This window comes from Camelina sativa, chromosome 3 (genome assembly GCF_030686135.1).
Source record: "Camelina sativa cultivar CO46 ecotype springtype chromosome 3, ASM3068613v1".
Taxonomy (NCBI): Eukaryota; Viridiplantae; Streptophyta; class Magnoliopsida; order Brassicales; family Brassicaceae; genus Camelina; species Camelina sativa.
The window spans coordinates 17,742,098-17,814,186 of NC_141882.1; positions in this window are offsets into that span (position 1 = coordinate 17,742,098).

Genomic DNA, 72,089 nt, shown 5'->3' on the forward strand with positions numbered 1-72,089 from the left:
CTTTTTCCCATTTTGTCCCAAAACAGGCTAAAACCGAGAACACATTTATTTGAAGCAGTAAACAGCTTTGTTACTGTTTCTTGGGTTAGAATGTGTGACATTCCAATGTATTTGACTAATTGTAAGAGTTTGGGATGAATTTGGAGTGTTTAGACAACACTTAAGCCCGTTTTATCCCAAAACAGGATTAAACCAAGAAAACAGGCTAAAACTGAGAGAAAACATTGATTTGAAGCAGTAAACAGCTATGTTACTCTTTCTAGGGTCAATATCTGTAACAATCCATTGCATTTATCGAATTATGTGAGTTCGGGTTGAATTTGGAGTGTTTAGACATCTGTTTTACCCATTTTGTCCCGAAATAGGCTAAAACCGAGAAAACATTGATTCGAAGCAGTAAACAGCTTTGGTACTCTTTCTAGGGTCAAAATACGTAACAATCCAATGCATTTGACTAATTATAAGAGTTCGGGATGAATTTGTAATGTTTAGACAACACTTACACCCGTTTTATCCCAAAACAAGCTTAAACCGAGAAAACGGGCTAAACCCGGGAGAAAACATTGATTCGAAGCAGTAAACAGCTATGCTAATCTTTCAAGGGTCAAAATTTGTAACAATCCAATGCATTTGGCTAATTATAAGAGTTCGGGTTGAATTTGGAGTGTTTAGACACCACTTTTTCCCATTTTGTCCCAAAACAGGCTAAAACCGAGAACACATTTATTTGAAGCAGTAAACAGCTTTGTTACTGTTTCTTGGGTTAGAATGTGTGACATTCCAATGTATTTGACTAATTGTAAGAGTTTGGGATGAATTTGGAGTGTTTAGACAACACTTAAACCCGTTTTATCCCAAAACAGGATTAAACCAAGAAAACAGGCTAAAACTGAGAGAAAACATTGATTCGAAGCAGTAAACAGCTATGTTACTCTTTCTAGGGTCAATATCTGTAACAATCGATTGCATTTATCTAATTATGTGAGTTCGGGTTGAATTTGGAGTGTTTAGACACCAGTTTTACCCATTTTGTCCCCAAATAGGCTAAAACCGAGAAAACATTGATTCGAAGTAGTAAACAGCTTTGTTACTCTTTCTAGGGTCAAAATACGTAACAATCCAATGCATTTGACTAATTATAAGAGTTCGGGTTGAATTTGGAGTGTTTAAACACCACTTTTACCCATTTTGTCCCGAAACAGGCTAAAACCGAGAAAACGTTGATTCGAAATAGTAAACAGCTTTGTTACTGTTTATAGGGTAAGAATGTGTGACAATCCAATGAATTATACTAATTGTAAGAGTTAGGGATGAATTTGGAGTGTTTAGACAACACTTAAACCCGTTTTATCCCAAAACAGGCTTAAACCGATAAAACAGGCTAAACCCGGGAGAAAACATTGAGTCGAAGCAGTAAACAGCTATGTTACTCTTTCTAGGGTCAAAATATGTAACAATCCAATGCATTTGACTAATTATAAGAGTTCGGGTTGAATTTGGAGTGTTTAGACACCACTTTTACCCATTTTGTCCCAAAACAGGCTAAAATCGAGAAAACATTGATTCGAAGTAGAAAAAAGCTTTTTTACTATTTCTAGGGTCAGAATGTGTAACAATCCAATGCATTTGACTAATTGTAAGAGTTCGAGATGAATTTGGAGTGTTTAGAGAACAGGTAAACCCGTTTTATCTCAAAACAGGCTTAAACCAAGAAAAGAGGCTAAAACTGAGAGAAACCATTGATTCGAAGCAGTAAACAGCTATGTTACTCTTTCTAGGGTCAATATATGTAACAATCCAATGCATTTATCTAATTATATGAGTTCGGGTTGAATTTGGAGTGTTTAGACACCACTTTTACTCATTTTGTCCCGAAACAGGCTAAAACCGAGAAAACATTGATTCGAAGTAGTAAACAGCTTTTTTACTATTTCTAGGGTCATAATCTGTAACAATCCAATGCATTTGACAAATTGCAAGAGTTTGAGATGAATTTAGAGTGTTTAGAGAACACGTAAACCCGTTTTATCTCAAAACAGGCTTAAACCAAGAAAATAGGCTAAAACCGAGAAACATTGATTCGAAGCAGTAAACAGCTATGTTACTCTTTCTAGGGTCAAAATATGTAACAATCCAATGCATTAGACTAATTATAAGGGTTCGGGTTGAATTTGGAGTGTTTAGACACCAGTTTTACCCATTTTGTCCCAAAACAGGCTAAAACCGAGAACACATTTATTTGAAGCAATAAACAGCTTTGTTACTGTTTCTTGGGTTAGAATGTGTGACATTCCAATGTATTTGACTAATTGTAAGAGTTTGGGATGAATTTGGAGTGTTTAGACAACACTTAAACCCGTTTTATCCCAAAACAGGATTAAACCAAGAAAACAGGCTAAAACTGAGAGAAAACATTGATTCGAAGCAGTAAACAGCTATGTTACTCTTTCTAGGGTCAATATCTGTAACAATCGATTGCATTTATCTAATTATGTGAGTTCGGGTTGAATTTGGAGTGTTTAGACACCACTTTTACCCAATTTGTCCCGAAACAGGCTAAAACCGAGAAAACATTGATTCGAAGTAGTAAACAGCTTTGTTACTGTTTATAGGGTCAGAATGTGTGGCAATCCAATGCATTTTACTAATTGTAAGAGTTCGGGATGAATTTGGAGTGTTTAGACAACACTTAAACCCGTTTTATCCCAAAACAGGATTAAACCAAGAAAACAGGCTAAAACTGAGAGAAAACATTGATTTGAAGCAGTAAACAGCTATGTTACTCTTTCTAGGGTCAATATCTGTAACAATCCATTGCATTTATCTAATTATGTGAGTTCGGGTTGAATTTGGAGTGTTTAGACACCTTTTTTACCCATTTTGTCCCGAAACAGGCTAAAACCGAGAAAACATTATTTCGAAGTAGTAAACAGCTTTCTTACTGTTTATAGGGTCAGAATGTGTGGCAATCCAATGCATTTTACTAATTGTAAGAGTTCGGGATGAATTTGGAGTGTTTAGACAACACTTAAACCCGTTTTATCCCAAAACAGGCTTAAACCGATAAAACATTGATTCGAAGTAGTAAACAGCTTTGTTACTATTTCTGGGGTCAGAATGTGTAATAATCCAATGCATTTGACTAATTGTAAGAGTTCGGGATGAATTTGGAGTGTTTAGAGAACACGTAAACCCGTTTTATCTCAAAACAGGCTTAAACCCATAAAACAGGCTAAACCCGGGAGAAAACATTGAGTCGAAGCAGAAAACAGCTATGTTACTCTTTCTAGGGTCAAAATATGTAACAATCCAATGCATTTGACTAATTATAAGAGTTAGGGTTGAATTTGGAGTGTTTAGACACCACTTTTACTCATTTTGTCCCAAAACAGGCTAAAACCGAGAAAACATTGATTCGAAGTAGTAAACAGCTTTTTTACTATTTCTAGGGTTAGAATGTGTAACGATCCAATGCATTTGACTAATTGTAAGAGTTCGACATGAATTTGGAGTGTTTAGAGAACACGTAAACCCGTTTTATCTCAAAACAGGCTTAAACCGAGAAAAGAGGCTAAAATTGAGAGAAACCATTGATTCAAAGCAGTAAACAGCTATGTTACTCTTTCTAGGGTCAATATATGTAACAATCCAATGCATTTATCTAATTATATGAGTTCGGGTTGAATTTGGAGTGTTTAGACACCACTTTTACCCATTTTGTCCTGAAAATGGCTAAAACCGAGAAAACATTGTTTCGAAGCAGTAAACAGCTTTGTTACTGTTACTAGGGTCAGAATGTGTGACAATCCCATGCATTTGACTAATTGTAAGAGTTCGGGATGAATTTGTAGTGTTTAGACAACACTTACACCCGTTTTATCCCAAAACAGGCTTAAACCGAGAAAACGGGCTAAACCCGGGAGAAAACATTGATTCGAAGCAGTAAACAACTATGCTACTCTTTCAAGGGTCAAAATTTGTAAAAATCCAATGCATTTGACTAATTATAAGAGTTCGGGTTGAATTTGGAGTGTTTAGACACCACTTTTTCTCATTTTGTCCCAAAACAGGCTAAAACCGAGAACACATTTATTTGAAGCAGTAAACAGCTTTGTTACTGTTTCTTGGGTTAGAATGTGTGACATTCCAATGTATTTGACTAATTGTAAGAGTTTGGGATGAATTTGGAGTGTTTAGACAACACTTAAACCCGTTTTATCCCAAAACAGGATTAAACCAAGAAAACAGGCTAAAACTGAGAGAAAACATTGATTCGAAGCAGTAAACAGCTATGTTACTCTTTCTAGGGTCAATATCTGTAACAATCCATTGCATTTATCTAATTATGTGAGTTCGGGTTGAATTTGGAGTGTTTAGACATCTGTTTTACCCATTTTGTCCCGAAATAGGCTAAAACCGAGAAAACATTGATTCGAAGCAGTAAACAGCTTTGGTACTCTTTCTAGGGTCAAAATACGTAACAATCCAATGCATTTGACTAATTATAAGAGTTCGGGATGAATTTGTAATGTTTAGACAACACTTACACCCGTTTTATCCTAAAACAAGCTTAAACCGAGAAAACGGGCTAAACCCGGGAGAAAACATTGATTCGAAGCAGTAAACAGCTATGCTAATCTTTCAAGGGTCAAAATTTGTAACAATCCAATGCATTTGACTAATTATAAGAGTTCGGGTTGAATTTGGAGTGTTTAGACACCACTTTTTCCCATTTTGTCCCAAAACAGGCTAAAACCGAGAACACATTTATTTGAAGCAGTAAACAGCTTTGTTACTGTTTCTTGGGTTAGAATGTGTGACATTCCAATGTATTTGACTAATTGTAAGAGTTTGGGATGAATTTGGAGTGTTTAGACAACACTTAAACCCGTTTTATCCCAAAACAGGATTAAACCAAGAAAACAGGCTAAAACTGAGAGAAAACATTGATTCGAAGCAGTAAACAGCTATGTTACTCTTTCTAGGGTCAATATCTGTAACAATCGATTGCATTTATCTAATTATGTGAGTTCGGGTTGAATTTGGAGTGTTTAGACACCAGTTTTACCCATTTTGTCCCCAAATAGGCTAAAACCGAGAAAACATTGATTCGAAGTAGTAAACAGCTTTGTTACTCTTTCTAGGGTCAAAATACGTAACAATCCAATGCATTTGACTAATTATAAGAGTTCGGGTTGAATTTGGAGTGTTTAAACACCACTTTTACCCATTTTGTCCCGAAACAGGCTAAAACCGAGAAAACGTTGATTCGAAATAGTAAACAGCTTTGTTACTGTTTATAGGGTAAGAATGTGTGACAATCCAATGAATTATACTAATTGTAAGAGTTAGGGATGAATTTGGAGTGTTTAGACAACACTTAAACCCGTTTTATCCCAAAACAGGCTTAAACCGATAAAACAGGCTAAACCCGGGAGAAAACATTGAGTCGAAGCAGTAAACAGCTATGTTACTCTTTCTAGGGTCAAAATATGTAACAATCCAATGCATTTGACTAATTATAAGAGTTCGGGTTGAATTTGGAGTGTTTAGACACCACTTTTACCCATTTTGTCCCAAAACAGGCTAAAATCGAGAAAACATTGATTCGAAGTAGAAAAAAGCTTTTTTACTATTTCTAGGGTCAGAATGTGTAACAATCCAATGCATTTGACTAATTGTAAGAGTTCGAGATGAATTTGGAGTGTTTAGAGAACAGGTAAACCCGTTTTATCTCAAAACAGGCTTAAACCAAGAAAAGAGGCTAAAACTGAGAGAAACCATTGATTCGAAGCAGTAAACAGCTATGTTACTCTTTCTAGGGTCAATATATGTAACAATCCAATGCATTTATCTAATTATATGAGTTCGGGTTGAATTTGGAGTGTTTAGACACCACTTTTACTCATTTTGTCCCGAAACAGGCTAAAACCGAGAAAACATTGATTCGAAGTAGTAAACAGCTTTTTTACTATTTCTAGGGTCATAATCTGTAACAATCCAATGCATTTGACAAATTGCAAGAGTTTGAGATGAATTTAGAGTGTTTAGAGAACACGTAAACCCGTTTTATCTCAAAACAGGCTTAAACCAAGAAAATAGGCTAAAACCGAGAAACATTGATTCGAAGCAGTAAACAGCTATGTTACTCTTTCTAGGGTCAAAATATGTAACAATCCAATGCATTAGACTAATTATAAGGGTTCGGGTTGAATTTGGAGTGTTTAGACACCAGTTTTACCCATTTTGTCCCAAAACAGGCTAAAACCGAGAAAACATTGATTCGAAGTAGTAAACAGAATTTTTACTATTTCTAGGGGTAGAATGTGTAACAATCCAATGCATTTATCTAATTATATGAGTTCGGGTTGAATTTGAGTGTTTAGACACCACTTTTACCCATTTTGTCCTGAAAATGGCTAAAACCGAGAAAACATTGTTTCGAAGCAGTAAACAGCTTTGTTACTGTTACTAGGGTCAGAATGTGTGACAATCCCATGTATTTGACTAATTGTAAGAGTTCGGGATGAATTTGTAATGTTTAGACAACACTTACACCCGTTTTATCCCAAAACAAGCTTAAACCGAGAAAACGGGCTAAACCCGGGAGAAAACATTGATTCGAAGCAGTAAACAGCTATGCTAATCTTTCAAGGGTCAAAATTTGTAACAATCCAATGCATTTGACTAATTATAAGAGTTCGGGTTGAATTTGGAGTGTTTAGACACCACTTTTTCCCATTTTGTCCCAAAACAGGCTAAAACCGAGAACACATTTATTTGAAGCAGTAAACAGCTTTGTTACTGTTTCTTGGGTTAGAATGTGTGACATTCCAATGTATTTGACTAATTGTAAGAGTTTGGGATGAATTTGGAGTGTTTAGACAACACTTAAACCCGTTTTATCCCAAAACAGGATTAAACCAAGAAAACAGGCTAAAACTGAGAGAAAACATTGATTCGAAGCAGTAAACAGCTATGTTACTCTTTCTAGGGTCAATATCTGTAACAATCCATTGCATTTATCTAATTATGTGAGTTCGGGTTGAATTTGGAGTGTTTAGACACCAGTTTTACCCATTTTGTCCCCAAATAGGCTAAAACCGAGAAAACATTGATTCGAAGTAGTAAACAGCTTTGTTACTCTTTCTAGGGTCAAAATACGTAACAATCCAATGCATTTGACTAATTATAAGAGTTCGGGTTGAATTTGGAGTGTTTAGAGAACACGTAAACCCGTTTTATCTCAAAACAGGCTTAAACCAAGAAAATAGGCTAAAACCGAGAAACATTGATTCGAAGCAGTAAACAGCTATGTTACTCTTTCTAGGGTCAAAATATGTAACAATCCAATGCATTAGACTAATTATAAGGGTTCGGGTTGAATTTGGAGTGTTTAGACACCACTTTGACCCTTTTTGTCCCGAAACAGGTTAAAACCGAGAAAACATTGTTTCGAAGCAGTAAACAGCTTTGTTACTGTTTCTAGGGTCAGAATGTGTGACAATCCAATTCATTTTACTAATTGTAAGAGTTCGGGATGAATTTGGAGTCTTTAGACAACACTTAAACCCGTTTTATCCCAAAACAAGATTAAACCAAGAAAACAGGCTAAAACTGAGAGAAAACATTGATTCGAAGCAGTAAACAGCTACGTTACTCTTTCTAGGGACAATATTTGTAACAATCGATTGCTTTATCTAATTATATGAGTTCGGGTTGAATTTGGAGTGTTTAGACACCAATTTTACCCATTTTGTCCCAAAATAGGCTAAAACCGAGAAAACATTGATTCGAAGTAGCAAACAGCTTTGTTACTGTTTCTAGGGTCAAAATACGTAACAATCCAATGCACTTGACTAATTATAAGAGTTCGGGTTGAATTTGGAGTGTTTAGACATCACTTTTACCCATTTTGTCCCGAAACAGGCTAAAACCGAGAAACATTGATTCGAAGTAGTAAAAAGCTTTGTTACTGTTTATAGGGTCAGAATGTGTGATAATCCAATGCATTTTACTAATTGTAAGAGTTCGGGATGAATTTGGAGTGTTTAGACAACACTTAAACCCGTTTTATCCCAAAACAGGCTTAAACCGATAAAACAGGCTAAAACTGAGAGAAACCATTGATTCGAAGCAGTAAACAGCTATGTTACTCTTTCTAGGGTCAATATATGTAACAATCCAATGCATTTATCTAATTATATAAGTTCGGGTTGAATTTGGAGTGTTTAGACACCACTTTTACCCATTTTGTCCTGAAAATGGCTAAAACCGAGAAAACATTATTTCGAAGCAGTAAACAGCTTTGTTACTGTTACTAGGGTCAGAATGTATGACAATCCCATGCATTTGACTAATTGTAAGAGTTCGGGATGAATTTGGAGTGTTTAGACGACACTTACACCCGTTTTATTCCAAAACAGGCTTAAACCGATAAAGCAGGCTAAACCCGGGAGAAATCATTGAGTCGAAGCAGTAAACAGCTATGTTACTCTTTCTAGGGTCAAAATATGTAACAATCCAATGCATTTGACTAATTATAAGAGTTCGGGTTGAATTTGGAGTGTTTAGACACCACTTTTACCCATTTTGTCCCAAAACAGGCTAAAATCGAGAAAACATTGATTCGAAGTAGTAAAAAGCATTTTTACTATTTCTAGGGTCAGAATGTGTAACAATCCAATGCATTTGACTAATTGTAAAATTTCGAGATGAATTTGGAGTGTTTAGAGAACACATAAACCCGTTTTATCTCAAAACAGGCTTAAACCAAGAAAAGAGGCTAAAACTGAGAGAAACCATTGATTCGAAGCAGTAAACAGCTATGTTACTCTTTCTAGGGTCAATATATGTAACAATCCAATGCATTTATCTAATTATATGAGTTCGGGTTGAATTTGGAGTGTTTAGACACCACTTTTACTCATTTTGTCCCGAAACAGGCTAAAACCGAGAAAACATTGATTCGAAGTAGTAAACAGCTTTTTTACTATTTCTAGGGTCATAATCTGTAACAATCCAATGCATTTGACAAATTGCAAGAGTTTGAGATGAATTTAAAGTGTTTAGAGAACACGTAAACCCGTTTTATCTCAAAACAGGCTTAAACCAAGAAAATAGGCTAAAACCGAGAAACATTGATTTGAAGCAGTAAACAGCTATGTTACTCTTTCTAGGGTCAAAATATGTAACAATCCAATGCATTAGACTAATTATAAGGGTTCGGGTTGAATTTGGAGTGTTTAGACACCACTTTGACCCTTTTTGTCCCGAAACAGGTTAAAACCGAGAAAACATTGTTTCGAAGCAGTAAACAGTTTTGTTACTGTTTCTAGGGTCAGAATGTGTGACAATCCAATTCATTTTACTAATTGTAAGAGTTCGGGATGAATTTGGAGTCTTTAGACAACACTTAAACCCGTTTTATCCCAAAACAGACTTAAACCGATAAAACAGGCTAAACCCAGGAGAAAACATTGATTCGAAGCAGTAAACAGCAATTTTACTCTTTCTAGGGTCAAAATTTGTAACAATCCAATGCATTTGACTAATTATAAGAGTTCGCGTTGAATTTGGAGTGTTTAGACACCATTTTTTCCCATTTTGTCCCAAAACAGGCTAAAACCGAGAAAACATTTATTTGAAGCAGTAAACAGCCTTGTTACTGTTTCTTGAGTCAGAATGTGTGACAATCCAATGCATTTTACTAATTGTAAGAGTTCGGAATGAATTTGGAGTGTTTACACAACACTTAAACCCGTTTTATCCCAAAACAAGATTAAACCAAGAAAACAGGCTAAAACTGAGAGAAAACATTGATTCGAAGCAGTAAACAGCTACGTTACTCTTTCTAGGGTCAATATTTGTAACAATCGATTGCTTTATCTAATTATATGAGTTCGAGTTGAATTTGGAGTGTTTAGACACCAGTTTTACCCATTTTGTCCCGAAATAGGCTAAAACCGAGAAAACATTGATTCGAAGTAGTAAACAGCTTTGTTACTGTTTCTAGGGTCAAAATACGTAACAATCCAATGCATTTGACTAATTATAAGAGTTCGGGTTGAATTTGGAGTGTTTAGACATCACTTTTACCCATTTTGTCCCGAAACAGGCTAAAACCGAGAAAACATTGATTCGAAGTAGTAAACAGCTTTGTTACTGTTTATAGGGTCAGAATGTGTGATAATCCAATGCATTTTACTAATTGTAAGAGTTCGGGATGAATTTGGAGTGTTTAGACAACACTTAAACCCGTTTTATCCCAAAACAGGCTTAAACCGATAAAACAGGCTAAACCCGGGAGAAAACATTGAGTCGAAGCAGTAAACAGCTATGTTACTCTTTCTAGGGTCAAAATATGTAACAATCCAATGCATTTGACTAATTATAAGAGTTCGGGTTGAATTTGGAGTGTTTAGACACCACTTTTACCCATTTTGTCCCAAAACAGGTTAAAACCGAGAAAACATTGATTCGAAGCAGTAAACAGCTTTGTTACTGTTTCTAGGGTCAGAATGTGTGACAATCCAATGCATTTTACTAATTGTAAGAGTTCGGGATGAATTTGGAGTCTTTAGACAACACTTAAACCCGTTTTATCCCAAAACAGACTTAAACCGATAAAACAGGCTAAACCCGGGAGAAAACATTGATTCGAAGCAGTAAACAGCTATTTTACTCTTTCTATTGTCAAAATTTGTAACAATCCAATGCATTTGACTAACTATAAGAGTTCGCGTTGAATTTGGAGTGTTTAGACACCACTTTTTCCCATTTTGTCCCAAAACAGGCTAAAACCGAGAAAACATTTATTTGAAGCAGTAAACAGCCTTGTTACTGTTTCTTGAGTCAGAATGTGTGACAATCCAATGCATTTTACTAATTGTAAGAGTTCGGAATGAATTTGGAGTGTTTAGACAACACTTAAACCCGTTTTATCCCAAAACAAGATTAAACCAAGAAAACAGGCTAAATCTGAGAGAAACCACTGATTCGAAGCAGTAAACAGCTACGTTGCTCTTTCTAGGGTCAATATTTGTAACAATCGATTGCTTTATCTAATTATATGAGTTCGGGTTGAATTTGGAGTGTTTAGACACCAATTTTACCCATTTTGTCCCGAAATAGGCTAAAACCAAGAAAACATTGATTCGAAGTAGTAAACAGCTTTGTTACTGTTTCTAGGGTCAAAATATGTAACAATCCAATGCATTTGACTAATTATAAGAGTTCGGGTTGAATTTGGAGTGTTTAGACACCACTTTTACCCATTTTGTCCCGAAACAGGCTAAAACCGAGAAAACATTGATTCGAAGTAGTAAACAGCTTTGTTACTATTTCTGGGGTCATAATGTGTAATAATCCAATGCATTTGAATAATTGTAAGAGTTCGGGATGAAATTGGAGTGTTTAGAGAACACGTAAACCCGTTTTATCTCAAAACAGGCTTAAACCGATAAACAGGCTAAACCCGGGAGAAAACATTGAGTCGAAGCAGTAAACAGCTATGTTACTCTTTCTAGGGTCAAAATATGTAACAATCCATGCATTGACTAATTATAAGAGTTCGGGTTGAATTTGGAGTGTTTAGACACCACTTTTACCCATTTTGTCCCAAAACAGGCTAAAACCGAGAAAACATTGATTCGAAGTAGTAAACAGCTTTTTTACTATTTCTAGGGTCATAATGTGTAACAATCCAATGCATTTGACTAATTGTAAGAGTTTGACATGAATTTGGAGTGTTTAGAGAACTCGTAAACCCGTTTTATCTCAAAACAGGCTTAAACCGAGAAAAGAGGCTAAAATTGAGAGAACCATTGATTCAAAGCAGTAAACAGCTATGTTACTCTTTATAGGGTCAATATATGTGACAATCCAATGCATTTATCTAATTATATGAGTTCGGGTTGAATTTGGAGTGTTTAGACACCACTTTTACCCATTTTGTCCTGAAAATGGCTAAAACCGAGAAAACATTGTTTCGAAGCAGTAAACAGCTTTGTTACTGTTACTAGGTTCAGAATGTGTGACAATCCCATGCATTTGACTAATTGTAAGAGTTCGGGATGAATTTGTAGTGTTTAGACAACACTTACACCCGTTTTATCCCAAAACAGGCTTAAACCGAGAAAACAGGCTAAACCCGGGAGAAAACATTGACTCGAAGCAGTAAACAGCTATGCTACTATTTCAAGGGTTAAAATTTGTAACAATCCAATGCATTTGACTAATTATAAGAATTCGGGTTGAATTTGGAGTGTTTAGACACCACTTTTTCCCATTTTGTCCCAAAACAGGCTAAAACCGAGAACACATTTATTTGAAGCACTAAACAGGTTTGTTACTGTTTCTTGGGTTAGAATATGTGACATTCCAATGTATTTGACTAATTGTAAGAGTTCGGGATGAATTTGGAGTGTTTAGACAACACTTAAACCCGTTTTATCCCAAAACAGGATTAAACCAAGAAAACAGGCTAAAACCGAGAGAAAACATTGATTCGAAGCAGTAAACAGCTATGTTACTCTTTCTAGGGTCAATATCTGTAACAATCCATTGCATTTATCTAATTATGTGAGTTCGGGTTGAATTTGGAGTGTTTAGACACTAGTTTTACCCATTTTGTCCCGAAATAGGCTAAAACCGAGAAAACATTGATTCGAAGTAGTAAACAGCTTTGTTACTGTTTCTAGGGTCAAAATACATAACAATCCAATGCATTTGACTAATTATAAGAGTTCGGTTTGAATTTGGAGTGTTTAGACACCACTTTTACCCATTTTGTCCTGAAAATGGCTAAAACCGAGAAAACATTGTTTCGAAGCAGTAAACAGCTTTGTTACTGTTACTAGGGTCAGAATGTGTGACAATCCCATGCATTTGACTAATTGTAAGAGTTCAGGATGAATTTGTAGTGTTTAGACAACACTTACACCCGTTTTATCCCAAAACAGGCTTAAACCGAGAAAACGGGCTAAACCCGGGAGAAAACATTGACTCGAAGCAGTAAACAGCTATGCTACTCATCAAGGGTCAAAATTTGTAACAATCCAATGCATTTGACTAATTATAAGAGTTCGGGTTGAATTTGGTGTGTTTAGACACCACTTTTTCCCATTTTGTCCCAAAACAGGCTAAAACCGAGAACACATTTATTTGAAGCACTAAACAGCTTTGTTACTGTTTCTTTGGTTAGAATGTGTGACATTCCAATGTATTTCACTAATTGTAAGAGTTCGGGATGAATTTGGAGTGTTTAGACAACACTTAAACCTGTTTTATCCCAAAACAGGATTAAACCAAGAAAACAGGCTAAAACTGAGAGAAAACATTGATTTGAAGCAGTCAACAGCTATGTTACTCTTTCTAGGGTCAATATCTGTAACAATCCATTGCATTTATCTAATTATGTGAGTTCGGGTTGAATTTGGAATGTTTAGACACTAGTTTTACCCATTTTGTCCCGAAATAGGCTAAAACCGAAAAAACATTGATTCGAAGTAGTAAACAGCTTTGTTAGTGTTTCTAGGGTCAAAATACGTAACAATCCAATGCATTTGACTAATTATAAGAGTTCGGGTTGAATTTGGAGTGTTTAGACACCACTTTTACCCATTTTGTCCCGAAACAGGCTAAAACCGAGAAAACATTGATTCGAAGTAGTAAACAGCTTTGTTACTGTTTTTAGGGTCAGAATGTGTGACACTCCAATGCATTTTACTAATTGTAAGAGTTCGGGATGAATTTGGAGTGTTTAGACAACACTTAATCGTTTTATCCCAAAACAGGCTTAAACCGATAAAACAGGCTAAACCCGGGAGAAAACATTGAGTCGAAGCAGTAAACCGCTATGTTACTCTTTTTAGGGTCAAAATATGTAACAATCCAATGCATTTGACTAATTATAAGAGTTTGGGTTGAATTTGGAGTGTTTAGACACCACTTTTACCCATTTTGTCCCGAAACAGGCTAAAACCGAGAAAACATTGATTCGAAGTAGTAAACAGCTTTTTACTATTTCTAGGGTCAGAATGTGTAACAATCCAATGCATTTGACTAATTGTAAGAGTTCGAGATGAATTTGGAGTGTTTAGAGAACACGTAAACCCGTTTTATCTCAAAACAGGCTTAAACCGAGAAAAGAGGCTAAAACTAAGAGAAACCATTGATTCAAAGCAGTAAACAGCTATGTTACTCTTTCTAGGGTCAATATATGTATCAATCCAATGCATTTATCTAATTATATGAGTTCGGGTTGAATTTGGAGTGTTTAGACACCACTTTGACCCTTTTTGTCCCGAAACAGGTTAAAACCGAGAAAACATTGATTCGAAGCAGTAAACAGCTTTGTTACTGTTTCTAGGGTCAGAATGTGTGACAATCCAATGCATTTTACTAATTGTAAGAGTTCGGGATGAATTTGGAGTCTTTAGACAACACTTAAACCCGTTTTATCCCAAAACGCACTTAAACCGATAAAACAGGCTAAACCCGGGAGAAAACATTGATTCGAAGCAGTAAACAGCTATTTTACTCTTTCTAGGGTCAAAATTTGTAACAATCCAATGCATTTGACTAATTATAAGAGTTCGCGTTGAATTTGGAGTGTTTAGACACCACTTTTTCCCATTTTGTCCCAAAACAGGCTAAAACCGAGAAAACATTTATTTGAAGCAGTAAACAGCCTTGTTACTGTTTCTTGAGTCAGAATGTGTGACAATCCAATGCATTTTACTAATTGTAAGAGTTCGGAATGAATTTGGAGTGTTTACACAACACTTAAACCCGTTTTATCCCAAAACAAGATTAAACCAAGAAAACAGGCTAAAACTGAGAGAAAACATTGATTCGAAGCAGTAAACAGCTACGTTACTCTTTCTAGGGTCAATATTTGTAACAATCGATTGCTTTATCTAATTATATGAGTTCGAGTTGAATTTGGAGTGTTTAGAGAACACGTAAACCCGTTTTATCTCAAAACATGCTTAAACCGAGAAAAGAGGCTAAAACTGAGAGAAACCATTGATTCGAAGCAATAAACAGCTATGTTACTCTTTCTAGGGTCAAAATTTGTAACAATCCAATGCATTTGACTAATTATAAGAGTTCGGGTTGAATTTGGAGTGTTTAGACCCCAATTTTACCCATTTTGTCCCGAAATAGGCTAAAACCGAGAAAACATTGATTCCAAGCAGTCAAGAGCTTTGTACCTGTTTCTAGGGTCAGAATGTGTGACAATCCAATGCATTTTACTAATTGTAAGAGTTCGGGATGAATTTGGAGTGTTTAGACAACACTTAAACCCGTTTAATCCCAAAACAGGCTTAAACCAATAAAACAGGCTAAACATGGGAGAAAACATTGATTCGAAGCAGTAAACAGCTTTGTTACTGTTTCTAGGGTCAAAATATGTAACAATCCAATGAATTTGACTAATTATAAGAGTTCGGGTTGAATTTGGAGTGTTTAGACACCACTTTTACCCATTTTGTCCCGAAACAGGCTAAAACCGAGTAAAAACATTGATTCAAAGTAGTAAACAGCTTTTTTACTATTTCTGGAGTCAGAATGTGTAACAATCCAATGCATTTGACTAATTGTAAGAGTTCGAGATGAATTTGGAGTGTTTAGACAACACTTAAACCCGTTTTATCCCATAACAAGATTAAACCAAGAAAACAGGCTAAAACTGAGAGAAACCACTGATTCGAAGCAGTAAACAGCTACGTTGCTCTTTCTAGGGTCAATATTTGTAACAGTCGATTGCTTTATCTAATTATATGAGTTCGGGTTGAATTTGGAGTGTTTAGACACCAATTTTTTATCATTTTGTCCCGAAATAGGCTAAAACCGAGAAAACATTGATTCGAAGTAGTAAACAGCTTTGTTACTGTTTCTAGGGTCAAAATATGTAACAATCCAATGCATTTGACTAATTATAAGAGTTCGGGTTGAATTTGGAGTGTTTAGACACCACTTTTACCCATTTTGTCCCGAAACAGGCTAAAACCGAGAAAACATTGATTCGAAGTAGTAAACAGCTTTGTTAGTATTTCTGGGGTCAGAATGTGTAATAATCCAATGCATTTGAATAATTGTAAGAGTTCGGGATGAATTTGGAGTGTTTAGAGAACACGTAAACCCGTTTTATCTCAAAACAGGCTTAAACCGATAAACAGCCTAAACCCGGGAGAAAACATTGAGTCGAAGCAGTAAACAGCTATGTTACTCTTTCTAGGGTCAAAATATGTAACAATCCATGCATTTGACTAATTATAAGAGTTCGGGTTGAATTTGGAGTGTTTAGACACCACTTTTACCCATTTTGTCCCAAAACAGGCTAAAACCGAGAAAACATTGATTCGAAGTAGTAAACAGCTTTTTTACTATTTCTAGGGTCAGAATGTGTAACAATCCAATGCATTTGACTAATTGTAAGAGTTCGACATGAATTTGGAGTGTTTAGAGAACACGTAAACCCGTTTTATCTCAAAACAGGCTTAAACCGAGAAAAGAGGCTAAAATTGAGAGAAACCATTGATTCAAAGCAGTAAACAGCTATGTTACTCTTTCTATGGTTAATATATGTAAGAATCCAATGCATTTATCTAATTATATGAGTTCGGGTTGTATTTGGAGTGTTTAGACACCACTTTTACCCATTTTGTCCTGAAAATGGCTAAAACCGAGAAAACATTGTTTCGAAGCAGTAAACAGCTTTGTTACTGTTACTAGGTTCAGAATGTGTGACAATCCCATGCATTTGACTAATTGTAAGAGTTCGGGATGAATTTGTAGTGTTTAAAAAAAACACTTAAACCCGTTTTATCCCAAAACAGGAATAAACCAAGAAAACAGGCTAAAACTGAGAGAAAACATTGATTCGAAGCAGTAAACAGCTATGTTACTCTTTCTAGGGTCAATATCTGTAATAATCCATTGCATTTATCTAATTATGTGAGTTCGGGTTGAATTTGGAGTGTTTAGACACCAGTTTTACCGATTTTGTCCCGAAATAGGCTAAAACCGAGAAAACATTGATTCGAAGTAGTAATCAGCTTTGTTACTGTTTCTAGGGTCAAAATACGTAACAATCTAATGGATTTGACTAATTATAAGAGTTCGGGTTGAATTTGGAGTGTTTAGACACCACTTTTACCCATTTTGTCCCGAAACAGGCTAAAACCGAGAAAACATTGATTCGAAGTAGTAAACAGCTTTGTTACTGTTTATAGGGTCAGAATGTGTGACAATCCAATGCATTTTACTAATTGTAAGAGTTCGGGATGAATTTGGAGTGTTTAGACAACACTTAAACCCGTTTTATCCCAAAACAGGCTTAAACCGATAAAACAGGCTAAACCCGGGAGAAAACATTGAGTCGAAGAAGTAAACAGCTATGTTACTCTTTCTAGGGTCAAAATATGTAACAATCCAATGCATTTGACTAATTATAAGAGTTCGGGTTGAATTTGGAGTGTTTAGACACCACTTTTACCCATTTTGTCCCGAAACAGGCTAAAACCAAGAAAACATTGATTCGAAGTAGTAAACAGCTTTGTTACTGTTTATAGGATCAGAATGTGTGACAATCCCATGCATTTGACTAATTGTAAGAGTTCGGGATGAATTTGTAGTGTTTAGACAACACTTACACCCGTTTTATCCCAAAACAGGCTTAAACCGAGAAAACGGGCTAAACCCGGGAGAAAACATTGATTCGAAGCAGTAAACAGCTATGCTACTCTTTCAAGGGTCAAAATTTGTAACAATCCAATGCATTTGACTAATTATAAGAGTTCGGGTTGAATTTGGAGTGTTTAGACACCACTTTTTCCCATTTTGTCCCAAAACAGGCTAAAACCGAGAACACATTTATTTGAAGCACTAAACAGCTTTGTTACTGTTTCTTGGGTTAGAATGTGTGACATTCCAATGTATTTCACTAATTGTAAGAGTTCGGGATGAATTTGGAGTGTTTAGACAACACTTAAACCCGTTTTATCCCAAAACAGGATTAAACCAAGAAAACAGGCTAAAACTGAGAGAAAACATTGATTCGAAGCAGTAAACAGCTATGTTACTCTTTCTAGGGTCAATATCTGTAACAATCCATTGCATTTATCTAATTATGTGAGTTCGGGTTGAATTTGGAGTGTTTAGACACCAGTTTTACCCATTTTGTCCCGAAATAGGCTAAAACCGAGAAAACATTGATTCGAAGTAGTAAACAGCTTTGTTACTGTTTCTAGGGTCAAAATACGTAACAATCCAATGCATTTGACTAATTATAAGAGTTCGGGTTGAATTTGGAGTGTTTAGACACCACTTTTACCCATTTTGTCCCGAAACAGGCTAAAACCGAGAAAACATTGATTCGAAGTAGTAAACAGCTTTGTTACTGTTTATAGGGTCAGAATGTGTGACAATAAAATGCATTTTACTAATTGTAAGAGTTCGGGATGAATTTGGAGTGTTTAGAGAACACGTAAACCCGTTTTATCCCAAAACAGGCTTAAACCGATAAAACAGGCTAAACCCGGGAGAAAACATTGAGTCGAAGCAGTAAACAGCTATGTTACTCTTTCCAGGGTCAAAATATGTAACAATCCAATGCATTTGACTAATTATAAGAGTTCGGGTTGAATTTGGAGTGTTTAGACACCACTTTTACCCATTTTGTCCCAAAACAGGCTAAAACCGAGAAAACGTTGATTCGAAGTAGTAAACAGCTTTTTTACTATTTCTAGGGTCAGAATGTGTAACAATCCAATGCATTTGACTAATTGTAAGAGTTCGACATGAATTTGGAGTGTTTAGAGAACACGTAAACCCGTTTTATCTCAAAACAGGCTTAAACCGAGAAAAGAGGCTAAAATTGAGAGAAACCATTGATTCAAATCAGTAAACAGCTATGTTACTCTTTTTAGGGTCAATATATGTAACAATCCAATGCATTTATCTAATTATATGAGTTCGGGTTGAATTTGGAGTGTTTAGACACCACTTTTACCCATTTTGTCCTGAAAATGGCTAAAACCGAGAAAACATTGTTTCGAAGCAGTAACCAGCTTTGTTACTGTTACTAGGGTCAGAATGTGTGACAATCCCATGCATTTGACTAATTGTAAGAGTTCGGGATGAATTTGTAGTGTTTAGACAACACTTACACCCGTTTTATCCCAAAACAGCCTTAAACCGAGAAAACGGGCTAAACCCGGGAGAAGAAGAAGAAGTAAACAGCTATGTTACTCTTTCTAGGGTCAAAATTTGTAACAATCCAATGTATTTGCCTAATTATAAGAGTTCGGGTTGAATTTGGAGTGTTTAGACACCACTTTTTCCCATTTTGTCCCAAAACAGGCTAAAACCAAGAACACATTTATTTGAAGCACTAAACAGCTTTTTTACTGTTTCTTGGGTCAGAATGTGTGACAATCCAATGCATTTTACTAATTGTAAGAGTTCGGGATGAATTTGGAGTGTTTAGACAACACTTAAACCCGTTTTATCCCAAAACAGGCTTAAACCGATAAAACAGGCTAAACCCGGGAGAAAACATTGAGTCGAAGAAGTAAACAGCTATGTTACTCTTTCTAGGGTCAAAATATGTAACAATCCAATGCATTTGACTAATTATAAGAGTTCGGGTTGAATTTGGAGTGTTTAGACACCACTTTTACCCATTTTGTCCCGAAACAGGCTAAAACCGAGAAAACGTTGATTCAAAGTAGTAAACAGCTTTTTTACTATTTCTAGGGTCAGAATGTGTAACAATCCAATGCATTTGACTAATTGTAAGAGTTCGAGATGAATTTGGAGTGTTTAGACAACATGTAAACCCGTTTTATCTCAAAACAGGCTTAAACCGAGAAAAGAGGCTAAAACTAAGAGAAACCATTGATTCGAAGCAGTAAACAGCTATGTTACTCTTTCTAGGGTCAATATATGTAACAATCTAATGCATTTATCTAATTATATGAGTTCGGGTTGAATTTGGAGTGTTTAGACACCACTTTTACCCATTTTGTCCTGAAAATGGCTAAAACCGAGAAAACATTGTTTCGAAGCATTATTTGACTAAACATTGATTCGAAGTAGTAAACAGCTTTGTTACTGTTTATAGGGTCATAATGTGTGACAATCCAATGCATTTTACTAATTGTAAGAGTTCGGAATGAATTTGGAGTGTTTAGACAACACTTAAACCCGTTTTATCCCAAAACAGGCTTAAACCGATAAAACAGGCTAAACCCGGGAGAAAACATTGAGTCGAAGAAGTAAACAGCTATGTTACTCTTTATAGGGTCAAAATATGTAACAATCCAATGCATTTGACTAATTATAAGAGTTCGGGTTGAATTTGGAGTGTTTAGACACCACTTTTACCCATTTTGTCCCGAAACAGGCAAAAACCGAGAAAACATTGATTCGAAGTAGTAAACAGCTTTTTTACTATTTCTAGGGTCAGAATGTGTAACAATCCAATGCATTTGACTAATTGTAAGAGTTCGAGATGAATTTGGAGAGTTTCGACAACATGTAAACCCGTTTTATCTCAAAACAGGCTTAAACCGAGAAAAGAGGCTAAAACTAAGAGAAACCATTGATTCGAAGCAGTAAACAGCTATGTTACTCTTTCTAGGGTCAATATATGTAACAATCTAATGCATTTATCTAATTATATGAGTTCGGGTTGAATTTGGAGTGTTTAGACACCACTTTTACCCATTTTGTCCTGAAAATGGCTAAAACCGAGAAAACATTGTTTCGAAGCAGTATTTGACTAAACATTGATTCGAAGCAGTAAACAGCTTTGTTACTGTTTCTAGGGTCAGACTGTGTGACAATCCAATGCATTTAACTAATTGTAAGAGTTCGGGATGAATTTGGAGTGTTTAGACAACACTTAAACCCGTTTTATCTAAAAACAAGCTTAAACCAAGAAAACAGGCTAAAACCGAGAGAAAACATTGAGTCGAAGCAGTAAACAGCTATGTTACTCTTTATAGGGTCAAAATATGTAACAATCCAATGCATTAGACTAATTATAAGAGTTCGGGTTGAATTTGGAGTGTTTAGACACCACTTTTACCCATATTGTCTCGAAACAGGCGAAAACCGAGAAAACATTGATTCGAAGTAGTAAACAGATTTTTTACTATTTCTAGGGTCATAATGTGTAACAATCCAATGCATTTGACTAATTGTAAGAGTTTGAGATGAATTTGGAGTGTTTATAGAACACGTAAACCCGTTTTATCTCAAAACAGGCTTAAACCGATAAAACAGGCTAAACCCGAGAGAAAACATTGAGTCGAAGAAGTAAACAGCTTTGTTACTGTTTCTAGGGTCAAAATACGTAACAATCCAATGCATTTGACTAATTATAAGAGTTCGGGTTGAATTTAGAGTGTTTGGACACCACTTTTACCCATTTTGTCCCGAAACAGGCTAAAACCGAGAAAACATTGATTCGAAGCAGTAAACAGCTTTGTTACTGTTTCTAGGGTCAGAATGTGTGACAATCCAATGCATTTTACTAATTGTAAGAGTTCGGGATGAATTTGGAGTGTTTAGACAACACTTAAACCCATTTTATCCCAAAACAGGCTTAAACCGATAAAACAGGCTAAACCCGGGAGAAAACATTGAGTCGAAGCAGTAAACAGCTATGTTACTCTTTCTAGGGTCAAAATATGTAACAATCCAATGCATTTGACTAAATATAAGAGTTCGGGGTGAATTTGGAGTGTTTAGACACCACTTTTACCCATTTTGTCTCGAAACAGGCGAAAACCGAGAAAACATTGATTCAAAGTAGTAAACAGCTTTGTTACTATTTCTAGGGTCAGAATGTGTAACAATCCAATGCATTTGACTAAGTGTAAGAGTTCGACATGAATTTGGAGTGTTTAGAGAACACGTAAACCCGTTTTATCTTAAAACAGGCTTAAACCGAGAAAAGAGGCTAAAACTGAGAGAAACCATTGATTCGAAGCAGTAAACAACTATGTTACTCTTTCTAGGGTCAATATATCTAACAATCCAATGCATTTATCTAAATGTGAGTTCGGGTTGAATTTGGAGTGTTTAGACACCAGTTTTACCCATTTTGTCCCGAAATAGGCTAAAACCGAGAAAACATTGATTCGAAGTAGTAAACAGCTTTGTTACTGTTTCTAGGGTCAAAATACATAACAATCCAATGCATTTGACTAATTATAAGAGTTCGGGTTGAATTTGGAGTGTTTAGACACCACTTTTACCCATTTTGTCCCGAAACAGGCTAAAACCGAGAAAACATTGATTCGAAGTAGTAAACAGCTTTGTTACTGTTTATAGGATCATAATGTGTGGCAATCCAATGCATTTTACTAATTGTAAGAGTTCGGGATGAATTTGGAGTGTTTAGACAACACTTAAACCCGTTTTATCCCAAAACAGGCTTAAACCGATAAAACAGGCTAAACCCGGGAGAAAACATTGAGGCGAAGAAGTAAACAGCTATGTTACTCTTTATAGGGTCAAAATATGTAACAATCCAATGCATTTGACTAATTATAAGAGTTCGGGTTGAATTTGGAGTGTTTAGACACCACTTTTCCCCTTTTTGTCCCGAAACAGGCTAAAACCGAGAAAACATTGATTCGAAGTAGTAAACAGCTTTTTTACTATTTATAGGGTCAGAATGTGTAACAATCCAATGCATTTGACTAATTGTAAGAGTTCGAGATGAATTTGGAGTGTTTAGACAACATGTAAACCCGTTTTATCTCAAAACAGGCTTAAACCGAGAAAAGAGGCTAAAACTGAGAGAAACCATTGATTCGAAGCAGTAAACAGCTTTGTTACTAATTCTAGGGTCAAAATGTGTAACAATCCAATGCATTTGACTAATTGTAAGAGTTCGAGATGAATTTGGAATGTTTAGAGAACACTTAAAGTTGTTTTATCTCAAAATAGGCTAAAACCGAGAACCATTGATTCGAAGCAGTAAACAGCTATGTTACTCTTTATAGGGTCAAAATATGTAACAATCCAATGCATTAGACTAATTATAAGAGTTCGGGTTGAATTTGGAGTGTTTAGACACCACTTTTACCCTTTTTGTCCCAAAACAGGCTAAAACCGAGAAAACATTGATTCGAAGCAGTAAACAGCTTTGTTACTGTTTCTAGGGTCAGAATGTGTGACAATCCAAAGCATTTTACTAATTGTAAGAGTTCGGGATGAATTTGGAGTGTTTAAACAACACTTAAACCCGTTTTATCCCAAAACAGGATTAAACCAAGAAAACAGGCTAAAACTGAGAGAAAACATCGATTCGAAGCAGTAAACAGCTATGTTACTCTTTCTAGGGTCAATATATGTAACAATCCATTGCATTTATCTAATTATGTGAGTCCGGGTTGAATTATGAGTGTTTAGACAACAGTTTTACCCTTTTTGTCCCGAAACAGGCTAAAACCGAGAAAATATTGATTCGAAGCAGTAAACAGCTTTGTTACTGTTTCTAGGGTCAGAATGTGTGACAATCCAATGCATTTTACTAATTGGAAGAGTTCGGGATGAAACTGGAGTGTTTAGACAACACTTAAACCCGTTTTATCCCAAAACAGGATTAAACCAAGAAAACTGGCTAAAACTGAGAGAAAACATTGATTCGAAGCAGTAAACAGCTATGTTACTCTTTCTAGGGTCAATATCTGTAACAATCCATTGCATTTATCTAAATGTGAGTTCGGGTTGAATTTGGAGTGTTTAGACACCAATTTTACCCATTTTGTCCCGAAATAGGCTAAAACCGAGAAAACATTGATTCGAAGTAGTAAACAGCTTTGTTACTGTTTCTAGGGTAAAAATACGTAACAGTCCAATGCATTTTACTAATTATAAGAGTTGGGGTTGAATTTGGAGTGTTTATACACCACTTTTACCCATTTTGTCCCGAAACAGGCTAAAACCGAGAAAACATTGATTCGAAGTAGTAAACAGCTTTGTTACTGTTTATAGGGTCATAATGTGTGACAATCCAATGCATTTTACTAATTGTAAGAGTTCGGGATGAATTTGGAGTTTTTAGACAACACTTAAACCCGTTTTATCCCAAAACAGGCTTAAACCGATAAAACAGGCTAAACCCAGGAGAAAACATTGAGTCAAAGAAGTAAACAGCTATGTTACTCTTTATAGGGTCAAAATATGTAACAATCCAATGCATTTGACTAATTATAAGAGTTCGGGTTGAATTTGGAGTGTTTAGACACCACTTTTACCCATTTTGTCCCGAAACAGGCTAAAACCGAGAAAACATTGATTCGAAGTAGTAAACAGCTTTTTTACTATTTCTAGGGTCAGAATGTGTAACAATCCAATGCATTTGACTAATTGTAAGAGTTCGAGATGAATTTGGAGTGTTTAGAGAACATGTAAACCCGTTTTATCTCAAAACAGGCTTAAACCGAGAAAAGAGGCTAAAACTAAGAGAAACCATTGATTCGAAGCAGTAAACAGCTATGTTACTCTTTCTTGGGTCAATCTATGTAACAATCTAATGCATTTATCAAATTATATGAGTTCGGGTTGAATTTGGAGTGTTTAGACACCACTTTTACCCATTTTGTCCTGAAAATGGCTAAAACCGATAAAACATTGTTTCGAAGCAGTATTTGACTAAACATTGATTCGACGCAGTAAACAGCTTTGTTACTGTTTCTAGGGTCAGACTGTGTGACAATCCAATGCATTTGACTAATTGTAAGAGTTCGGGATGAATTTGGAGTGTTTAGACAACACTTAAACCCGTTTTATCTAAAAACAAGCTTAAACCAAGAAAACAGGCTAAAACCGAGAGAAAGCATTGAGTCGAAGCAGTAAACAGCTATGTTACTCTTTATAGGGTCAAAATATGTAACAATCCAATGCATTAGACTAATTATAAGAGTTCGGGTTGAATTTGGAGTGTTTAGACACCACTTTTACCCATTTTGTCCCGAAACAGGCTAAAACCGAGAACACATTTATTTGAAGCACTAAACAGGTTTGTTACTGTTTCTTGGGTTAGAATATGTGACATTCCAATGCATTTGACTAAGTGTAAGAGTTCGACATGAATTTGGAGTGTTTAGAGAACACGTAAACCCGTTTTATCTCAAAACAGGCTTAAACCGAGAAAAGAGGCTAAAACTGAGAGAAACCATTGATTCGAAGCAGTAAACAACTATATTACTCTTTCTAGGGTCAATATATCTAACAATCCAATGCATTTATCTAAATATAAGAGTTCGGGTTGAATTTGGAGTGTTTAGACACCAGTTTTACCCATTTTGTCCCGAAATAGGCTAAAACCGAGAAAACATTGATTCGAAGTAGTAAACATCTTTGTTACTGTTTCTAGAGTCAAAATACGTAACAATCCAATGCATTTGACTAATTATAAGAGTTCGGGTTGAATTTGGAGTGTTTAGACACCACTTTTACCCATTTTGTCCCGAAACAGGCTAAAACCGAGAAAACATTGATTCGAAGTAGTAAACAGCTTTGTTACTGTTTATAGGATCATAATGTGTGACAATCCAATGCATTTTACTAATTGTAAGAGTTCGGGATGAATTTGGAGTGTTTAGACAACACTTAAACCCGTTTTATCCCAAAACAGGCTTAAACCGATAAAACAGGCTAAACCCGGGAGAAACATTGAGTCGAAGAAGTAAACAGCTATGTTACTCTTTATAGGGTCAAAATATGTAACAATCCAATGCATTTGACTAATTATAAGAGTTCGGGTTGAATTTGGAGTGTTTAGACACCACTTTTCCCCTTTTTGTCCCGAAACAGGCTAAAACCGAGAAAACATTGATTCGAAGTAGTAAACAGCTTTTTACTATTTCTAGGGTCAGAATGTGTAACAATCCAATGCATTTGACTAATTGTAAGAGTTTGAGATGAATTTGGAGTGTTTATAGAACACGTAAACCCGTTTTATCTCAAAACAGGCTTAAACCGATAAAACAGGCTAAACCCGGGAGAAAACATTGAGTCGAAGCAGTAAACAGCTTTGTTACTGTTTCTAGGGTCAAAATATGTAACAATCCAATGCATTTGACTAATTATAAGAGTTCGGGTTGAATTTGGAGTGTTTGGACACCACTTTTACCCATTTTGTCCCGAAACAGGCTAAAACCGAGAAAACATTGATTCAAAGTAGTAAACAGCTTTGTTACTGTTTCTAGGGTTAGAATGTGTAACAATCCAATGCATTTGACTAATTGTAAGAGTTCGGGATGAATTTGGAGTGTTTAGACAACACTTAAACCCGTTTTATCTAAAAACAAGCTTAAACCAAGAAAACAGGCTAAAACCGAGAGAAAGCATTGAGTCGAAGCAGTAAACAGCTATGTTACTCTTTATAGGGTCAAAATATGTAACAATCCAATGCATTAGACTAATTATAAGAGTTCGGGTTGAATTTGGAGTGTTTAGACACCACTTTTACCCATTTTGTCCCGAAACAGGCTAAAACCGAGAACACATTTATTTGAAGCACTAAACAGGTTTGTTACTGTTTCTTGGGTTAGAATATGTGACATTCCAATGCATTTGACTAAGTGTAAGAGTTCGACATGAATTTGGAGTGTTTAGAGAACACGTAAACCCGTTTTATCTCAAAACAGGCTTAAACCGAGAAAAGAGGCTAAAACTGAGAGAAACCATTGATTCGAAGCAGTAAACAACTATGTTACTCTTTCTAGGGTCAATATATCTAACAATCCAATGCATTTATCTAAATATAAGAGTTCGGGTTGAATTTGGAGTGTTTAGACACCAGTTTTACCCATTTTGTCCCGAAATAGGCTAAAACCGAGAAAACATTGATTCGAAGTAGTAAACATCTTTGTTACTGTTTCTAGAGTCAAAATACGTAACAATCCAATGCATTTGACTAATTATAAGAGTTCGGGTTGAATTTGGAGTGTTTAGACACCACTTTTACCCATTTTGTCCCGAAACAGGCTAAAACCGAGAAAACATTGATTCGAAGTAGTAAACAGCTTTGTTACTGTTTATAGGGTCAGAATGTGTGACAATCCAATGCATTTTACTAATTGTAAGAGTTCGGGATGAATTTGGAGTGTTTAGACAACACTTAAACCCGTTTTATCCCAAAACAGGCTTAAACCGATAAAACAGGCTAAACCCGGGAGAAACATTGAGTCGAAGAAGTAAACAGCTATGTTACTCTTTATAGGGTCAAAATATGTAACAATCCAATGCATTTGACTAATTATAAGAGTTCGGGTTGAATTTGGAGTGTTTAGACACCACTTTTCCCCTTTTTGTCCCGAAACAGGCTAAAACCGAGAAAACATTGATTCGAAGTAGTAAACAGCTTTTTACTATTTCTAGGGTCAGAATGTGTAACAATCCAATGCATTTGACTAATTGTAAGAGTTTGAGATGAATTTGGAGTGTTTATAGAACACGTAAACCCGTTTTATCTCAAAACAGGCTTAAACCGATAAAACAGGCTAAACCCGGGAGAAAACATTGAGTCGAAGCAGTAAACAGCTTTGTTACTGTTTCTAGGGTCAAAATATGTAACAATCCAATGCATTTGACTAATTATAAGAGTTCGGGTTGAATTTGGAGTGTTTGGACACCACTTTTACCCATTTTGTCCCGAAACAAGCTAAAACCGAGAAAACATTGATTCAAAGTAGTAAACAGCTTTGTTACTGTTTCTAGGGTTAGAATGTGTAACAATCCAATGCATTTGACTAAGTGTAAGAGTTCGACATGAATTTGGAGTGTTTAGAGAACACGTAAACCCGTTTTATCTCAAAACAGGCTTAAACCGAGAAAAGAGGCTAAAACTGAGAGAAACCATTGATTCGAAGCAGTAAACAACTATGTTACTCTTTCTAGGGTCAATATATCTAACAATCCAATGCATTTATCTAAATATAAGAGTTCGGGTTGAATTTGGAGTGTTTAGACACCAGTTTTACCCATTTTGTCCCGAAATAGGCTAAAACCGAGAAAACATTGATTCGAAGTAGTAAACATCTTTGTTACTGTTTCTAGAGTCAAAATACGTAACAATCCAATGCATTTGACTAATTATAAGAGTTCAGGTTGAATTTGGAGTGTTTAGACACCACTTTTACCCATTTTGTCCCGAAACAGGCTAAAACCGAGAAAACATTGATTCGAAGTAGTAAACAGCTTTGTTACTGTTTATAGGATCATAATGTGTGACAATCCAATGCATTTTACTAATTGTAAGAGTTCGGGATGAATTTGGAGTGTTTAGACAACACTTAAACCCGTTTTATCCCAAAACAGGCTTAAACCGATAAAACAGGCTAAACCCGGGAGAAAACATTGAGTCGAAGAAGTAAACAGCTATGTTATTCTTTATAGGGTCAAAATATGTAACAATCCAATGCATTTGACTAATTATAAGAGTTCGGGTTGAATTTGGAGTGTTTAGACACCACTTTTCCCCTTTTTGTCCCGAAACAGGCTAAAACCGAGAAAACATTGATTCGAAGTAGTAAACAGCTTTTTTACTATTTCTAGGGTCAGAATGTGTAACAATCCAATGCATTTGACTAATTGTAAGAGTTCGAGATGAATTTGGAGTGTTTAGACAACATGTAAACCCGTTTTATCTCAAAACAGGCTTAAACCGAGAAAAGAGGCTAAAACTGAGAGAAACCATTGATTCGAAGCAGTAAACAGCTTTGTTACTATTTCTAGGGTCAAAATGTGTACAATCCAATGCATTTGACTAATTGTAAGAGTTCGAGATGAATTTGGAATGTTTAGAGAACACGTAAAGTTGTTTTATCTCAAAATAGGCTAAAACCGAGAACCATTGATTCGAAGCAGTAAACAGCTATGTTACTCTTTATAGGGTCAAAATATGTAACAATCCAATGCATTAGACTAATTATAAGAGTTCGGGTTGAATTTGGAGTGTTTAGACACCACTTTTACCCTTTTTGTCCCAAAACAGGCTAAAACCGAGAAAACATTGATTCGAAGCAGTAAACAGCTTTGTTACTGTTTCTAGGGTCAGAATGTGTGACAATCCAATGCATTTTACTAATTGTAAGAGTTCGGGATGAATTTGGAGTGTTTAAACAACACTTAAACCCGTTTTATCCCAAAACAGGATTAAACCAAGAAAACAGGCTAAAACTGAGAGAAAACATCGATTCGAAGCAGTAAACAGCTATGTTACTCTTTCTAGGGTCAATATATGTAACAATCCATTGCATTTATCTAATTATGTGAGTCCGGGTTGAATTATGAGTGTTTAGACAACAGTTTTACCCTTTTTGTCCCGAAACAGGCTAAAACCGAGAAAATATTGATTCGAAGCAGTAAACAGCTTTGTTACTGTTTCTAGGGTCAGAATGTGTGACAATCCAATGCATTTTACTAATTGGAAGAGTTCGGGATGAATTTGGAGTGTTTAGACAACACTTAAACCCGTTTTATCCCAAAACAGGATTAAACCAAGAAAACAGGCTAAAACTGAGAGAAAACATTGATTCGAAGCAGTAAACAGCTATGTTACTCTTTCTAGGGTCAATATCTGTAACAATCCATTGCATTTATCTAAATGTGAGTTCGGGTTGAATTTGGAGTGTTTAGACACCAATTTTACCCATTTTGTCCCGAAATAGGCTAAAACCGAGAAAACATTGATTCGAAGTAGTAAACAGCTTTGTTACTGTTTCTAGGGTAAAAATACGTAACAGTCCAATGCATTTTACTAATTATAAGAGTTCGGGTTGAATTTGGAGTGTTTAGACACCACTTTTACCCATTTTGTCCCGAAACAGGCTAAAACCGAGAAAACATTGATTCGAAGTAGTAAACAGCTTTGTTACTGTTTATAGGGTCATAATGTGTGACAATCCAATGCATTTTACTAATTGTAAGAGTTCGGGATGAATTTGGAGTGTTTAGACAACACTTAAACCCGTTTTATCCCAAAACAGGCTTAAACCGATAAAACAGGCTAAACCCAGGAGAAAACATTGAGTCGAAGAAGTAAACAGCTATGTTACTATTTCTAGGGTCAGAATGTGTAACAATCCAATGCATTTGACTAATTATAAGAGTTCGGGTTGAATTTGGAGTGTTTAGAGAACATGTAAACCCGTTTTATCTCAAAACAGGCTTAAACCGAGAAAAGAGGCTAAAACTAAGAGAAACCATTGATTCGAAGCAGTAAACAGCTATGTTACTCTTTCTTGGGTCAATATATGTAACAATCTAATGCATTTATCAAATTATATGAGTTCGGGTTGAATTTGGAGTGTTTAGACACCACTTTTACCCATTTTGTCCTGAAAATGGCTAAAACCGATAAAACATTGTTTCGAAGCAGTATTTGACTAAACATTGATTCGACGCAGTAAACAGCTTTGTTACTGTTTCTAGGGTCAGACTGTGTGACAATCCAATGCATTTGACTAGTTGTAAGAGTTCGGGATGAATTTGGAGTGTTTAGACAACACTTAAACCCGTTTTATCTAAAAACAAGCTTAAACCAAGAAAACAGGCTAAAACCGAGAGAAAACATTGAGTCGAAGCAGTAAACAGCTATGTTACTCTTTATAGGGTCAAAATATGTAACAATCCAATGCATTAGACTAATTATAAGAGTTCGGGTTGAATTTGGAGTGTTTAGACACCACTTTTACCCATTTTGTCTCGAAACAGGCGAAAACCGAGAAAACATTGATTCGAAGTAGTAAACAGCTTTTTTACTATTTCTAGGGTCATAATGTGTAACAATCCAATGCATTTGACTAATTGTAAGAGTTTGAGATGAATTTGGAGTGTTTATAGAACACGTAAACCCGATTTATCTCAAAACAGGCTTAAACCGATAAAACAGGCTAAACCCGGGAGAAAACATTGAGTCGAAGCAGTAAACAGCTTTGTTACTGTTTCTAGGGTCAAAATATGTAACAATCCAATGCATCTGACTAATTATAAGAGTTCGGGTTGAATTTGGAGTGTTTGGACACCACTTTTACCCATTTTGGCCCGAAACAGGCTAAAACCGAGAAAACATTGATTCGAAGTAGTAAACAGCTTTGTTACTGTTTCTAGGGTCAGAATGTGTGACAATCCAATGCATTTTACTAATTGTAAGAGTTCGGGATGAATTTGGAGTGTTTAGACAACACTTAAACCTGTTTTATCCCAAAACGGGCTTAAACCGATAAAACAGGCTAAACCCGGGAGAAAACATTGAGTCGAAGCAGTAAACAGCTATGTTACTCTTTCTAGGGTCAAAATATGTAACAATCCAATGCATTTGACTAAATATAAGAGTTCGGGGTGAATTTGGAGTGTTTAGACACCACTTTTACCCATTTTGTCTCGAAACAGGCGAAAACCGAGAAAACATTGATTCAAAGTAGTAAACAGCTTTGTTACTATTTCTAGGGTCAGAATGTGTAACAATCCAATGCATTTGACTAAGTGTAAGAGTTCGACATGAATTTGGAGTGTTTAGAGAACACGTAAACCCGTTTTATCTCAAAACAGGCTTAAACCGAGAAAAGAGGCTAAAACTGAGAGAAACCATTGATTCGAAGCAGTAAACAACTATGTTACTCTTTCTAGGGTCAATATATGTAACAATCCAATGCATTTATCTAAATGTGAGTTCGGGTTGAATTTGGAGTGTTTAGACACCAGTTTTACCCATTTTGTCCCGAAATAGGCTAAAACCGAGAAAACATTGATTCGAAGTATTAAACAGCTTTGTTACTGTTTCTAGGGTCAAAATACGTAACAATCCAATGCATTTGACTAATTATAGGAGTTCGGGTTGAATTTGGAGTGTTTAGACACCACTTTTACCCATTTTGTCCCGAAACTGGCTAAAACCGAGAAAACATTCATTCGAAGTAGTAAACAGCTTTGTTACTGTTTATAGGGTCATAATGTGTGACAATCCAATGCATTTTACTAATTGTAAGAGTTCAGGATGAATTTGGAGTGTTTAGACAACACTTAAACCCGTTTTATCCCAAAACTGGCTTAAACCGATAAAACAGGCTAAACCCGGGAGAAAACATTGAGTCGAAGAAGTAAACAGCTATGTTACTCTTTATAGGGTCAAAATATGTAACAATCCAATGCATTTGACTAATTATAAGAGTTCGGGTTGAATTTGGAGTGTTTAGACACCACTTTTACCAATTTTGTCCCGAAACAGGCTAAAACCGAGAAAACATTGATTCGAAGTAGTAAACAGCTTTTTTACTATTTCTAGGGTCAGAATGTGTAACAATCCAATGCATTTGACTAATTGTAAGAGTTCGAGATGAATTTGGAGTGTTTAGAGAACATGTAAACCCGTTTTATCTCAAAACAGGCTTAAACCGAGAAAAGAGGCTAAAACTGAGAGAAACCATTGATTCGAAGCAGTAAACAACTATGTTACTCTTTCTAGGGTCAATATATGTAACAATCTAATGCATTTATCTAATTATATGAGTTCGGGTTGAATTTGGAGTGTTTAGACACCACTTTTACCCATTTTGTCCTGAAAATGGCTAAAACCGAGAAAACATTGTTTCGAAGCAGTATTTGACTAAACATTGATTCGAAGCAGTAAACAGCTTTGTTACTGTTTCTAGGGTCAGACTGTGTGACAAACCAATGCATTTGACTAATTGTAAGAGTTCGGGATGAATTTGGAGTGTTTAGACAACACTTAAACCCGTTTTATCTAAAAACAAGCTTAAACCAAGAATACAGGCTATAACCGAGAGAAAACATTGAGTCGAAGCAGTAAACAGCTATGTTACTCTTTCTAGGGTCAAAATATGTAACAATCCAATGCATTTGACTAATTATAAGAGTTCGGGTTGAATTTGGAGTGTTTAGACACCACTTTTACACATTTTGTCTCGAAACAGGCGAAAACCGAGAAAACACTGATTCGAAGTAGTAAACAGCTTTGTTACTATTTCGAGGGTCATAATGTGTAACAATCCAATGCATTTGACTCATTGTAAGAGTTCGGGATGAATTTGGAGTGTTTAGACAACACTTAAACCCGTTTTATCTAAAAACAAGCTTAAACCAAGAAAACAGGCTAAAACCGAAAGAAAACATTGATTCAAAGTAGTAAACAGCTTTGTTACTGTTTCTAGGGTCAAAATATGTAACAATCCAATGCATTTGACTAATTATAAGAGTTCGGGTTGAATTTGGTGTGTTTGGACACCACTTTTACCCATTTTGTCCCGAAACAGGCTAAAACCGAGAAAACATTGATTCGAAGTAGTAAACAGCTTTGTTACTGTTTCTAGGATCAGAATGTGTGACAATCCAATGCATTTGACTAATTGTAAGAGTTCGGGATGAATTTGGAGTGTTTAGACAACACTTAAACCCGTTTTTTCTAAAAACAAGCTTAAACCAAGAAAACAGGCTATAACCGAGAGAAAACATTGAGTCGAAGCAGTAAACAGCTATGTTACTCTTTTTAGGGTCAAAATTTGTAACAATCCAATGCATTAGACTAATTATAAGAGTTCGGGTTGAATTTGGAGTGTTTAGACACCACTTTTACCCATTTTGTCTCGAAACAGGCGAAAACCGAGAAAACACTGATTCAAAGTAGTAAACAGCTTTGTTACTATTTCGAGGGTCATAATGTGTAACAATCCAATGCATTTGACTAATTGTAAGAGTTCGGGATGAATTTGGAGTGTTTAGACAACACTTAAACCCGTTTTATCAAAAAACAAGCTTAAACCAAGAAAACAGGCTAAAACCGAAAGAAAACACTGATTCGAAGTAGTAAACAGCTTTGTTACTGTTTCTAGGGTCAAAATATGTAAAAATCCAATGCATTTGAATAATTATAAGGGTTCGGGTTGAATTTGGAGTGTTTGGACACCACTTTTACCCATTTTGTCCCGAAACAGGCTAAAACCGAGAAAACATTGATTCAAAGTAGTAAACAGCTTTGTTACTGTTTCTAGGGTCAGAATGTGTGAAAATCCAATGCATTTTACTAATTGTAAGAGTTCGGGAAGAATTTGGAGTGTTTAGACAACACTTAAACCCGTTTTATCCCAAAAAAGGCTTAAACCGATAAAACAGGCTAATCCCGGGAGAAAACATTGATTTGAAGCAGTAAACAGCTATGTTACTCTTTCTAGAGTCAAAATATGTAACAATCCAATGCATTAGACTAATTATAAGAGTTCGGGTTGATTTTGGAGTGTTTAGACACCACTTTTACCCTTTTGTCCCAAAACAGGCTAAAACCGAGAAAACATTGATTCGAAGCAGTAAACAGCTTTGTTACTGTTTCTAGGGTCAGAATGTGTGACAATCCAATGCATTTGACTAATTGTAAGAGTTCGGGATGAATTTGGAGTGTTTAGACAACACTTAAACCCGTTTTATCTAAAAACAAGCTTAAACCAAGAAAACAGGCTAAAACCGAAAGAAAACATTGATTCGAAGTAGTAAACAGCTTTGTTACTGTTTCTAGGGTCAAAATATGTAACAATCCAATGCATTTGACTAATTATAAGAGTTCGGGTTGAATTTGGTGTGTTTGGACACCACTTTTACCCATTTTGTCCCGAAATAGGCTAAAACCGAGAAAACATTGATTCGAAGTAGTAAACAGCTTTGTTACTGTTTCTAGGGTCAGAATGTGTGACAATCCAATGCATTTGACTAATTGTAAGAGTTCGGGATGAATTTGGAGTGTTTAGACAACACTTAAACCCGTTTTTTCTAAAAACAAGCTTAAACCAAGAAAACAGGCTATAACCGAGAGAAAACATTGAGTCGAAGCAGTAAACAGCTATGTTACTCTTTTTAGGGTCAAAATATGTAACAATCCAATGCATTAGACTAATTATAAGAGTTCGGGTTGAATTTGGAGTGTTTAGACACCACTTTTACCCATTTTGTCTCGAAACAGGCGAAAACCGAGAAAACACTGATTCGAAGTAGTAAACAGCTTTGTTACTATTTCGAGGGTCATAATGTGTAACAATCCAATGCATTTGACTAATTGTAAGAGTTCGGGATGAATTTGGAGTGTTTAGACAACACTTAAACCCGTTTTATCAAAAAACAAGCTTAAACCAAGAAAACAGGCTAAAACCGAAAGAAAACATTGATTCGAAGTAGTAAACAGCTTTGTAACTGTTTCTAGGGTCAAAATATGTAAAAATCTAATGCATTTGACTAATTATAAGAGTTCGGGTTGAATTTGGAGTGTTTGGACACCACTTTTACCCATTTTGTCCCGAAACAGGCTAAAACCGAGAAAACATTGATTCAAAGTAGTAAACAGCTTTGTTACTGTTTCTAGGGTCAGAATGTGTGACAATCCAATGCATTTTACTAATTGTAAGAGTTCGGGATGAATTTGGAGTGTTTAGACAACACTTAAACCCGTTTTATCCCAAAAAAGGCTTAAACCGATAAAACAGGCTAATCCCGGGAGAAAACATTGATTTGAAGCAGTAAACAGCTATGTTACTCTTTCTAGAGTCAAAATATGTAACAATCCAATGCATTAGACTAATTATAAGAGTTCGGGTTGATTTTGGAGTGTTTAGACACCACTTTTACCCTTTTGTCCCAAAACAGGCTAAAACCGAGAAAACATTGATTCGAAGCAGTAAACAGCTTTGTTACTGTTTCTAGGGTCAGAATGTGTGACAATCCAATGCATTTTACTAATTGTAAGAGTTCGGGATGAATTTGGAGTGTTTAGACAACACTTAAACCCGTTTTATCCCAAAACAGGATTAAACAAAGAAAACAGGCTAAAACTGAGAGAAAACATCGATTCGAAGCAGTAAACAGCTATGTTACTCTTTCTAGGTTTAATATCTGTAACAATCCATTGCATTTATCAAATTATGTGAGTTCGGGTTGAATTTGGAGTGTTTAGACACCAGTTTTACCCATTTTGTCCCGAAATAGGCTAAAACCGGGAAAACATTGATTCGAAGTAGTAACCAGCTTTGTTACTGTTTCTAGGTTCAAAATATGTAACAATCCAATGCATTTGACTAATTATAAGAGTTCGGGTTGAATTTGGAGTGTTTAGACACCACTTTTATCCATTTTGTCCCGAAACAGGCTAAAACCAAGAAAACATTGATTCGAAGTAGTAAACAGCTTTGTTACTGTTTCTAGGGTCAGAATGTGTGACAATCCAATGCACATTACTAATTGTAAGAGTTCAGGATGAATTTGGAGTGTTCAGACAACACTTAAACCCGTTTTATCCCAAAACAGGCTTAAACCGATAAAACAGGCTAAACCCAGGAGAAAACATTGAGTCGAAGCAGTAAACAGCTATGTTACTCTTTCTAGGGTCAAAATATGTAACAATCCAATGCATTTGTCTAATTATAAGAGTTTGGGTTGAATTTGGAGTGTTTAGACACCACTTTTACCCATTTTGTCTCGAAACAGGCGAAAACCGAGAAAACATTGATTTGAAGTAGTAAACAGCTTTGTTACTATTTCTAGGGTCAGAATGTGTAAAAATCCAATGCATTTGACTAATTGTAAGAGTTCGAGATGAATTTGGAGTGTTTAGAGAACACGTAAACCCGTTTTATCTCAAAACAGGCTTAAACCAAGAAAAGAGGCTAAAACCGAGAATCATTGATTCGAAGCAGTAAACAGCTATGTTACTCTTTCTAGGGTCAAAATATGTAATAATCCAATGCATTAGACTAATTATAAGAGTTCGGGTTGAATGTGGAGTGTTTAGACACCACTTTTACCTATTTTGTCCCGAAACAGGCTAAAACCGAGAAAACATTGATTCAAAGCAGTAAACAGCTTTGTTACTGTTTCTAGGGTCAGAATGTGTGACAATCCAATGCATTTTACTAATTGTAAGAGTTCGGGATGAATTTGGAGTGTTTAGACAGCACTTACACCCGTTTTATCCCAAAACAGGCTTAAACCGAGAAAACAGGCTAAACCCGGGAGAAAACATTGAGTTGAAGCAGTAAACAGCTATGTTACTCTTTCTAGGGTCAAAATTTGTAACAATCCAATGAATTTGACTAATTATAAGAGTTTGGGTTGAATTTGGAGTGTTTAGACACCACTTTTTCCCATTTTGTCTCGAAACAGGCTAAAACCGAGAAAACATTTATTTGAAGCAGTAAACAGCTTTGTTACTGTTTCTTGGGTCAGAATGTGTGACATTCCGATGTATTTGACTAATTTTAAGAGTTCGAGATGAATTTGGAGTGTTTAGAGAACACGTAAACCCGTTTTATCTCATAACAGGCTTAAACCGAGAAACATTGATTCGAAGCAGTAAACAACTATGTTACTCTTTCAGGGTCAAAATATGTAACAATCCAATGCATTAGACTAATTATAAGAGTTCGGGTTGAATTTGGAGTGTTTAGACACCACTTTTACCCATTTTGTCTCGAAACAGGCTAAAACCGAGAAAACATTGATTCGAAGCAGTAAACAGATTTGTTACTGTTTCTTAGGTCAGAATGAGTGACAATCCAATGCATTTTACTAATTGTAAGAGTTCTGGATGAATTTGGAGTGTTTAGACAACATTTAAACCCATTTTATCCCAAAACAGGATTAAACCAAGAAAACAGGCTAAAACTGAGAGAAAACATTGATTCGAAGCAGTAAACAGCTATGTTACTCTTTCTAGGGTCAATATCTGTAACAATCCATTGCATTTATCTAATTATGTGAGTTCGGGTTAAATTTGGAGTGTTTAGACACCAGTTTTACCCATTTTGTCCCGAAATAGGCTAAAACCGAGAAAACATTGATTCGAAGTAGTAAACAGCTTTGTTACTGTTTCTAGGGTCAAAATATGTAACAATCCAATGCATTTGACTAATTATAAGAGTTCCGGTTGAATTTGGAGTGTTTAGACACCACTTTACCCATTTTGTCCCGAAACAGGCTAAAACCGAGAAAACATTGATTCGAAGTAGTAAACAGCTTTGTTACTGTTTCTAGGGTCAGAATGTGTGACAATCCAATGCATTTTACAAATTGTAAGAGTTCAGGATGAATTTGGAGTGTTTAGACAATCCTTAAACCCGTTTTATCCCAAAACTGGCTTAAACCGATAAAACAGGCTAAACCCGGGAGAAAACATTGAGTCGAAGCAGTAAACAGCTATGTTACTCTTTCTAGGGTCAAAATATGTAACAATCTAATGCATTTGACTAATTATAAGAGTTCGGGTTGAATTTGGAGTGTTTAGACAACACTTTTACCCATTTTGTCTCGAAACAGGTGAAAACCGAGAAAACATTGATTCGAAGTAGTAAACAGCTTTGTTACTATTTCTAGGGTCAGAATGTGTAACAATCCAATGCATTTGACTAATTGGAAGAGTTCGAGATGAATTTGGAGTGTTTAGAGAACACGTAAACCCGTTTTATCTCAAAACAGGCTTAAACCGAGAAAAGAGGCTAAAACCAAGAAACATTTATTCGAAGCAGTAAACAGCTATGTTACTCTTTCTAAGGTCAAAATATGTAACAATCCAATGCATTAGACTAATTACCAGAGTTCGGGTTGAATTTGGAGTGTTTAGACACCATTTTTACCCTTTTTGTCCCAAAACAGGCTAAAACCGAGAAAACATTGATTCGAAGCAGTAAACAGATTTGTTACTGTTTCTAGGGTCAGAATGTGTGACAATCCAATGCATTTTACTAATTGTAAGAGTTCAGGATGAATTTGGAGTGTTTAGACAACACTTAAACCCGTTTTATCCCAAAACAGGATTAAACCAAGAAAACAGGCTAAAACTGAGAGAAAACATTGATTCGAAGCAGTAAACAGCTATGTTACTCTTTCTAGGGTCAATATCTGTAACAATCCATTGCATTTATCTAAATGTGAGTTCGGGTTGAATTTGGAGTGTTTAGACACCAATTTTACCCATTTTGTCCCGAAATAGGCTAAAACCGAGAAAACATTGATTCGAAGTAGTAAACAGCTTTGTTACTGTTTCTAGGGTAAAAATACGTAACAGTCCAATGCATTTTACTAATTATAAGAGTTCGGGTTGAATTTGGAGTGTTTAGACACCACTTTTACCCATTTTGTCCCGAAACAGGCTAAAACCGAGAAAACATTGATTCGAAGTAGTAAACAGCTTTGTTACTGTTTATAGGGTCATAATGTGTGACAATCCAATGCATTTTACTAATTGTAAGAGTTCGGGATGAATTTGGAGTGTTTAGACAACACTTAAACCCATTTTATCCCAAAACAGGATTAAACCAAGAAAACAGGCTAAAACTGAGAGAAAACATTGATTCGAAGCAGTAAACAGCTATGTTACTCTTTCTAGGGTCAATATCTGTAACAATCCATTGCATTTATCAAATTATGTGAGTTCGGGTTGAATTTGGAGTGTTTAGACACCAGTTTTACCCATTTTGTCCCGAGATAGGCTAAAACCGAGAAAACATTGATTCGAAGTAGTAAACAGCTTTGTTACTGTTTCTAGGTTCAAAATATGTAACAATCCAATGCATTTGACTAATTATAAGAGTTCAGGTTGAATTTGGAGTGTTTAGACACCACTTTTACCCATTTTGTCCCGAAACAGGCTAAAACCGAGAAAACATTGATTCGAAGTAGTAAACAGCTTTGTTACTGTTTCTAGGGTCAGAATGTGTGACAATCCAATGCATTTTACAAATTGTAAGAGTTCAGGATGAATTTGGAGTGTTTAGACAATCCTTAAACCCGTTTTATCCCGAAACTGGCTTAAACCGATAAAACAGGCTAAACCCGGGAGAAAACATTGAGTCGAAGCAGTAAACAGCTATGTTACTCTTTCTAGGGTCAAAATATGTAACAATCTAATGCATTTGACTAATTATAAGAGTTCGGGTTGAATTTGGAGTGTTTAGACAACACTTTTACCCATTTTGTCTCGAAACAGGCGAAAACCGAGAAAACATTGATTCGAAGTAGTAAACAGCTTTGTTACTATTTCTAGGGTCAGAATGTGTAACAATCCAATGCATTTGACTAATTGGAAGAGTTCGAGATGAATTTGGAGTGTTTAGAGAACACGTAAACCCGTTTTATCTCAAAACAGGCTTAAACCGAGAAAAGAGGCTAAAACCAAGAAACATTTATTCGAAGCAGTAAACAGCTATGTTACTCTTTCTAAGGTCAAAATATGTAACAATCCAATGCATTAGACTAATTATAAGAGTTCGGGTTGAATTTGGAGTGTTTAGACACCATTTTTACCCTTTTTGTCCCAAAACAGGCTAAAACCGAGAAAACATTGATTCGAAGCAGTAAACAGATTTGTTACTGTTTCTAGGGTCAGAATGTGTGACAATCCAATGCATTTTACTAATTGTAAGAGTTCAGGATGAATTTGGAGTGTTTAGACAACACTTAAACCCGTTTTATCCCAAAACAGGATTAAACCAAGAAAACAGGCTAAAACTGAGAGAAAACATTGATTCGAAGCAGTAAACAGCTATGTTACTCTTTCTAGGGTCAATATCTGTAACAATCCATTGCATTTATCAAATTATGTGAGTTCGGGTTGAATTTGGAGTGTTTAGACACCAGTTTTACCCATTTTGTCCCGAGATAGGCTAAAACCGAGAAAACATTGATTCGAAGTAGTAAACAGCTTTGTTACTGTTTCTAGGTTCAAAATATGTAACAATCCAATGCATTTGACTAATTATAAGAGTTCAGGTTGAATTTGGAGTGTTTAGACACCACTTTTACCCATTTTGTCCCGAAACAGGCTAAAACCGAGAAAACATTGATTCGAAGTAGTAAACAGCTTTGTTACTGTTTCTAGGGTCAGAATGTGTGACAATCCAATGCATTTTACAAATTGTAAGAGTTCAGGATGAATTTGGAGTGTTTAGACAATCCTTAAACCCGTTTTATCCCGAAACTGGCTTAAACCGATAAAACAGGCTAAACCCGGGAGAAAACATTGAGTCGAAGCAGTAAACAGCTATGTTACTCTTTCTAGGGTCAAAATATGTAACAATCTAATGCATTTGACTAATTATAAGAGTTCGGGTTGAATTTGGAGTGTTTAGACAACACTTTTACCCATTTTGTCTCGAAACAGGCGAAAACCGAGAAAACATTGATTCGAAGTAGTAAACAGCTTTGTTACTATTTCTAGGGTCAGAATGTGTAACAATCCAATGCATTTGACTAATTGGAAGAGTTCGAGATGAATTTGGAGTGTTTAGAGAACACGTAAACCCGTTTTATCTCAAAACAGGCTTAAACCGAGAAAAGAGGCTAAAACCGAGAAACATTTATTCGAAGCAGTAAACAGCTATGTTACTCTTTCTAAGGTCAAAATATGTAACAATCCAATGCATTAGACTAATTATAAGAGTTCGGGTTGAATTTGGAGTGTTTAGACACCATTTTTACCCTTTTTGTCCCAAAACAGGCTAAAACCGAGAAAACATTGATTCGAAGCAGTAAACAGATTTGTTACTGTTTCTAGGGTCAGAATGTGTGACATTCCAATGCATTTTACTAATTGTAAGAGTTCAGGATGAATTTGGAGTGTTTAGACAACACTTAAACCCGTTTTATCCCAAAACAGGATTAAACCAAGAAAACAGGCTAAAACTGAGAGAAAACATTGATTCGAAGCAGTAAACAGCTATGTTACTCTTTCTAGGGTCAATATCTGTAACAATCCATTGCATTTATCAAATTATGTGAGTTCGGGTTGAATTTGGAGTGTTTAGACACCAGTTTTACCCATTTTGTCCCGAAATAGGCTAAAACCGAGAAAACATTGATTCGAAGTAGTAAACAGCTTTGTTACTGTTTCTAGGTTCAAAATATGTAACAATCCAATGCATTTGACTAATTATAAGAGTTCAGGTTGAATTTGCAGTGTTTAGACACCACTTTTACCCATTTTGTCCCGAAACAGGCTAAAACCGAGAAAACATTGATTCGAAGTAGTAAACAGCTTTGTTACTGTTTCTAGGGTCAGAATGTGTGACAATCCAATGCATTTTACTAATTGTAAGAGTTCAGGATGAATTTGGACTGTTTAGACAACACTTAAACCCGTTTTATCCCAAAACAGGCTTAAACCGATAAAACAGGCTAAACCCGGGAGAAAACATTGAGTCGAAGCAGTAAACAGCTATGTTACTCTTTCTAGGGTCAAAATATGTAACAATCCAATGCATTTCACTAATTATAAGAGTTTGGGTTGAATTTGGAGTGTTTAGACACCACTTTTTCCCATTTTGTCTCGAAACAGGCTAAAACCGAGAAAACATTTATTTGAAGCAGTAAACAGCTTTGTTACTGTTTCTTGGGTCAGAATGTGTGACATTCCGATGTATTTGACTAATTTTAAGAGTTCGAGATGAATTTGGAGTGTTTAGAGAACACGTAAACCCGTTTTATCTCAAAACAGGCTTAAACCGAGAAAAGAGGCTAAAACCGAGAAACATTTATTCGAAGCAGTAAACAGCTATGTTACTCTTTCTAAGGTCAAAATATGTAACAATCCAATGCATTAGACTAATTATAAGAGTTCGGGTTGAATTTGGAGTGTTTAGACACCATTTTTACCCTTTTTGTCCCAAAACAGGCTAAAACCGAGAAAACATTGATTCGAAGCAGTAAACAGATTTGTTACTGTTTCTAGGGTCAGAATGTGTGACATTCCAATGCATTTTACTAATTGTAAGAGTTCAGGATGAATTTGGAGTGTTTAGACAACACTTAAACCCGTTTTATCCCAAAACAGGATTAAACCAAGAAAACAGGCTAAAACTGAGAGAAAACATTGATTCGAAGCAGTAAACAGCTATGTTACTCTTTCTAGGGTCAATATCTGTAGCAATCCATTGCATTTATCAAATTATGTGAGTTCGGGTTGAATTTGGAGTGTTTAGACACCAGTTTTACCCATTTTGTCCCGAAATAGGCTAAAACCGAGAAAACATTGATTCGAAGTAGTAAACAGCTTTGTTACTGTTTCTAGGTTCAAAATATGTAACAATCCAATGCATTTGACTAATTATAAGAGTTCAGGTTGAATTTGCAGTGTTTAGACACCACTTTTACCCATTTTGTCCCGAAACAGGCTAAAACCGAGAAAACATTGATTCGAAGTAGTAAACAGCTTTGTTACTGTTTCTAGGGTCAGAATGTGTGACAATCCAATGCATTTTACTAATTGTAAGAGTTCAGGATGAATTTGGACTGTTTAGACAACACTTAAACCCGTTTTATCCCAAAACAGGCTTAAACCGATAAAACAGGCTAAACCCGGGAGAAAACATTGAGTCGAAGCAGTAAACAGCTATGTTACTCTTTCTAGGGTCAAAATATGTAACAATACAATGCATTTCACTAATTATAAGAGTTTGGGTTGAATTTGGAGTGTTTAGACACCACTTTTTCCCATTTTGTCTCGAAACAGGCTAAAACCGAGAAAACATTTATTTGAAGCAGTAAACAGCTTTGTTACTGTTTCTTGGGTCAGAATGTGTGACATTCCGATGTATTTGACTAATTTTAAGAGTTCGAGATGAATTTGGAGTGTTTAGAGAACACGTAAACCCATTTTATCTCATAACAGGCTTAAACCGAGAAACATTGATTCGAAGCAGTAAACAACTATGTTACTCTTTCAGGGTCAAAATATGTAACAATCCAATGCATTAGACTAATTATAAGAGTTCGGGTTGAATTTGGAGTGTTTAGACACCACTTTTACCCATTTTGTCTCGAAACAGGCTAAAATCGAGAAAACATTGATTCGAAGCAGTAAACAGATTTGTTACTGTTTCTTAGGTCAGAATGAGTGACAATCCAATGCATTTTACTAATTGTAAGAGTTCTGGATGAATTTGGAGTGTTTAGACAACACTTAAACCCATTTTATCCCAAAACAGGATTAAACCAAGAAAACAGGCTAAAACTGAGAGAAAACATTGATTCGAAGCAGTAAACAGCTATGTTACTCTTTCTAGGGTCAATATCTGTAACAATCCATTGCATTTATCTAATTATGTGAGTTCGGGTTAAATTTGGAGTGTTTAGACACCAGTTTTACCCATTTTGTCCCGAAATAGGCTAAAACCGAGAAAACATTGATTCGAAGTAGTAAACAGCTTTGTTACTGTTTCTAGGGTCAAAATATGTAACAATCCAATGCATTTGACTAATTATAAGAGTTCCGGTTGAATTTGGAGTGTTTAGACACCACTTTTACCCATTTTGTCCCGAAACAGGCTAAAACCGAGAAAACATTGATTCGAAGTAGTAAACAGCTTTGTTACTGTTTCTAGGGTCAGAATGTGTGACAATCCAATGCATTTTACAAATTGTAAGAGTTCAGGATGAATTTGGAGTGTTTAGACAATCCTTAAACCCGTTTTATCCCAAAACTGGCTTAAACCGATAAAACAGGCTAAACCCGGGAGAAAACATTGAGTCGAAGCAGTAAACAGCTATGTTACTCTTTCTAGGGTCAAAATATGTAACAATCTAATGCATTTGACTAATTATAAGAGTTCGGGTTGAATTTGGAGTGTTTAGACAACACTTTTACCCATTTTGTCTCGAAACAGGCTAAAACCGAGAAAACATTGATTCGAAGTAGTAAACACATTTGTTACTGTTTCTAGGGTCAGAATGTGTGACAATCCAATGCATTTTACTAATTGTAAGAGTTCAGGATGAATTTGGACTGTTTAGACAACACTTAAACCCGTTTTATCCCAAAACAGGCTTAAACCGATAAAACAGGCTAAACCCGGGAGAAAACATTGAGTCGAAGCAGTAAACAGCTATGTTACTCTTTCTAGGGTCAAAAAATGTAACAATCCAATGCATTTGACTAATTATAAGAGTTTGGGTTGAATTTGGAGTGTTTAGACACCACTTTTTCCCATTTTGTCTCGAAACAGGCTAAAACCGAGAAAACATTTATTTGAAGCAGTAAACAGCTTTGTTACTGTTTCTTGGGTCAGAATGTGTGACATTCCGATGTATTTGACTAATTTTAAGAGTTCGAGATGAATTTGGAGTGTTTAGAGAACACGTAAACCCATTTTATCTCATAACAGGCTTAAACCGAGAAACATTGATTCGAAGCAGTAAACAACTATGTTACTCTTTCAGGGTCAAAATATGTAACAATCCAATGCATTAGACTAATTATAAGAGTTCGGGTTGAATTTGGAGTGTTTAGACACCACTTTTACCCATTTTGTCTCGAAACAGGCTAAAACCGAGAAAACATTGATTCGAAGCAGTAAACAGATTTGTTACTGTTTCTTAGGTCAGAATGAGTGACAATCCAATGCATTTTACTAATTGTAAGAGTTCTGGATGAATTTTGAGTGTTTAGACAACACTTAAACCCATTTTATCCCAAAACAGGATTAAACCAAGAAAACAGGCTAAAACTGAGAGAAAACATTGATTCGAAGCAGTAAACAGCTATGTTACTCTTTCTAGGGTCAATATCTGTAACAATCCATTGCATTTATCTAATTATGTGAGTTCGGGTTAAATTTGGAGTGTTTAGACACCAGTTTTACCCATTTTGTCCCGAAATAGGCTAAAACCGAGAAAACATTGATTCGAAGTAGTAAACAGCTTTGTTACTGTTTCTAGGGTCAAAATATGTAACAATCCAATGCATTTGACTAATTATAAGAGTTCCGGTTGAATTTGGAGTGTTTAGACACCACTTTTACCCATTTTGTCCCGAAACAGGCTAAAACCGAGAAAACATTGATTCGAAGTAGTAAACAGCTTTGTTACTGTTTCTAGGGTCAGAATGTGTGACAATCCAATGCATTTTACAAATTGTAAGAGTTCAGGATGAATTTGGAGTGTTTAGACAATCCTTAAACCCGTTTTATCCCAAAACTGGCTTAAACCGATAAAACAGGCTAAACCCGGGAGAAAACATTGAGTCGAAGCAGTAAACAGCTATGTTACTCTTTCTAGGGTCAAAATATGTAACAATCTAATGCATTTGACTAATTATAAGAGTTCGGGTTGAATTTGGAGTGTTTAGACAACACTTTTACCCATTTTGTCTCGAAACAGGCGAAAACCGAGAAAACATTGATTCGAAGTAGTAAACAGCTTTGTTACTATTTCTAGGGTCAGAATGTGTAACAATCCAATGCATTTGACTAATTGGAAGAGTTCGAGATGAATTTGGAGTGTTTAGAGAACACGTAAACCCGTTTTATCTCAAAACAGGCTTAAACCGAGAAAAGAGGCTAAAACCGAGAAACATTTATTCAAAGCATTAAACAGCTATGTTACTCTTTCTAAGGTCAAAATATGTAACAATCCAATGCATTAGACTAATTATAAGAGTTCGGGTTGAATTTGGAGTGTTTAGACACCATTTTTACCCTTTTTGTCCCAAAACAGGCTAAAACCGAGAAAACATTGATTCGAAGCAGTAAACAGATTTGTTACTGTTTCTAGGGTCAGAATGTGTGACAATCCAATGCATTTTACTAATTGTAAGAGTTCAGGATGAATTTGGAGTGTTTAGACAACACTTAAACCCGTTTTATCCCAAAACAGGATTAAACAAGGAAAACAGGCTAAAACTGAGAGAAAACATTGATTCGAAGCAGTAAACCGCTATGTTACTCTTTCTAGGGTCAATATCTGTAACAATCCATTGCATTTATCAAATTATGTGAGTTCGGGTTGAATTTGGAGTGTTTAGACACCAGTTTTACCCATTTTGTCCCGAAATAGGCTAAAACCGAGAAAACATTGATTCGAAGTAGTAAACAGCTTTGTTACTGTTTCTAGGTTCAAAATATGTAACAATCCAATGCATTTGACTAATTATAAGAGTTCAGGTTGAATTTGGAGTGTTTAGACACCACTTTTACCCATTTTGTCCCGAAACAGGCTAAAACCGAGAAAACATTGATTCGAAGTAGTAAACAGCTTTGTTACTGTTTCTAGGGTCAGAATGTGTGACAATCCAATGCATTTTACAAATTGTAAGAGTTCAGGATGAATTTGGAGTGTTTAGACAATCCTTAAACCCGTTTTATCCCAAAACTGGCTTAAACCGATAAAACAGGCTAAACCCGGGAGAAAACATTGAGTCGAAGCAGTAAACAGCTATGTTACTCTTTCTAGGGTCAAAATATGTAACAATCTAATGCATTTGACTAATTATAAGAGTTCGGGTTGAATTTGGAGTGTTTAGACAACACTTTTACCCATTTTGTCTCGAAACAGGCGAAAACCGAGAAAACATTGATTCGAAGTAGTAAACAGCTTTGTTACTATTTCTAGGGTCAGAATGTGTAACAATCCAATGCATTTGACTAATTGGAAGAGTTCGAGATGAATTTGGAGTGTTTAGAGAACACGTAAACCCGTTTTATCTCAAAACAGGCTTAAACCGAGAAAAGAGGCTAAAACCGAGAAACATTTATTCGAAGCAGTAAACAGCTATGTTACTCTTTCTAAGGTCAAAATATGTAACAATCCAATGCATTAGACTAATTATAAGAGTTCGGGTTGAATTTGGAGTGTTTAGACACCATTTTTACCCTTTTTGTCCCAAAACAGGCTAAAACCGAGAAAACATTGATTCGAAGCAGTAAACAGATTTGTTACTGTTTCTAGGGTCAGAATGTGTGACATTCCAATGCATTTTACTAATTGTAAGAGTTCAGGATGAATTTGGAGTGTTTAGACAACACTTAAACCCGTTTTATCCCAAAAGAGGATTAAACCAAGAAAACAGGCTAAAACTGAGAGAAAACATTGATTCGAAGCAGTAAACAGCTATGTTACACTTTCTAGGGTCAATATCTGTAACAATCCATTGCATTTATCAAATTATGTGAGTTCGGGTTGAATTTGGAGTGTTTAGACACCAGTTTTACCCATTTTGTCCCGAAATAGGCTAAAACCGAGAAAACATTGATTCGAAGTAGTAAACAGCTTTGTTACTGTTTCTAGGTTCAAAATATGTAACAATCCAATGCATTTGACTAATTATAAGAGTTCGGGTTGAATTTGGAGTGTTTAGACACCACTTTTACCCATTTTGTCCCGAAACAAGCTTAAACCAAGAAAACATTGATTCGAAGTAGTAAACAGCTTTGTTACTGTTTCTAGGGTCAGAATGTGTGACAATCCAATGCATTTTACTAATTGTAAGAGTTCAGGATGAATTTGGAGTGTTTAGACAACACTTAAACCCGTTTTATCCCAAAACAGGCTTAAACCGATAAAACAGGCTAAACCCGGGAGAAAACATTGAGTCGAAGCAGTAAACAGCTATGTTACTCTTTCTAGGGTCAAAATATGTAACAATCCAATGCATTTGACTAATTATAAGAGTTCGGGTTGAATTTGGAGTGTTTAGACACCACTTTTACCCATTTTGTCTCGAAACAGGCGAAAACCGAGAAAACATTGATTCGAAGTAGTAAACAGGCTTGTTACTATTTCTAGGGTCAGAATGTGTAACAATCCAATGCATTTGACTAATTGAAAGAGTTCGAGATGAATTTGGAGTGTTTAGAGAACACGTAAACCCGTTTTATCTCAAAACAAGCTTAAACCGAGAAAAGAGGCTAAAACCGAGAATCATTGATTTGAAGCAGTAAACAGCTATGTTACTCTTTATAGGGTCAAAATATGTAAAAATCCAATGCATTTGACTAATTATAAGAGTTCGGGTTGAATTTGGAGTGTTTAGACACCACTTTTACCCTTTTTGTCTCGAAACAGGCGAAAACCGAGAAAACATTGATTCAAAGTAGTAAACAGCTTTGTTACTATTTCTAGGGTCAGAATGTGTAACAATCAAATGCATTTGACTAATTGTAAGAGTTCGAGATGAATTTGGAGTGTTTAGAGAACACGTAAACCCGTTTTATCTCAAAATAGGCTAAAACCGAGAACCATTGATTCGAAGCAGTAAACAGCTATGTTACTCTTTATAGGGTCAAAATATGTAAAAATCCAATGCATTTGACTAATTATAAGAGTTCGGGTTGAATTTGGAGTGTTTAGTCACCACTTTTACCCATTTTGTCTCGAAACAGGCGAAAACCGAGAAAACATTGATTCGAAGTAGTAACCAGCTTTGTTACTATTTCTAGGGTCAGAATGTGTAACAATCCAATGCATTTGACTAATTGGAAGAGTTCGAGATGAATTTGGAGTGTTTAGAGAACACGTAAACCCGTTTTATCTCAAAACAGGCTTAAACCGAGAAAAGAGGCTAAAACCGAGAATCATTGATTCGAAGCAGTAAACAGCTATGTTACTCTTTATAGGGTCAAAATATGTAAAAATCCAATGCATTTGACTAATTATAAGAGTTCGGGTTGAATTTGGAGTGTTTAGACACCACTTTTACCCTTTTTGTCTCGAAACAGGCGAAAACCGAGAAAACATTGATTCGAAGTAGTAAACAGCTTTGTTACTATTTCTAGGGTCAGAATGTGTAACAATCCAATGCATTTGACTAATTATAAGAGTTCAAGATGAATTTGGAGTGTTTAGAGAACACGTAAACCCGTTTTATCTCAAAATAGGCTAAAACCGAGAACCATTGATTCGAAGCAGTAAACAGCTATGTTACTCTTTCTAGGGTCAAAATATGTAACAATCCAATGCATTAGACTAATTATAAGAGTTCGGGTTGAATTTGGAGTGTTTAGACACCACTTTTACCCATTTTGTCTCGAAACAGGCTAAAACCGAGAAAACATTGATTCGAAGCAGTAAACAGATTTGTTACTGTTTCTAAGGTCAGAATGTGTGACAATCCAATGCATTTTACTAATTGTAAGAGTTCTGGATGAATTTGGAGTGTTTAGACAACACTTAAACCCATTTTATCCCAAAACAGGATTAAACCAAGAAAACAGGCTAAAACTGAGAGAAAACATTGATTCGAAGCAGTAAACAGCTATGTTACTCTTTCTAGGGTCAATATCTGTAACAATCCATTGCATTTATCTAATTATGTGAGCTCGGGTTGAATTTGGAGTGTTTAGACACCAGTTTTACCCATTTTGTCCCGAAAAAGGCTAAAACCGAGAAAACATTGATTCGAAGTAGTAAACAGCTTTGTTACTGTTTCTAGGTTCAAAATATGTAACAATCCAATGCATTTGACTAATTATAAGAGTTCGGGTTGAATTTGGAGTGTTTAGACACCACTTTTATCCATTTTGTCCCGAAACAGGCGAAAACCGAGAAAACATTGATTCGAAGTAGTAAACAGGCTTGTTACTATTTCTAGGGTCAGAATGTGTAACAATCCAATGCATTTGACTAATTGAAAGAGTTCGAGATGAATTTGGAGTGTTTAGAGAACACGTAAACCCGTTTTATCTCAAAACAAGCTTAAACCGAGAAAAGAGGCTAAAACCGAGAATCATTGATTTGAAGCAGTAAACAGCTATGTTACTCTTTATAGGGTCAAAATATGTAAAAATCCAATGCATTTGACTAATTATAAGAGTTCGGGTTGAATTTGGAGTGTTTAGACACCACTTTTACCCTTTTTGTCTCGAAACAGGCGAAAACCGAGAAAACATTGATTCAAAGTAGTAAACAGCTTTGTTACTATTTCTAGGGTCAGAATGTGTAACAATCAAATGCATTTGACTAATTGTAAGAGTTCGAGATGAATTTGGAGTGTTTAGAGAACACGTAAACCCGTTTTATCTCAAAATAGGCTAAAACCGAGAACCATTGATTCGAAGCAGTAAACAGCTATGTTACTCTTTATAGGGTCAAAATATGTAAAAATCCAATGCATTTGACTAATTATAAGAGTTCGGGTTGAATTTGGAGTGTTTAGTCACCACTTTTACCCATTTTGTCTCGAAACAGGCGAAAACCGAGAAAACATTGATTCGAAGTAGTAACCAGCTTTGTTACTATTTCTAGGGTCAGAATGTGTAACAATCCAATGCATTTGACTAATTGGAAGAGTTCGAGATGAATTTGGAGTGTTTAGAGAACACGTAAACCCGTTTTATCTCAAAACAGGCTTAAACCGAGAAAAGAGGCTAAAACCGAGAATCATTGATTCAAAGCAGTAAACAGCTATGTTACTCTTTATAGGGTCAAAATATGTAAAAATCCAATGCATTTGACTAATTATAAGAGTTCGGGTTGAATTTGGAGTGTTTAGACACCACTTTTACCCTTTTTGTCTCGAAACAGGCGAAAACCGAGAAAACATTGATTCGAAGTAGTAAACAGCTTTGTTACTATTTCTAGGGTCAGAATGTGTAACAATCCAATGCATTTGACTAATTATAAGAGTTCAAGATGAATTTGGAGTGTTTAGAGAACACGTAAACCCGTTTTATCTCAAAATAGGCTAAAACCAAGAACCATTGATTCGAAGCAGTAAACAGCTATGTTACTCTTTCTAGGGTCAAAATATGTAACAATCCAATGCATTAGACTAATTATAAGAGTTCGGGTTGAATTTGGAGTGTTTAGACACCACTTTTACCCATTTTGTCTCGAAACAGGCTAAAACCGAGAAAACATTGATTCGAAGCAGTAAACAGATTTGTTACTGTTTCTAAGGTCAGAATGTGTGACAATCCAATGCATTTTACTAATTGTAAGAGTTCTGGATGGATTTGGAGTGTTTAGACAACACTTAAACCCATTTTATCCCAAAACAGGATTAAACCAAGAAAACAGGCTAAAACTGAGAGAAAACATTGATTCGAAGCAGTAAACAGCTATGTTACTCTTTCTAGGGTCAATATCTGTAACAATCCATTGCATTTATCTAATTATGTGAGCTCGGGTTGAATTTGGAGTGTTTAGACACCAGTTTTACCCATTTTGTCCCGAAAAAGGCTAAAACCGAGAAAACATTGATTCGAAGTAGTAAACAGCTTTGTTACTGTTTCTAGGTTCAAAATATGTAACAATCCAATGCATTTGACTAATTATAAGAGTTCGGGTTGAATTTGGAGTGTTTAGACACCACTTTTACCCATTTTGTCCCGAAACAGGCTAAAACCGAGAAAACATTGATTCGAAGTAGTAAACAGCTTTGTTACTGTTTCTAGGGTCAGAATGTGTGACAATCCAATGCACATTACTAATTGTAAGAGTTCAGGATGAATTTGGAGTGTTCAGACAACACTTAAACCCGTTTTATCCCAAAACAGGCTTAAACCGATAAAACAGGCTAAACCCGGGAGAAAAAATTGAGTCGAAGCAGTAAACAGCTATGTTACTCTTTCGAGGTTCAAAATATGTAACAATCCAATGCATTTGACTAATTATAAGAGTTCGGGTTGAATTTGGAGTGTTTAGACACCACTACCCATTTTGTCTCGAAACAGGCAAAAACCGAGAAAACATTGATTCGAAGTAGTAAACAGCTTTGTTACTATTTCTAGGGTCAGAATGTGTAACAATCCAATGCATTTGACTAATTGGAAGAGTTCGAGATGAATTTGGAGTGTTTAGAGAACACGTAAACCCGTTTTATCTCAAAACAGGCTTAAACCGAGAAAAGAGGCTAAAACCGAGAAACATTTATTCGAAGCAGTAAACAGCTACGTTACTCTTTCTAGGGTCAAAATATGTAACAATCCAATGCATTAGACTAATTATAAGAGTTCGGGTTGAATTTGGAGTGTTTAGACACCACTTTTACCCATTTTATCCCGAAACAGGCTAAAACCGAGAAAACATTGATTCGAAGCAGTAAACAGCTTTGTTACTGTTTCTAAGGTCAGAATGTGTGACAATCCAATGCATTTTACTAATTGTAAGAGTTCGGGATGAATTTGGAGTGTTTAGACAGCACTTACACCCGTTTTATCCCAAAACAGGCTAAAACCGAGAAAACAGGCTAAACCCGGGAGAAAACATTGAGTTGAAGCAGTAAACAGCTATGTTACTCTTTATAGGGTCAAAATTTGTAACAATCCAATGAATTTGACTAATTATAAGAGTTTGGGTTGAATTTGGAGTGTTTAGACACCACTTTTTCCCATTTTGTCTCGAAACAGGCTAAAATCGAGAAAACATTTATTTGAAGCAGTAAACAGCTTTGTTACTGTTTCTTGGGTCAGAATGTGTGACATTTCGATGTATTTGACTAATTTTAAGATTTCGAGATGAATTTGGAGTGTTTAGAGAACACGTAAACCCGTTTTATCTCAAAACAGGCTTAAACCGAGAAACATTGATTCGAAGCAGTAAACAACTATGTTACCCTTTCAGGGTCAAAATATGTAACAATCCAATGCATTAGACTAATTATAAGAGTTCGGGTTGAATTTGGAGTGTTTAGACACCACTTTTACCCATTTTGTCTCGAAACAGGCTAAAACCGAGAAAACATTGATTCGAAGCAGTAAACAGATTTGTTACTGTTTCTAAGGTCAGAATGTGTGACAATCCAATGCATTTTACTAATTGTAAGAGTTCTGGATGAATTTGGAGTGTTTAGACAACACTTAAACCCATTTTATCCCAAAACAGGATTAAACCAAGAAAACAGGCTAAAACTGAGAGAAAACATTGATTCGAAGCAGTAAACAGCTATGTTACTCTTTCTAGGGTCAATATCTGTAACAATCCATTGCATTTATCTAATTATGTGAGCTCGGGTTGAATTTGGAGTGTTTAGACACCAGTTTTACCCATTTTGTCCCGAAAAAGGCTAAAACCGAGAAAACATTGATTCGAAGTAGTAAACAGCTTTGTTACTGTTTCTAGGTTCAAAATATGTAACAATCCAATGCATTTGACTAATTATAAGAGTTCGGGTTGAATTTGGAGTGTTTAGACACCACTTTTATCCATTTTGTCCCGAAACAGGCGAAAACCGAGAAAACATTGATTCGAAGTAGTAAACAGGCTTGTTACTATTTCTAGGGTCAGAATGTGTAACAATCCAATGCATTTGACTAATTGAAAGAGTTCGAGATGAATTTGGAGTGTTTAGAGAACACGTAAACCCGTTTTATCTCAAAACAAGCTTAAACCGAGAAAAGAGGCTAAAACCGAGAATCATTGATTTGAAGCAGTAAACAGCTATGTTACTCTTTATAGGGTCAAAATATGTAAAAATCCAATGCATTTGACTAATTATAAGAGTTCGGGTTGAATTTGGAGTGTTTAGACACCACTTTTACCCTTTTTGTCTCGAAACAGGCGAAAACCGAGAAAACATTGATTCAAAGTAGTAAACAGCTTTGTTACTATTTCTAGGGTCAGAATGTGTAACAATCAAATGCATTTGACTAATTGTAAGAGTTCGAGATGAATTTGGAGTGTTTAGAGAACACGTAAACCCGTTTTATCTCAAAATAGGCTAAAACCGAGAACCATTGATTCGAAGCAGTAAACAGCTATGTTACTCTTTATAGGGTCAAAATATGTAAAAATCCAATGCATTTGACTAATTATAAGAGTTCGGGTTGAATTTGGAGTGTTTAGTCACCACTTTTACCCATTTTGTCTCGAAACAGGCGAAAACCGAGAAAACATTGATTCGAAGTAGTAACCAGCTTTGTTACTATTTCTAGGGTCAGAATGTGTAACAATCCAATGCATTTGACTAATTGGAAGAGTTCGAGATGAATTTGGAGTGTTTAGAGAACACGTAAACCCGTTTTATCTCAAAACAGGCTTAAACCGAGAAAAGAGGCTAAAACCGAGAATCATTGATTCAAAGCAGTAAACAGCTATGTTACTCTTTATAGGGTCAAAATATGTAAAAATCCAATGCATTTGACTAATTATAAGAGTTCGGGTTGAATTTGGAGTGTTTAGACACCACTTTTACCCTTTTTGTCTCGAAACAGGCGAAAACCGAGAAAACATTGATTCGAAGTAGTAAACAGCTTTGTTACTATTTCTAGGGTCAGAATGTGTAACAATCCAATGCATTTGACTAATTATAAGAGTTCAAGATGAATTTGGAGTGTTTAGAGAACACGTAAACCCGTTTTATCTCAAAATAGGCTAAAACCAAGAACCATTGATTCGAAGCAGTAAACAGCTATGTTACTCTTTCTAGGGTCAAAATATGTAACAATCCAATGCATTAGACTAATTATAAGAGTTCGGGTTGAATTTGGAGTGTTTAGACACCACTTTTACCCATTTTGTCTCGAAACAGGCTAAAACCGAGAAAACATTGATTCGAAGCAGTAAACAGATTTGTTACTGTTTCTAAGGTCAGAATGTGTGACAATCCAATGCATTTTACTAATTGTAAGAGTTCTGGATGGATTTGGAGTGTTTAGACAACACTTAAACCCATTTTATCCCAAAACAGGATTAAACCAAGAAAACAGGCTAAAACTGAGAGAAAACATTGATTCGAAGCAGTAAACAGCTATGTTACTCTTTCTAGGGTCAATATCTGTAACAATCCATTGCATTTATCTAATTATGTGAGCTCGGGTTGAATTTGGAGTGTTTAGACACCAGTTTTACCCATTTTGTCCCGAAAAAGGCTAAAACCGAGAAAACATTGATTCGAAGTAGTAAACAGCTTTGTTACTGTTTCTAGGTTCAAAATATGTAACAATCCAATGCATTTGACTAATTATAAGAGTTCGGGTTGAATTTGGAGTGTTTAGACACCACTTTTACCCATTTTGTCCCGAAACAGGCTAAAACCGAGAAAACATTGATTCGAAGTAGTAAACAGCTTTGTTACTGTTTCTAGGGTCAGAATGTGTGACAATCCAATGCACATTACTAATTGTAAGAGTTCAGGATGAATTTGGAGTGTTCAGACAACACTTAAACCCGTTTTATCCCAAAACAGGCTTAAACCGATAAAACAGGCTAAACCCGGGAGAAAAAATTGAGTCGAAGCAGTAAACAGCTATGTTACTCTTTCGAGGTTCAAAATATGTAACAATCCAATGCATTTGACTAATTATAAGAGTTCGGGTTGAATTTGGAGTGTTTAGACACCACTACCCATTTTGTCTCGAAACAGGCAAAAACCGAGAAAACATTGATTCGAAGTAGTAAACAGCTTTGTTACTATTTCTAGGGTCAGAATGTGTAACAATCCAATGCATTTGACTAATTGGAAGAGTTCGAGATGAATTTGGAGTGTTTAGAGAACACGTAAACCCGTTTTATCTCAAAACAGGCTTAAACCGAGAAAAGAGGCTAAAACCGAGAAACATTTATTCGAAGCAGTAAACAGCTACGTTACTCTTTCTAGGGTCAAAATATGTAACAATCCAATGCATTAGACTAATTATAAGAGTTCGGGTTGAATTTGGAGTGTTTAGACACCACTTTTACCCATTTTATCCCGAAACAGGCTAAAACCGAGAAAACATTGATTCGAAGCAGTAAACAGCTTTGTTACTGTTTCTAAGGTCAGAATGTGTGACAATCCAATGCATTTTACTAATTGTAAGAGTTCGGGATGAATTTGGAGTGTTTAGACAGCACTTACACCCGTTTTATCCCAAAACAGGCTAAAACCGAGAAAACAGGCTAAACCCGGGAGAAAACATTGAGTTGAAGCAGTAAACAGCTATGTTACTCTTTATAGGGTCAAAATTTGTAACAATCCAATGAATTTGACTAATTATAAGAGTTTGGGTTGAATTTGGAGTGTTTAGACACCACTTTTTCCCATTTTGTCTCGAAACAGGCTAAAATCGAGAAAACATTTATTTGAAGCAGTAAACAGCTTTGTTACTGTTTCTTGGGTCAGAATGTGTGACATTTCGATGTATTTGACTAATTTTAAGATTTCGAGATGAATTTGGAGTGTTTAGAGAACACGTAAACCCGTTTTATCTCAAAACAGGCTTAAACCGAGAAACATTGATTCGAAGCAGTAAACAACTATGTTACCCTTTCAGGGTCAAAATATGTAACAATCCAATGCATTAGACTAATTATAAGAGTTCGGGTTGAATTTGGAGTGTTTAGACACCACTTTTACCCATTTTGTCTCGAAACAGGCTAAAACCGAGAAAACATTGATTCGAAGCAGTAAACAGATTTGTTACTGTTTCTAAGGTCAGAATGTGTGACAATCCAATGCATTTTACTAATTGTAAGAGTTCTGGATGAATTTGGAGTGTTTAGACAACACTTAAACCCGTTTTATCCCAAAACAGGCTTAAACCGAGAAAACAAGCTAAACCCGGGAGAAAACATTGATTTGAAGCAGTAAACAGCTATGTTACTCTTTCAAGGGTCAAAATTTGTAACAATCCAATGCATTTGACTAATTGTAAGAGTTCGGGTTGAATTTGGAGTGTTTAGACACCACTTTTTCCCATTTTGTCCCAAAACACCCTAAAACCGAGAAAACATTTATTTGAAGCAGTAAACAGCTTTGTTACTGTTTCTTGGGTCAGAATGTGTGACATTCCAATGCATTTGACTAATTGTAAGAGTTCGGGATGAACTTGGAGTGTTTAGACAACACTTACACCCGTTTTATCCCAAAATAGGATTAAACCAAGAAAACAGGCTAAAACTGAGAGAAAACATTGATTCGAAGCAGTAAACAGCTATTTTACTCTTTCTAGATTCAATATCTGTAACAATCCATTGCATTTATCTAATTATGTGAGTTCGGGTTGAATTTGGAGTGTTTAGACACCAGTTTTACCCATTTTGTCCCGAAATAGGCTAAAACCGAGAAAACATTGATTCGAAGTAGTAAACAGCTTTGTTATTGTTTCTAGGGTCAAAATACGTAACAACCCAATGCATTTGACTAATTATAAGTGTTCGGGTTGAATTTGGAGTGTTTAGACACAACTTTTACCCATTTTGTCTCGAAACAGGCTAAAACCGAGAAAACATTGATTCGAAGTAGTAACCAGCTTTGTTACTATTTCTAGGGTAAGAATGTGTAACACTCCAATGGATTTGACTAATTGTAAGAGTTCGAGATGAATTTGGAGTGTTTAGAGAACACGTAAACCCGTTTTATCTCAAAACAGGCTTAAACCGAGAAAAGAAGCTAAACCGAGGAACATTGATTCGAAGCAGTAAACAGCTATGTTACTATTTCTAGGGTCAAAATTTGTAACAATCCAATGCATTAGACTAATTATAAGAGTTCGGGTTGAATTTGGAGTGTTTAGACACCACTTTTACCCATTTTGTCCCGAAACAGGCTAAAACCGAGAAAACATTGATTCGAAGCAGTAAACAGCTTTGTTACTGTTTCTAGGGTCAGAATGTGTGACAATCCAATGCATTTTACTAATTGTAAGAGTTCGGGATGAATTTGGAGTGTTTAGACAGCACTTACACCCGTTTTATCCCAAAACAGGCTTAAACCGAGAAAACAGGCTAAACCCGGGAGAAAACATTGAGTTGAAGCAGTAAACAGCTATGTTACTCTTTCTAGGGTCAAAATTTGTAACAATCCAATGAATTTGACTAATTATAAGAGTTTGGGTTGAATTTGGAGTGTTTAGACACCACTTTTTCCCATTTTGTCTCGAAACAGGCTAAAACCGAGAAAACATTTATTCGAAGCAGTAAACAGCTTTGTTACTGTTTCTTGGGTCAGAATGTGTGACATTCCGATGTATTTGACTAATTTTAAGAGTTCGAGATGAATTTGGAGTGTTTAGAGAACACGTAAACCCGTTTTATCTCAAAACAGGCTTAAACCGAGAAACATTGATTCGAAGCAGTAAACAACTATGTTACTCTTTCAGGGTCAAAATATGTAACAATCCAATGCATTAGACTAATTATAAGAGTTCGGGTGGAATTTGGAGTGTTTAGACACCACTTTTACCCATTTTGTCTCGAAACAGGCTAAAACCGAGAAAACATTGATTCGAAGCAGTAAACAGATTTGTTACTGTTTCTAAGGTCAGAATGTGTGACAATCCAATGCATTTTACTAATTGTAAGAGTTCTGGATGAATTTGGAGTGTTTAGACAACACTTAAACCCGTTTTATCCCAAAACAGGGTTAAACCGAGAAACAAGCTAAACCCGGGAGAAAACATTGATTTGAAGCAGTAACCAGCTATGTTACTCTTTCAAGGGTCAAAATTTGTATCAATCCAATGCATTTGACTAATTATAAGAGTTCGGGTTGAATTTAGAGTGTTTAGACACCAGTTTTACCCATTTTGTCCCAAAACACGCTAAAACCGAGAAAACATTTATTTGAAGCAGTAAACAGCTTTGTTACTGTTTCTTGGGTCAGAATGTGTGACATTCCAATGCATTTGACTAATTGTAAGAGTTCGGGATGAATTTGGAGTGTTTAGACAACACTTACACTCGTTTTATCCCAAAACAGGATTAAACCAAGAAAACAGGCTAAAACTGAGAGAAAACATTGATTCGAAGCAGTAAACAGCTATGTTACTCTTTCTAGGGTTAATATCTGTAACAATCCATTGCATTTATCTAATTATGTGAGTTCGGGTTGAATTTGGAGTGTTTAGACACCAGTTTTACCCATTTTGTCCCGAAATAGGCTAAAACCGAGAAAACATTGATTCGAAGTAGTAAACAGCTTTGTTACTGTTTCTAGGGTCAAAATACGTAACAACCCAATGCATTTGACTAATTATAAGTGTTCGGGTTGAATTTGGAGTGTTTAGACACAACTTTTACCCATTTTGTCTCGAAACAGGCTAAAACCAAGAAAACATTGATTCGAAGTAGTAACCAGCTTTGTTACTATTTCTAGGGTAAGAATGTGTAACAATCCAATGCATTTGACTAATTGTAAGAGTTCGGGATGAACTTGGAGTGTTTAGACAACACTTACACCCGTTTTATCCCAAAACAGGATTAAACCAAGAAAACAGGCTAAAACTGAGAGAAAACATTGATTCGAAGCAGTAAACAGCTATTTTACTCTTTCTAGATTCAATATCTGTAACAATCCATTGCATTTATCTAATTATGTGAGTTCGGGTTGAATTTGGAGTGTTTAGACACCAGTTTTACCCATTTTGTCCCGAAACAGGCTAAAACCGAGAAAACATTGATTCGAAGCAGTAAACAGATATGTTACTCTTTCTAGGGTCAAAATTTGTAACAATCCAATGCATTAGACTAATTATAAGAGTTCGGGTTGAATTTGGAGTGTTTAGACACCACTTTTACCCATTTTATCCCGAAACAGGCTAAAACCGAGAAAACATTGATTCGAAGCAGTAAACAGCTTTGTTACTGTTTCTAGTGTCAGAATGTGTGAAAATCCAATGCATTTCACTAATTGTAAGAGTTCGGGATGAATTTGGAGTGTTTAGACAGCACTTACACCCGTTTTATCCCAAAAAAGGCTTAAACCGAGAAAACAGGCTAAACCCGGGAGAAAACATTGAGTTGAAGCAGTAAACAGCTATGTTACTCTTTCTAGGGTCAAAATTTGTAACAATCCAATGAATTTGACTAATTATAAGAGTTTGGGTTGAATTTGGAGTGTTTAGACACCACTTTTTCCCATTTTGTCTCGAAACAGGCTAAAACCGAGAAAACATTTATTCGAAGCAGTAAACAGCTTTGTTACTGTTTCTTGGGTCAGAATGTGTGACATTCCGATGTATTTGACTAATTTTAAGAGTTCGAGATGAATTTGGAGTGTTTAGAGAACACGTAAACCCGTTTTATCTCAAAACAGGCTTAAACCGAGAAACATTGATTCGAAGCAGTAAACAACTATGTTACTCTTTCAGAGTCAAAATATGTAACAATCCAATGCATTAGACTAATTATAAGAGTTCGGGTTGAATTTGGAGTGTTTAGACACCACTTTTACCCATTTTGTCTCGAAACAGGCTAAAACCGAGAAAACATTGATTCGAAGCAGTAAACAGATTTGTTACTGTTTCTAAGGTCAGAATGTGTGACAATCCAATGCATTTTACTAATTGTAAGAGTTCTGGATGAATTTGGAGTGTTTAGACAACACTTAAACCCGTTTTATCCCAAAACAGGGTTAAACCGAGAAACAAGCTAAACCCGGGAGAAAACATTGATTTGAAGCAGTAACCAGCTATGTTACTCTTTCAAGGGTCAAAATTTGTATCAATCCAATGCATTTGACTAATTATAAGAGTTCGGGTTGAATTTAGAGTGTTTAGACACCAGTTTTACCCATTTTGTCCCAAAACACGCTAAAACCGAGAAAACATTTATTTGAAGCAGTAAACAGCTTTGTTACTGTTTCTTGGGTCAGAATGTGTGACATTCCAATGCATTTGACTAATTGTAAGAGTTCGGGATGAATTTGGAGTGTTTAGACAACACTTACACCCGTTTTATCCCAAAACAGGATTAAACCAAGAAAACAGGCTAAAACTGAGAGAAAACATTGATTCGAAGCAGTAAACAGCTATGTTACTCTTTCTAGGGTCAATATCTGTAACAATCCATTGCATTTATCTAATTATGTGAGTTCGGGTTGAATTTGGAGTGTTTAGACACCAGTTTTACCCATTTTGTCCCGAAATAGGCTAAAACCGAGAAAACATTGATTCGAAGTAGTAAACAGCTTTGTTACTGTTTCTAGGGTCAAAATATGTAACAACCCAATGCATTTGACTAATTATAAGTGTTCGGGTTGAATTTGGAGTGTTTAGACACAACTTTTACCCATTTTGTCTCGAAACAGGCTAAAACCAAGAAAACATTGATTCGAAGTAGTAACCAGCTTTGTTACTATTTCTAGGGTAAGAATGTGTAACAATCCAATGCATTTGACTAATTGTAAGAGTTCGGGATGAACTTGGAGTGTTTAGACAACACTTACACCCGTTTTATCCCAAAACAGGATTAAACCAAGAAAACAGGCTAAAACTGAGAGAAAACATTGATTCGAAGCAGTAAACAGCTATTTTACTCTTTCTAGATTCAATATCTGTAACAATCCATTGCATTTATCTAATTATGTGAGTTCGGGTTGAATTTGGAGTGTTTAGACACCAGTTTTACCCATTTTGTCCCGAAACAGGCTAAAACCGAGAAAACATTGATTCGAAGCAGTAAACAGATATGTTACTCTTTCTAGGGTCAACATTTGTAACAATCCAATGCATTAGACTAATTATAAGAGTTCGGGTTGAATTTGGAGTGTTTAGACACCACTTTTACCCATTTTATCCCGAAACAGGCTAAAACCGAGAAAACATTGATTCGAAGCAGTAAACAGCTTTGTTACTGTTTCTAGTGTCAGAATGTGTGAAAATCCAATGCATTTCACTAATTGTAAGAGTTCGGGATGAATTTGGAGTGTTTAGACAGCACTTACACCCGTTTTATCCCAAAAAAGGCTTAAACCGAGAAAACAGGCTAAACCCGGGAGAAAACATTGAGTTGAAGCAGTAAACAGCTATGTTACTCTTTCTAGGGTCAAAATTTGTAACAATCCAATGAATTTGACTAATTATAAGAGTTTGGGTTGAATTTGGAGTGTTTAGACACCACTTTTTCCCATTTTGTCTCGAAACAGGCTAAAACCGAGAAAACATTTATTTGAAGCAGTAAACAGCTTTGTTACTGTTTCTTGGGTCAGAATGTGTGACATTCCAATGTATTTGACTAATTTTAAGAGTTCGAGATGAATTTGGAGTGTTTAGAGAACACGTAAACCCGTTTTATCTCAAAACAGGCTTAAACCGAGAAACATTGATTCGAAACAGTAAACAACTATGTTACTCTTTCAGAGTCAAAATATGTAACAATCCAATGCATTAGACTAATTATAAGAGTTCGGGTTGAATTTGGAGTGTTTAGACACCACTTTTACCCATTTTGTCTCGAAACAGGCTAAAACCGAGAAAACATTGATTCGAAGCAGTAAACAGATTTGTTACTGTTTCTAAGGTCAGAATGTGTGACAATCCAATGCATTTTACTAATTGTAAGAGTTCTGGATGAATTTGGAGTGTTTAGACAACACTTAAACCCGTTTTATCCCAAAACAGGGTTAAACCGAGAAACAAGCTAAACCCGGGAGAAAACATTGATTTGAAGCAGTAAACAGCTATGTTACTCTTTCAAGGGTCAAAATTTGTATCAATCCAATGCATTTGACTAATTATAAGAGTTCGGGTTGAATTTAGAGTGTTTAGACACCACTTTTACCCATTTTGTCCCAAAACACGCTAAAACCGAGAAAACATTTATTTTTAAGCAGTAAACAGCTTTGTTACTGTTTCTTGGGTCAGAATGTGTGACATTCCAATGCATTTGACTAATTGTAAGAGTTCGGGATGAATTTGGAGTGTTTAGACAACACTTACACCCGTTTTACCCAAAACAGGATTAAACCAAGAAAACAGGCTAAAACTGAGAGAAAACATTGATTCGAAGCAGTAAACAGCTATGTTACTCTTTCTAGGGTCAATATCTGTAACAATCCATTGCATTTATCTAATTATGTGAGTTCGGGTTGAATTTGGAGTGTTTAGACACCAGTTTTACCCATTTTGTCCCGAAATAGGCTAAAACCGAGAAAACATTGATTCGAAGTAGTAAACAGCTTTGTTACTGTTTCTAGGGTCAAAATACGTAACAATCCAATGCATTTGACTAATTTTAAGTGTTCGGGTTGAATTTGGAGTGTTTAGACACAACTTTTACCCATTTTGTCTCGAAACAGGCTAAAACCAAGAAAACATTGATTCGAAGTAGTAACCAGCTTTGTTACTATTTCTAGGGTAAGAATGTGTAACAATCCAATGCATTTGACTAATTGTAAGAGTTCGAGATGAATTTGGAGTGTTTAGAGAACATGTAAACCCGTTTTATCTCAAAACAGGCTTAAACCGAGAAAAGAAGCTAAACCGAGGAACATTGATTCGAAGCAGTAAACAGCTATGTTACTCTTTCTAGGGTCAAAATTTGTAACAATCCAATGCATTAGACTAATTATAAGAGTTCGGGTTGAATTTGGAGTGTTTAGACACCACTTTTACCCATTTTATCCCGAAACAGGCTAAAACCGAGAAAACATTGATTCGAAGCAGTAAACAGCTTTGTTACTGTTTCTAGTGTCAGAATGTGTGACAATCCAATGCATTTTACTAATTGTAAGAGTTCGGGATGAATTTGGAGTGTTTAGACAGCACTTACACCCGTTTTATCCCAAAACAGGCTTAAACCGAGAAAACAGGCTAAACCCGGGAGAAAACATTGAGTTGAAGCAGTAAACAGCTATGTTACTCTTTATAGGGTCAAAATTTGTAACAATCCAATGAATTTGACTAATTATAAGAGTTTGGGTTGAATTTTGAGTGTTTAGACACCACTTTTTCCCATTTTGTCTCGAAACAGGCTAAAATCGAGAAAACATTTATTTGAAGCAGTAAACAGCTTTGTTACTGTTTCTTGGGTCAGAATGTGTGACATTTCGATGTATTTGACTAATTTTAAGATTTCGAGATGAATTTGGAGTGTTTAGAGAACACGGAAACCCGTTTTATCTCAAAACAGGCTTAAACCGAGAAACATTGATTCGAAGCAGTAAACAACTATGTTACCCTTTCAGGGTCAAAATATGTAACAATCCAATGCATTAGACTAATTATAAGAGTTCGGGTTGAATTTGGAGTGTTTAGACACCACTTTTACCCATTTTGTCTCGAAACAGGCTAAAACCGAGAAAACATTGATTCGAAGCAGTAAACAGATTTGTTACTGTTTCTAAGGTCAGAATGTGTGACAATCCAATGCATTTTACTAATTGTAAGAGTTCTGGATGAATTTGGAGTGTTTAGACAACACTTAAACCCGTTTTATCCCAAAACAGGCTTAAACCGAGAAAACAAGCTAAACCCGGGAGAAAACATTGATTTGAAGCAGTAAACAGCTATGTTACTCTTTCAAGGGTCAAAATTTGTAACAATCCAATGCATTTGACTAATTGTAAGAGTTCGGGTTGAATTTGGAGTGTTTAGACACCACTTTTTCCCATTTTGTCCCAAAACACCCTAAAACCGAGAAAACATTTATTTGAAGCAGTAAACAGCTTTGTTACTGTTTCTTGGGTCAGAATGTGTGACATTCCAATGCATTTGACTAATTGTAAGAGTTCGGGATGAACTTGGAGTGTTTAGACAACACTTACACCCGTTTTATCCCAAAACAGGATTAAACCAAGAAAACAGGCTAAAACTGAGAGAAAACATTGATTCGAAGCAGTAAACAGCTATTTTACTCTTTCTAGATTCAATATCTGTAACAATCCATTGCATTTATCTAATTATGTGAGTTCGGGTTGAATTTGGAGTGTTTAGACACCAGTTTTACCCATTTTGTCCCGAAATAGGCTAAAACCGAGAAAACATTGATTCGAAGTAGTAAACAGCTTTGTTATTGTTTCTAGGGTCAAAATACGTAACAACCCAATGCATTTGACTAATTATAAGTGTTCGGGTTGAATTTGGAGTGTTTAGACACAACTTTTACCCATTTTGTCTCGAAACAGGCTAAAACCGAGAAAACATTGATTCGAAGTAGTAACCAGCTTTGTTACTATTTCTAGGGTAAAAATGTGTAACACTCCAATGCATTTGACTAATTGTAAGAGTTCGAGATGAATTTGGAGTGTTTAGAGAACACGTAAACCCGTTTTATCTCAAAACAGGCTTAAACCGAGAAAAGAAGCTAAACCGAGGAACATTGATTCGAAGCAGTAAACAGCTATGTTACTATTTCTAGGGTCAAAATTTGTAACAATCCAATGCATTAGACTAATTATAAGAGTTCGGGTTGAATTTGGAGTGTTTAGACACCACTTTTACCCATTTTGTCCCGAAACAGGCTAAAACCGAGAAAACATTGATTCGAAGCAGTAAACAGCTTTGTTACTGTTTCTAGGGTCAGAATGTGTGACAATCCAATGCATTTTACTAATTGTAAGAGTTCGGGATGAATTTGGAGTGTTTAGACAGCACTTACACCCGTTTTATCCCAAAACAGGCTTAAACCGAGAAAACAGGCTAAACCCGGGAGAAAACATTGAGTTGAAGCAGTAAACAGCTATGTTACTTTTTCTAGGGTCAAAATTTGTAACAATCCAATGAATTTGACTAATTATAAGAGTTTGGGTTGAATTTGGAGTGTTTAGACACCACTTTTTCCCATTTTGTCTCGAAACAGGCTAAAACCGAGAAAACATTTATTCGAAGCAGTAAACAGCTTTGTTACTGTTTCTTGGGTCAGAATGTGTGACATTCCGATGTATTTGACTAATTTTAAGAGTTCGAGATGAATTTGGAGTGTTTAGAGAACACGTAAACCCGTTTTATCTCAAAACATGCTTAAACCGAGAAACATTGATTCGAAGCAGTAAACAACTATGTTACTCTTTCAGGGTCAAAATATGTAACAATCCAATGCATTAGACTAATTATAAGAGTTCGGGTTGAATTTGGAGTGTTTAGACACCACTTTTACCCATTTTGTCTCGAAACAGGCTAAAACCGAGAAAACATTGATTCGAAGCAGTAAACAGATTTGTTACTGTTTCTAAGGTCAGAATGTGTGACAATCCAATGCATTTTACTAATTGTAAGAGTTCTGGATGAATTTGGAGTGTTTAGACAACACTTAAACCCGTTTTATCCTAAAACAGGGTTAAACCGAGAAACAAGCTAAACCCGGGAGAAAACATTGATTTGAAGCAGTAACCAGCTATGTTACTCTTTCAAGGGTCAAAATTTGTATCAATCCAATGCATTTGACTAATTATAAGAGTTCGGGTTGAATTTAGAGTGTTTAGACACCAGTTTTACCCATTTTGTCCCAAAACACGCTAAAACCGAGAAAACATTTATTTGAAGCAGTAAACAGCTTTGTTACTGTTTCTTGGGTCAGAATGTGTGACATTCCAATGCATTTGACTAATTGTAAGAGTTCGGGATGAATTTGGAGTGTTTAGACAACACTTACACCCGTTTTATCCCAAAACAGGATTAAACCAAGAAAACAGGCTAAAACTGAGAGAAAACATTGATTCGAAGCAGTAAACAGCTATGTTACTCTTTCTAGGGTCAATATCTGTAACAATCCATTGCATGTATCTAATTATGTGAGTTCGGGTTGAATTTGGAGTGTTTAGACACCAGTTTTACCCATTTTGTCCCGAAATAGGCTAAAACCGAGAAAACATTGATTCGAAGTAGTAAACAGCTTTGTTACTGTTTCTAGGGTCAAAATACGTAACAATCCAATGCATTTGACTAATTATAAGTGTTCGGGTTGAATTTGGAGTGTTTAGACACAACTTTTACCCATTTTGTCTCGAAACAGGCTAAAACCAAGAAAACATTGATTCGAAGTAGTAACCAGCTTTGTTACTATTTCTAGGGTAAGAATGTGTAACAATCCAATGCATTTGACTAATTGTAAGAGTTCGGGATGAACTTGGGGTGTTTAGACAACACTTACACCCGTTTTATCCCAAAACAGGATTAAACCAAGAAAACAGGCTAAAACTGAGAGAAAACATTGATTCGAAGCAGTAAACAGCTATTTTACTCTTTCTAGATTCAATATCTGTAACAATCCATTGCATTTATCTAATTATGTGAGTTCGGGTTGAATTTGGAGTGTTTAGACACCAGTTTTACCCATTTTGTCCCGAAATAGGCTAAAACCGAGAAAACATTGATTCGAAGTAGTAAACAGCTTTGTTATTGTTTCTAGGGTCAAAATACGTAACAACCCAATGCATTTGACTAATTATAAGTGTTCGGGTTGAATTTGGAGTGTTTAGACACAACTTTTACCCATTTTGTCTCGAAACAGGCTAAAACCGAGAAAACATTGATTCGAAGTAGTAACCAGCTTTGTTACTATTTCTAGGGTAAGAATGTGTAACACTCCAATGCATTTGACTAATTGTAAGAGTTCGAGATGAATTTGGAGTGTTTAGAGAACACGTAAACCCGTTTTATCTCAAAACAGGCTTAAACCGAGAAAAGAAGCTAAACCGAGGAACATTGATTCGAAGCAGTAAACAGCTATGTTACTATTTCTAGGGTCAAAATTTGTAACAATCCAATGCATTAGACTAATTATAAGAGTTCGGGTTGAATTTGGAGTGTTTAGACACCACTTTTACCCATTTTGTCCCGAAACAGGCTAAAACCGAGAAAACATTGATTCGAAGCAGTAAACAGCTTTGTTACTAATTCTAGGGTCAGAATGTGTGACAATCCAATGCATTTTACTAATTGTAAGAGTTCGGGATGAATTTGGAGTGTTTAGACAGCACTTACACCCGTTTTATCCCAAAACAGGCTTAAACCGAGAAAACAGGCTAAACCCGGGAGAAAACATTGAGTTGAAGCAGTAAACAGCTATGTTACTCTTTCTAGGGTCAAAATTTGTAACAATCCAATGAATTTGACTAATTATAAGAGTTTGGGTTGAATTTGGAGTGTTTAGACACCACTTTCTCCCATTTTGTCTCGAAACAGGCTAAAACCGAGAAAACATTTATTCGAAGCAGTAAACAGCTTTGTTACTGTTTCTTGGGTCAGAATGTGTGACATTCCGATGTATTTGACTAATTTTAAGAGTTCGAGATGAATTTGGAGTGTTTAGAGAACACGTAAACCCGTTTTATCTCAAAACAGGCTTAAACCGAGAAACATTGATTCGAAGCAGTAAACAACTATGTTACTCTTTCAGGGTCAAAATATGTAACAATCCAATGCATTAGACTAATTATAAGAGTTCGGGTTGAATTTGGAGTGTTTAGACACCACTTTTACCCATTTTGTCTCGAAACAGGCTAAAACCGAGAAAACATTGATTCGAAGCAGTAAACAGATTTGTTACTGTTTCTAAGGTCAGAATGTGTGACAATCCAATGCATTTTACTAATTGTAAGTGTTCTGGATGAATTTGGAGTGTTTAGACAACACTTAAACCCGTTTTATCCCAAAACAGGGTTAAACCGAGAAACAAGCTAAACCCGGGAGAAAACATTGATTTGAAGCAGTAACCAGCTATGTTACTCTTTCAAGGGTCAAAATTTGTATCAATCCAATGCATTTGACTAATTATAAGAGTTCGGGTTGAATTTAGAGTGTTTAGACACCAGTTTTACCCATTTTGTCCCAAAACACGCTAAAACCGAGAAAACATTTATTTGAAGCAGTAAACAGCTTTGTTACTGTTTCTTGGGTCAGAATGTGTGACATTCCAATGCATTTGACTAATTGTAAGAGTTCGGGATGAATTTGGAGTGTTTAGACAACACTTACACCCGTTTTATCCCAAAACAGGATTAAACCAAGAAAACAGGCTAAAACTGAGAGAAAACATTGATTCGAAGCAGTAAACAGCTATGTTACTCTTTCTAGGGTCAATATCTGTAACAATCCATTGCATTTATCTAATTATGTGAGTTCGGGTTGAATTTGGAGTGTTTAGACACCAGTTTTACCCATTTTGTCCCGAAATAGGCTAAAACCGAGAAAACATTGATTCGAAGTAGTAAACAGCTTTGTTACTGTTTCTAGGGTCAAAATACGTAACAATCCAATGCATTTGACTAATTATAAGTGTTCGGGTTGAATTTGGAGTGTTTAGACACAACTTTTACCCATTTTGTCTCGAAACAGGCTAAAACCAAGAAAACATTGATTCGAAGTAGTAACCAGCTTTGTTACTATTTCTAGGGTAAGAATGTGTAACAATCCAATGCATTTGACTAATTGTAAGAGTTCGAGATGAATTTGGAGTGTTTAGAGAACATGTAAACCCGTTTTATCTCAAAACAAGCTTAAACCGAGAAAAGAAGTTAAACCGAGGAACATTGATTCGAAGCAGTAAACAGATATGTTACTCTTTCTAGGGTCAAAATTTGTAACAATCCAATGCATTAGACTAATTATAAGAGTTCGGGTTGAATTTGGAGTGTTTAGACACCACTTTTACCCATTTTATCCCGAAACAGGCTAAAACCGAGAAAACATTGATTCGAAGCAGTAAACAGCTTTGTTACTGTTTCTAGTGTCAGAATGTGTGACAATCCAATGCATTTCACTAATTGTAAGAGTTCGGGATGAATTTGGAGTGTTTAGACAGCACTTACACCCGTTTTATCCCAAAAAAGGCTTAAACCGAGAAAACAGGCTAAACCCGGGAGAAAACATTGAGTTGAAGCAGTAAACAGCTATGTTACTCTTTCTAGGGTCAAAATTTGTAACAATCCAATGAATTTGACTAATTATAAGAGTTTGGGTTGAATTTGGAGTGTTTAGACACCACTTTTTCCCATTTTGTCTCGAAACAGGCTAAAACCGAGAAAACATTTATTTGAAGCAGTAAACAGCTTTGTTACTGTTTCTTGGGTCAGAATGTGTGACATTCCGATGTATTTGACTAATTTTAAGAGTTCGAGATGAATTTGGAGTGTTTAGAGAACACGTAAACCCGTTTTATCTCAAAACAGGCTTAAACCGAGAAACATTGATTCGAAGCAGTAAACAACTATGTTACTCTTTCAGAGTCAAAATATGTAACAATCCAATGCATTAGACTAATTATAAGAGTTCGGGTTGAATTTGGAGTGTTTAGACACCACTTTTACCCATTTTGTCTCGAAACAGGCTAAAACCGAGAAAACATTGATTCGAAGCAGTAAACAGATTTGTTACTGTTTCTAAGGTCAGAATGTGTGACAATCCAATGCATTTTACTAATTGTAAGAGTTCTGGATGAATTTGGAGTGTTTAGACAACACTTAAACCCGTTTTATCCCAAAACAGGGTTAAACCGAGAAACAAGCTAAACCCGGGAGAAAACATTGATTTGAAGCAGTAAACAGCTATGTTACTCTTTCAAGGGTCAAAATTTGTATCAATCCAATGCATTTGACTAATTATAAGAGTTCGGGTTGAATTTAGAGTGTTTAGACAGCACTTTTACCCATTTTGTCCCAAAACACGCTAAAACCGAGAAAACATTTATTTTTAAGCAGTAAACAGCTTTGTTACTGTTTCTTGGGTCAGAATGTGTGACATTCCAATGCATTTGACTAATTGTAAGAGTTCGGGATGAATTTGGAGTGTTTAGACAACACTTACACCCGTTTTACCCAAAACAGGATTAAACCAAGAAAACAGGCTAAAACTGAGAGAAAACATTGATTCAAAGCAGTAAACAGCTATGTTACTCTTTCTAGGGTCAATATCTGTAACAATCCATTGCATTTATCTAATTATGTGAGTTCGGGTTGAATTTGGAGTGTTTAGACACCAGTTTTACCCATTTTGTCCCGAAATAGGCTAAAACCGAGAAAACATTGATTCGAAGTAGTAAACAGCTTTGTTACTGTTTCTAGGGTCAAAATACGTAACAATCCAATGCATTTGACTAATTTTAAGTGTTCGGGTTGAATTTGGAGTGTTTAGACACAACTTTTACCCATTTTGTCTCGAAACAGGCTAAAACCAAGAAAACATTGATTCGAAGTAGTAACCAGCTTTGTTACTATTTCTAGGGTAAGAATGTGTAACAATCCAATGCATTTGACTAATTGTAAGAGTTCGAGATGAATTTGGAGTGTTTAGAGAACATGTAAACCCGTTTTATCTCAAAACAGGCTTAAACCGAGAAAAGAAGCTAAAACGAGGAACATTGATTCGAAGCAGTAAACAGCTATGTTACTCTTTCTAGGGTCAAAATTTGTAACAATCCAATGCATTAGACTAATTATAAGAGTTCGGGTTGAATTTGGAATGTTTAGACACCACTTTTACCCATTTTATCCCGAAACAGGCTAAAACCGAGAAAACATTGATTCGAAGCAGTAAACAGCTTTGTTACTGTTTCTAGTGTCAGAATGTGTGACAATCCAATGCATTTTACTAATTGTAAGAGTTCGGGATGAATTTGGAGTGTTTAGACAGCACTTACACCCGTTTTATCCCAAAACAGGCTTAAACCGAGAAAACAGGCTAAACCCGGGAGAAAACATTGATTTGAAGCAGTAAACAGCT